Source organism: Oryctolagus cuniculus, chromosome 8 (assembly GCF_051225735.1).
Source record: "Oryctolagus cuniculus isolate XC-2025 breed Fujian yellow rabbit chromosome 8, ASM5122573v1, whole genome shotgun sequence".
NCBI lineage: Eukaryota > Metazoa > Chordata > Mammalia > Lagomorpha > Leporidae > Oryctolagus > Oryctolagus cuniculus.
The window spans coordinates 107,866,625-107,937,884 of NC_142874.1; the positions used below are offsets into that span (position 1 = coordinate 107,866,625).

Here is a 71,260-nt window from a genome sequence, read left to right on the forward strand (position 1 = left end):
CACTTTTAGGAACGGAAGCGCGCCACTGGCGCCCCAAGGTCGGCTCGGGGCCGCCGGGCGACAGCGAGCGGAGCACGGCCGCGGCCGCACGCGTCGCCGGGGCAGCGCGAAGCGGAGTAGGAAGCCTGGTTGGCGTGTGGACTTCGTCCCTCCCCGATTGCCCAGCCCGCGAGCGAGCGCTCGCCCGGCTCCGCAGCCCGAGCCAATTGCAAAAGCCCTAGCGAAGCCCGGCCCAGCGGAAGGAGCGGCGCGCAGTTGTTTGTTTCTCTTCGCTGTAGGAGCTTTGCCTGGCCCTGGCTTTTACTCGCCCTGGGGTTTGACTCCTCTACCCCCTTAAGCGAGGGTCGGAGTGGTTGGTGGAAGCCGACGAGTCCCGAGCTCGCCGCGGCCAGGATGAAATTCGTTCTGGACATCCTCCTGCTCCTGCCCTTGCTGATTCTCTTCTCCTTAGAGTCCTTCGTGAAGCTTTTTATTCCTAAGAAGAGAAAATCAGTCAGCGGAGAAATCGTCCTGATCACCGGAGCCGGACACGGAATCGGGAGGCAGACTGCCTATGAATTTGCCAAACTTAAAAGCAAATTGGTTCTCTGGGATATAAATAAGGTAACAGCGTTTCCTGTGCTTTACTTTTCGGGTGCCTTTGATCTGGGGACGCGTCTGCGTCTTGCCGGCAACCACCCTTCATGGCATCTCTGTAAAACAGGTGTAAGATTGCCTTGAGCATTGCACAGGTGGGCGGACGCGGATTCATTCATGTTTATGGTCACACGGCGAACAGACCTAGAGCGTGTTTAAGATGCTCAGTTCCTGCCCATCACCCATTTGGTCTTGTAAATTGATTCTCACTTTGCTTTAAAAAATCATTTGTAATCTCTTGAACGTGATTTCACTGGATCACAGGGAAAAAGTAAGAGTCTTAGCTGGTACATTACAAGACTAAGAAGCTTGTGCCTATTAAGAAAAAAGTCCTGCCTGCAGTAGCTAAGTAGTTTAAAAGATTATGCCCAACAGAAAGCTAGGTACTGTGCCTTAGTTATTGCCAAGGGTAATTTTTAAAAAATTTTACTTATTTATTTATTTATTGAAAGTCAAAGTTCCAGAGAGAGAAGGAGAGACACACGGAAAGACGGCTTCTATCCGCTGGTTCACTCCCCAGATGACATCAATGGCCAAGGCTGAGCCAAGAGCTTCATCTGGGTCTCCCACCTGGGTGGCGGGGCCCCAAGCACCTGGACCATCTTTGGCTGCTTCCCAGGCACATTAGTGGGGAGCTGGATTGGAAGTGGAGCAGGCAGGACAAGAACCCATTCCCATATGTAATGCAGCATCGTAGGCGGCAGATTTACCTGCTTAGCCACAACACTGCCCTTTGTACCCCCAACCCAGCAGTAAATTTTAAAAAAAATTTATTTGAAAGGTGACGTTACAAAGAGAGAGGTGGGACACAGAGAGAGAAGACTTCCATTCGCTGGTTAACTCTCCAAATGGTCACAACCCGCTGGTGCTGGGTCAGGTAGTAACTGGGAGCCAAGAGCTTCTTCTGGGTCTCCCATATGGGTGGCAGGGGCTCAAACACTTGAGCCGTTTTTGGCTGCTTTTCCAGGTGCATTAGCAGGGAGCTGGATTGCAAGTGGACTTGAAACCATGCCTATATGGTATGCTGGTTCTGCAGGCGGCAGCTTAACCCGATGTGCCACAGTGCCAGACCCCGCCCCCCGCCAAGGAGATTTTTTAAAAATCATTTTTTTGGGGCCGGCTCTGTAGCTTAGCAGGTAAAGCCGCCGCATCCCATATGGGCTCAGGTTCGAGTCTCGGCTGCTCCACTTCCCATCCAGCTCTCTGCTGCGGCCTGGGAAAGCAGTAGAATATGACCCAAGTCCTTGGGCCCTGCACCTGAGTGGGAGACTACTGGCTGCACATTGGCGCAGCTCCAGCCGTAGCAGCCATCTGGGGAGTGAACCAGCAGCTGGAAGACCTCTCTCTCTCTTTGCCTCTGTCTCTCTGCCTTTCAAGTAAATAAATAAGTCTTTAAAAAATCATTTTTTTAGTAAGAACCATAGAGTAGGGGTTTGGTGCATCAGTTAAAATGCAGTGTTGGATGCCAGCTTTCCTATCTGTGTGTCCAGATTGCAGTCCTGGCTCTGCTTCCAATTCCCGGCATCTTTCTAATGCGCACCCTGGCCCGCTTGGGAGATCTTGCTTGAGTGCTAGTTTGCATAAAATGTTGTTCAGTCTGGAGTTAAGGTGGAAACCAATGAGTCAAGATCAAAAGATGCTGAGGGTGCCGGGAGCCCTGTGCTGAGAGCAATCAACAAATGCAAAGGCTGGCACAGAGTGAGGCAAAGCAGAGAAGTGAAAGAAATGCCTAGATCTGTGCAGTGCCATGGCAGATAGTAGGCACCGGTCCCCTGTGACTGTCAAGCATTTCAAATGTGCCTTGTCTGAACTGAGTTGTGTTGTAGGTAGAAGTCATCCACAGGATTTCAAAGACTTACTGTGAAAAAAAATGTAGAACATCTTATTAGGAGTTTTTAATATGTGAAATGATAAACATGTAGATATTAAGTTACATAAAAGAATGGATTGAACAATTTGTCCTGATAGCTCAAATTCTTCAGTTGGTTCTTCAATGGAGAAATTTGTCTCTGCAGGTCGAATACTATGAACCTGTAGGTTGTAGTTAGTACCCATCATCCAGCTGTTTATTTGCGCACTGTTGGCATCTGTTGTACCCAACCTTTGCTGCCTATTTTACAACAGACAGTTCAGCCTGGTTCTACCATGCATGGGCTGTGTGTAGTAATATTCAGCCTCTCCCTGGTTGCCAACTTGCTTAGGTTAACCACAGTGATTCCAGCTTCTGTTCCATGTCATCACTTTGTGGTCTACACAAAATATCAAATCATAGTTAAAAGTAAAGCAAAGTGCAAGACCACAAGAGAAATTGGTTGTGAAATGTTGGACTGATATTTGGCCAGATTTATGTGGTGCAGTCGGCTTGGAAATAAAACTTGAAATTTCCTTTAGTTGTGTATGAGGGCATTTCAAAATTTTCAGGAGCAGGTGTTTGGCTTAGTAGTGAAGACACTGTTTAGGACACCTGCATCCCATATCAAAGTACCTACATCAAATCCTGCCTGGCTCCACTCCTGATTCCAGCTTGCTGTTAATGTGTACCCTGAGAGGCAGTAGGTGGTGGTTTAAGCAGTTGGGTCCCTGCCATCTACATGGTATGCAAATAATTGTTATACTGTATGGTTTAATAAATAGTAACAAGAAAAAACTCTGAACATGTTCAATTACAGGTGCAACTGTCATAAGCCTAACTGCATTTTCTATCTGTTGGTTGACTCCATGGATACAGAATTTACAGAGGACCAACTGTATGAGTACACTGCTAAATTAAATTTTGTACTTTAAAGTGGCGACTAGAAAAAATGAGAATTACACATATGTGTTTCGTATTGTGTTTCTATGGGATAGTACTAGTCTAGAGATTTAAGAGAGTTCTAGATTATAAAGTTTCCTGTAACCTATTGTATTTTGGCTTTTACTCTGGAGAGTCAGTAGAGGAATTGGAGACAATTTCTAATCAAGATGATCCTCTTGCCACTGGGTTGAGAAGAAGATGAAGCAGAGACGAGGCTAAAGGGGCAAGCAATGCAAGCAGGGCAGTCAAGATTGATAATGCAATAGATAATGCAAGTAGGAGATGATGTGTGGAAGCTTGTCAGACTAGGTTGGTAGTAACAGTGGTGGTAAAAATGAACAGAAACATTAAGGACAGGAGTAGGCGTTGAGCCTAGCAATTAGGAAGCCTTCATCCCACATCAGAGTGCCTGGGTTTGATTTCACTACTCTGACTTCAGCTTCATGCCAGTGTAGACCCTGGCGGACTGTAGGGATGGCTCCAGTAGTTGCTCTCCCAGTGTGGAAGACCTAGCTTGCATTCTCAGCTCCTGGCTCTGGCCGTGGCCCAGCCCCAGCTGTCATGGTCATTTGGGGAGTGAGCTAGAGGATGGATGCTCTCTTCATCTCTGTCTCTGTGCCTCTCAAATAAACAAGAAAGGAAAGAAGGAAGTTGGGGGAGAAGGAAAGTAGAAAAAGACAATGTAGCTTTTATTAGATTAAATTAGTTTAAGTAAAACATGAGATTACATCCTTTCTACTTTTTGTGGGTAAAAAAATTTATTTTTTAAATTGAAATTACATTGATGGTTATTTTGTTAGTTCTTAGTGTCCATTTGGGAAAATAAAAGGTTGGCAATCCTAGTTCACTGTTTTTCTTGAAATTTTATGGATTTTAAATGCTGAAAATCTGAGAACTAAACCTGAACAGAGAAAGGCAGGGTGGGGTTTTCAAGCAGTCCAGATTGAAGATACCAGAAATGTAGAACCCAGGTTGGTGAATGTGTGGAGAATGAGGAAGAGAGTGAAGTGGAGTTTAGGATTTTTGGATCTACCTGGAAGGGCAGGGATGGAGCAGATCAAGTTCTTATCATAGAGAGTACAAGACAGTTAGTGCCCGAAACAGGTTCTGAGGTTAACCCAAGAAGTGAAGCCAACAATGTCCAAATGCACCAATCTCAGGATGTCGGAGGGCCACATCTTCGTATGCATCATTAAGGCTGTGAAAGGAATGACAAATCAGGGAAGAATTCCTGGTGGCTTCAGCTTTGTTCTACTGAGACCGGACACCAGGAATTTTTCATTCTGCTTTGTATGGATAATCCGGGCTTTCTTGACCATTCCCATCCCTGTAACCTGATTAGATGCGTTTGGAAAGATAAATTTACAGTAATTGGACACATAGAATATGCACAAAAACTGCTTACTCAGTGAAAAAGTGAATTTGTGGATCAGTGGGAAAAAGAATCAGAAAAGCGTTTAAATGTTTAGTAATGTAAGTGATGGGAGAAAATGTCGCAGTTGTGGAGAGAGAGGGCTGAAGAAGACCCCAGAATTAAAACTTGAGAACTGAATCCAACACAGAAAAAAGTTGCCAGCGGAAATCTTGAATGATTATGAGCAATTCCACATGCTGAGGTCAAAGTTAAAGAGAGATTTGTTCTCCCGCTGAAGCCTGGTTATTTTTTTATTTCTTACCAAGAGAATGTAGGAGCTGGCTGACAATTTCCCGGAAAGAATTTGCAGTGTAAATTGATTGCCTAGTTCAGAGGGTGTGGAAAGTAGACCTTTGACCTGCATGAGAAAGACCAGGGACACAGAGCTACAGAGCTGCAGCCCTTGTGAGAGAAAGGCCTCTGCTTCCAGCGGTGCGCCGACCTGGGTGGTCACAGAAAGCCAACCAGGAGGAAGCAAAGCTCTGAAAAGGAAGAAATGGAAAGTGGATTTTATTGTTAAACTTTGAAGTAAAGAAATTTACTTGTTAAAACTAAAATTTTTTTATGATGAGAAACACCAACGAATCCATACAATTTGCTTACTTTTTTTCAATATGGTAGGTAAATATATGACATACAATTTACCATTTAACCTTTTTTTTTTTTTAAAGATTCATTTATTTATTTGAAAGGTGGAGTTACAGAGAGGCACAGGCAGAGAGAGAGGCAGAGAGAGAGAGAGGTCTTCCCTCTGCTGGTTCACTCCCCAGATGGCTGCAACAGCTGGAGCTCTACCGATTCTGAATCCAGGAGCCAGGAGCTTCTTCTGGGTCTCCCACACGGGTGCAGGGCCTAAGGACTTGGGCCATCTTCTACTGCTTTCCCAGGCCATAGCAGAGAGCTGGATGGGAAGTGGAGCAGCTGGGACTTGGAACAGGCGCCTGTATGGGATGCAGGCACTGCAGGCTTAACCCATTAAGCCATGGCGCTGGCTCCTTAAGCCATTTTTAAATGTACAGTTTAGTGGCATTAAGTACATTCACATTTTTATGCAATTAACTCAGTTGTCTCTCTAGAGCTTATTCATCTTCCCAGACTGAAATCCTCTCTCTCAGCACCCCCTCCTCCCACAGCTAACTGTCTACTTTCTGTCTCTATGAATGTGATATTCACATAAGTGGAATTATATTTATCACTCTGTGTGGCTTATTTCACGTGGCATCATGTCCTCAAGGTTGCGTATATTATAGCATGTGTTAGAATTTCATTCCTTTTAAAGATTGAGTAATATTCCACTGTATATACTACATTAATAAAATATTCTTGTGCTTAGAAGGGGACTGTCAAAAGCTGGCAGTTAGGTACAGGAGGGCAACATAAGGTATACGAAATGTCTGGTGATCCTTAAAGACAAGGGCTTCTCATTAGAGTTATACAACAGTTTGTAGGGGGAGAGTTCAGTAAAGAAAAAACACCTTGTCTATGTGGGAGTTAATATAGAATACAAAGAAATATATATGAATGAAACAGACATCTTGTGATTTGTTGTTTTAGCTGTTTATAATTCTGTGGAACTGTGATCTTTCTACTTTTTACTTGTTGAATATTATAATATATATTATTATATATAATATGATATATTATATATAATTATATATATATATATAATTAGTAGTGCATGAAGGCCAGTGCCGCAGCTCGCTAGGCTAATCCTCTGTCTGCGGCGCCGGCACCCCCGGTTCTAGTCCCGGTTGGGGCGCCGGATTCTGTCCCTGTTGCTCCTCTTCCAGTCCATCTCTCTGCTGTGGCCTGGGAGTGCAGTGGAGGATGGCCCAAGTGCTTGGGCCCTGCACCCGCATGGGAGACCAGGAGAAGCACCTAACTCCTGGCTTCGGATCAGCGCAGCGTGGCAGCCATTTTGGGGGTGAACCAACGGAAGGAAGCCCTTTCTCTCTGTCTCTCTCACTGTCAAAAAAAAAAAAAAAAAAGTAGTGCATGAAGCCTGTGACTATGGATTGGATTGAAATTATGCTTTTGCCAAAAGAAGCAGGAAGGCAGGAGGATTGAGGAAGGAAGAGAGGGAGGGAAATACAGTTACCTTCTTAGAATTGCATCTATGCAATACATGAAATCTGTTCTCTTTAAAGTAATAAAAATTTTTAAAAAAGCATTGTTTCCTCTTAGAATCCTAATGTGAGGAATCAGATGGTTTAATAGGGTGTCTGGAAATTGAGGGTGGAAAATGTTCCCCCAAAAGTTATCTTTAGCAAGGTCAGAAGTGCCTGCCTGACCTCTCCCTGGGAGCTTCCAATCTTATCATGAGACTAGCAAGGGAGTGGCGACTCCACCCTTCTGAGCTCTCAGTGTACTGTAAAACAAATAAGGTATCCCATCCCTGTGATGGCCAGACAGATAGGATAAACGATTGCAAACTAGGTTTTTTGATGGGTTTTGCCCTGCCTTGTAACTGAATGTCAATCTGGTTATCAAGTTTTTTTTAAAAATTGTGCTTAAAAATCCCAGTGTCAGGCTGGCGCTTTGGCTCACTTGGCTAATCCTATGCCTGCAGTGCCAGCATCCCATATGGACACCAGGTTCTAGTCCCGGTTGCTCCTCTTCCAGTCCAGCTCTCTGCTGTGGCCCCGGAGGGCAGTGGAGGATGGCCCAAGTGCTTGGGCCCTGCACCCGCATGGGAGACCAGGAAGAAGCACCTGGCTCCTGGCTTCAGATCGATGCAGCGCCAGCCATAGCGGCTATTTGGGGAGTGAACCAACGGAAGGAAGCGCTTTCTCTCTGTCTCTCTCTCTATCTATATCTCTACCTGTCAAAAAAAAAAAAAAAAAAAAAAAAAAAGACCCAGTGCCAAGGGGCCCTTTGGTTTTCTCCTTGCCTGGTATCTTCTTCCTCCATGCCACCCTGGCTGAACGTCTCTGACTCTAATAAATCTTGCTTTTTAAATCTCTCTGTCTACTTGGAAATTCATCTTCCATGTGAGACAAAGAACCGAGGTAATAATATTCTCTCCACCATCGCTTCACCTGTAACACTAACAAACTCACTATATAAACTACTAATTTTGCCATAGCTATTCAGATTTGGTTTTTCCATGACATTGCTAACATTAATGTACAGCGTTCCACAACATTAATTCACTAGCAGTTTTGTCCATTGGTGTCCTGATTTACCATCCTCTCTGGGTACACATGTAAGCTCTCACAGGGTTTATCTGTGCATTAGTTGACAATTTCTTGGCTTGCAAAGTTCCCAGACTAGACTTCAATCCAATAATTTGAAATAGTCCCTTAAAATAAAAAAGCCTGAGTTAGATGTTGTGGCACAGCAAGTTAAACCTTCGTATTGGAATGTCAGTTGGAGTCCTGGCTATTTCACTTCCAATTCAGCTCCCTGCTAATGCATCTGGGAAGCAGATGCCGCTCACGTGGGAGACCCAGATGGAGTTCCCCTCCCACTCCTCCCTCAGGCAGTCACCATTCCTGCTGACTACCTCCAAAGGTGGGTTTCTCCTCTACCTTCTTTCTGTTAATGCCACAGTTCAAGTTCTCATGCCTGAATTCACTGTAATTGCCTCAGTTTTTCTCCTTTCCTCTGGTGTTGCCTCCTAAAATCTTCCTTCCATTCATTAGCTAGAATAATCAATACAACACACACACCTGATTTAGTAGTTTAATCAGTGGTTTTCTGTTCACTTTTTAGATAAAACTTGGTATGACCTGTAACACCGTAATATGGACTCCTGCTAGCCTCGAACATTATGATCCATCCAGCAACACCAGTCCACTAGTGTTTCCCACAGGACTATTCTGTCCTTGCTTATGCCCTGTCTGATATACTCTTCCACCCACCTTTTCCCTGACTATTCCACTCAACTTGAGATCTAAGTCACATTACTCTTCTTCTAGAATTACTTTGCATGCCCCTCTGTTGTGTTCTCATTGTTCCCTGCATATAACTCTCTTTTTATACTAACCACAATGTATTAGGTTGAACAGTATCGAACCATCAGTATTCACTTATTACCAAAACAGTGGTAATTTTCCATGGCCCTGTTGAAATATTATATTTACTTTATGTTTATTTCTGTTACACTGAGAGTTTTTTGGGTGAGAACTCTTTCTTATTTATATTCCTGTCCACAAGGTCCTTCTAAGGTCAGTAAACATGACCTGTACATTGAAAAGTTGGAGGAAGAAGTGAGTGAATATAGTTAACTGATTACTTATTTGGCAACTACTAATTTGATGCCCATGAGTAATTTTTAATGACATGGAAAAAAGCTTAATGTTGCATTTAAAAAAATCCTGGGGGCCGGTGGGTTAATGCCCTTCCTGAAGCGCCGGCATCCCATATAGGCACCGGTTTGAGACCTGGCTGCTCCACTTCCAATCCAGTTCTGCTATGGCCTGGGAAAGCAGTAGAAGATGGCCCAAGTCCTTGGGCCTCTACACCCGCGTGGGAGACCTGGAAGAAGCTCCTGGCTCCTGGCTTCAGATTGACGCAGCTCCGGCCATTGCGGCTATCTGGAAAGTGACCCATCGGATGGAAGACCTCTCTCTCTCTCTCTGCCTCTCCTCTCTCTCTCTGTAACTCTGACTTTCAAATAAATAAAAAATTAAAAAAAAAATTCTAAAAAAATCCTAATATGGAATGCACACTTAGACATACATTTACAAAATGTGTAAAATTAATAAATGTAAAACTCTGTAATATTTTAAGATTTTTTATCTTTATCTTAAAAAGCACTTTTCAAATTCAATTCCATGTAACAGAAGCTAGTCAGAGTATGGAAATGTGCTCATAGCCATGCCAAAAGTGTGTGTCAGTTAAATTCTTGCCTAATTCAAGTTAAAAAAAAAAACTTTTAATGATTTTCAGCTGTCTATATAGTATGCTCATGCCATTTATTTTGTTCTCTTGCCCGTCTTGTTTTTCATAGCATGGAATTGAGGAAACAGCTGCTGAATGCAGGAGACTGGGTGCCCAGGCTCATCCTTTTGTGGTTGACTGCAGTAACCGAGAAGATATTTACAGCTCTGCAAAGAAGGTAAAATTCAGTTGGAATCTTACTATGTGAGAGCAAAGAGTGTTTTGGAGATGTTAGGAAAAGAATTGCAGATTGGTGCCTCCTCAAAATGTTAGGAAGACAGGTGCAGAATAGAGAGGAAGCCGTGTATGAATTTACAGCCAAACCGAATTTATTCAGAGAAAATAAATTCACAGAGGTGGGTGGTGGGTGACCAACTGCCTGCGTGCACTTGATGGAACCCCAACCCCCAGGGGCCAGGCCTTTTTGTATTTTAGGAGGGCTAGGGATGGGGGTAGGAGAGGGGGGCATCAGGCTGAGGAGAATTCCTGGAGCTGGAGCAATTGGTCTTTCAAGTGCTCTTGGGGGTAGGGTATGAAGACAATAGGGTGTGAGACCCAACTGAGATTCCAGGGCAAGGAATATATTGCCCTATCTTTTGGGCAAAGAGCAAGAATGGCTGAAGCTTATGTCTTTGTTCCATTAGGAGATGACCCAGTCCAATTATGATACACACAAGATGAGAAATGTGGTTTTCCTAATGTCGTGTGGCTTGCCAGTGGCAGACCCAGAACTAGAACCTAAAACTGAGGTTCTCAGATTTTAGTATGTTCTGAAAACTACAAAAAATGTACACTATTGGTCCCCCCACCAGATGTTTTCTTTCAGTAGGTTGAGGGCAGCGCCTAGAAATCCACATATTTAGCACCCTGTAGCCACACTGGCCCATGAGTCTGACACAGGTAAATATCCTAGGATGGTACTTGCAGACTCACTGACCGTGTCTTGTGATGCCCATTCAGAAAACTAGGTTAGAAAGTTAGGAGAGGGGCATGCGCTATGGCACAGTGGGTTCTAAACTCCCTCATAATGCCTCTGGGAAAGCAGCAGAAGATGGTCCAAATACTTGGGCTCCTGCCACCCATGAGGGAAACCAGATGGAGTTCCAGGGTCCTAGCTTTGGCCTGGCCAACCCTGGCTACCCCTGCCATTTGGAGAATGAACCAGCAGATTGAAGATCTCTCTCTCCTCTGTCACCCTACCTTTCAAATAAATAAAACAAATGTTAAAAAAGGAAGTTAGAATTAACCTATTCTTTATCAGGTTTTTATCATAGGTAGATCGATTTCTATAAAGCATTATTTGCCTCTTCTACCACTGAGGTGTGCTTTTTATAATGGGATTTCACTGTGGACACATTTGCACTTGTCAACTAATACCCAAATGGAAGAAAGGTTGGCAGCTTTACCTGGGAAAAGTCATTAAAATACTCATTCCTGGGGCTTACCCCCAGCTGTTCTGATGGAATAGGTAAAAGATTCTGACTCATCTAGACTTGAGAACCTCTTTGTTTAGGGAATTTTAGATTTTGGTTCATTTTTAGCTTCTTTTTCTAATTGCTTATCTTTCTTTTTTTTTTTTTAATTTTATTTATTTAGTTGAGAGGTAGAGTTACAGAGAGAGGGAGGGAGAGACAGAAAGAAAGGTCTTCCTTCCACTGGTTCACTCCCCAAATGGCCACAATGGCTAGAGCTGCACCCATCTGAAGCCAGGAGTCGGGAGCTTCTTCTGGGTCTCCCACATGGGTGCAGGGGCCCAAGACCTTGGGCCATCTTCCATTGCTTTCCCAGGCCATAGCAGAGAGCTGGATTGGAAGAGGAACAGCCGCGACTAAAACCAGCACCCATATAGGATTCTGACACCACAGGCAGAGGATTAACCTGCTGTGGCACAGCACCGGGCCCGCTAGTCTTTTATTTCTAATATCTCTTTATTATTATTATTTTTATTTATGTGGTCTGAGCTAAGTCAAAGAATTAGTAGAAGTTACTTTGATCGAGGATAGAGAAAAACTCCTCATAGCGGGGTTACATTAAGAGGAAGGCCTACATCTGACATTTAATAATCACTATGAGGGGACTTCAAAGAGGTGCAGAGAAGTGGAATTATAAAATAAGTTTCTTTTGCTGCAAAAGCTTTTGAAGTGCATGCATAGTTTCTTCATCATCTGCATTGTCCATGAACCTTGTGGAGACCCCTCGTATTTTCCTTAGGTTAACTCTGATTGTACAGCATTAAGGTGAGCATGTTGCATAGTGTGTAAGACCTTGGACTCAGGAGCTGGACTCCCAGGTTTTGATTCTTCCCTTCCAGTCAGTCCTAATTATATGACTGTGAGCAAGTCCTTTACCATCTTTGTGTCTACTCACTTATAAAACGGGACCCACAGCAGTGCCTAACACATAGGGTTATTAATGCGTGTTAAAAGAGTAATGATACAAAGTACTTGGAACATTACCTGGCCCACAGTATGTGCTAGTTTTTGGTATTATAATAGAATTACTGATCTTGCCTATAGATTTTCATTATTAGTCATTATTAGAGGAATCTACTAGCACAACATCCTTAGTCACCTAAATGGAAAGCATTCTTTTCCAGATTCATCCAGGAATAGAGTATTCTGGGAAAGATAATTTTATTTTAACCTACTCCATATATTTTAACTATAGAGTTTGTATTGAAATAGTTTTAAGGCTGTAGGCTTAAATAGAGTATATACAAAGACATGTGAATATCAGGTATTTTGAAGTAGGTATGAGTATTTTGAGTGTTTTGATTATCAGCACATTTTTATGGCTCTAAACAATTAAATTCTGTTAGCTTTCATTAGTAAGAAATATGTGAACCAGATAGTCACACAGTAACAAAATAACAGTAGCTCAAGAATGGAAAAGTTCATTATGAATATAAAACAATAATTTTTATTTTGAGGGTTATTAATTCAGAAGCATTGTTGTAGTTTCATCAATTCAATCACATACAGTGTTTTAGTTTTCATAATAACTTGGGGACATTATTCTGAATTTCAGTTTTCATATTGTACTAGAGATGTGCATATAGGGATAAATGGTGTTGACCAAGGGCCAAATATCTTAGCTTGACACCTTGCTAATTTAAGCACACCTTGCTGCAGTTCAGTTCTGACAGATGAGCCTGTGGCCTAGCACATTGACACCCTCCTAGGGCAGTGGTAGATCTTTGCATTTTTAGGAGGCTTGTCCTGGGTTCTGAAGTCAAACAGATCTTGGAAACTCAGCTCCATCATTTAACAGTCACATGACATATGGCATATGACATATGGCAAGAAGCATAACTATTCTATGTTTCATAAGAGCTAAGTAAGGTGACTACTGACATCGTATAAAATGCCTAACGGAGTGGAAGCCTCTTCTGGGCTCTTCAACACCTTTCCCTCGGTCCTCCAACACACCATAGCACCAGCCCTAGAGAATAACCTTGTGAACAGGAGCTAATATTTATTGGGAACACAATGCATAACAAAATGCACTGTGTCTCTTGAGTCTGTCTACCCAAGAATCTTAGATACTCAATGAAATGTAAACTTGTTATAGAAGATATTCTTGCATTGCTAACACTTAAACTGTGGTACTCCAGTCTTACAAAAAGTAGAGTGTAAGCAGCAAGATTTATGATCTTTCCGACTTGAAGGTAGTGTTACTGAATCATGTGAGCGCAGAAGAATTTCAAATTTCAATAGAAATTTCAAAGAAATTTTATCATCTGTATTTTTCCCCCATTGAGTACAAATGTTCTGTAAAGTTCAATGGATGCTTGAGAGAGAGAGAGAGAGAGAGAAAGGTCTTCCTTTTTTCCGTTGGTTCACCCCGCAATGGCCGCTGCGGCTGGTGCACTGCAGCCGGCGCACCGCGCTGGTCCGAAGCTAGGAGCCAGGTGCTTCTCCTGGTCTCCCATGGGGTGCAGGGCCCAAGCACTTGGGCCATCCTCCACTGCACTCCCGGGCCACAGCAGAGAGCTGGACTGGAAGAGGGGCAACCGGGACAGAATCCGGCGCCCCAACCGGCACTAGAGCCCGGGGTGCCAGTGCTGTAGGTGGAGGATTAGCCTTTTTTTTTTTTTTAATGTTTATTTATTTGAAAGTCAGAGTTATAGAGGCAGAGAGAGAGAGATCTGCCATCCACCGGTTCACTCCCCAGAGGGCATCAACAGCCAGGGCTGGATCAGGCCATAGCTAGGAGTTTCATCTGTGTCTCTCATGTGGTTGGCAAGGGCCCAAACACTTGGGCCTTCTTTTGTTGCTTTTCCCAGGCCATTAGCAGGGAGCTGGATTGGAGAGCAGCCAGGGCATGAACAATTGCCCATATGGGATACCGGTGTTGCAGATGGTGGCTTCACCTACTGCACAGGCCCCATCAATGGCTGTCTTCTATTGCTCTTGGCAGCTAGCCTTATTCTTTTGCTTATACTTCCTCAACTGACCTCATTTTACCTATGATAGCTGCTATGACCTTTGAAATCTGGCCCCAAGGGCTTACATAAACCCTTTTATGTGATCACTTTAATTTCTCAAATGTTTTTCCTCTGGACTCAATACCAAAATTAAGCTTTCATTATCAGGGGCCGGCATTGTGGTGTAGTTGATAAAGCCACCACTTGTGACAGTGGCATTCCATATGGGGGTCAGTTCTAGTCCCCACTGCTCCACTTCTAATCCAGCTCCCTGCTAATGTGCCTGGGAAAGCAGTGGAAGATGGGCCCCTGTGTTCATGTGGGAGACTTGGAAGAAGCTCCGGGCTCCTGGCTTCTGATCTGCCCTGTTCTGGCCATTGTGGCCATTTGAGCAGTGCAGCAGATGGAAGACCTTTCTCTCTGTCTCTGCCTCACTCTCTGTAAACTCTGGCTTTCAAATAAATAAATAAATCTTAAAAAAAATTTCATTATCAAGAGGAGACACATACACAAAATACATACTACTAGAAAAATATTCCTATGTATTTTTATATTATTTACGTAATTTATATTTTCATATTAAATACTCTCATAGATACCTCAGGTCAAGAAAAGAACTGTCAGACATGTTAGTTGTACACAGATGTAATGGATAGCTATAGTGATGGGCAGTAATAATGAGAATAGTAGCAGTTGATGATCTATACCAGATTCAGTGCCAGCTTCTTTACATTTATTACTTAATTTGTTCCCATAGCAACTCACAAGGAAGCTATATGAAGGACCTTCAAAAAGTTAATGGAAAATGCATATTATGAAAACACCATGCATGTTTTTCAGACTTGGTTTTGCAACAAAATCAGCTTAACTTTTAATTCTGTTTCTTCCCATGAACTCTAAAAAGTACTCATTATTATCTCTATTTTTATAGAGACAGAAGTGAAGTTTTGAGAGATAAAGTAACTTGTTCAAGGCCCAATAGATAATGAGTGGCAGGCACAGCCTGTACAGGAGCCAAAGTTCACCAAAGATTCCACACTCCTCCCGCTGAGCCTAGTGGAAAATGACTGGAGCTGTAGAAAGAGTGACCAGAAAAATACAGAAACAGAAATAAGGGAACAGAAGATTTAGTCAGCTTAAAACTATAATCAGTTTTACATAATTTTGCGTAAATTGTCCCTGAATTTGCCACTTAACTTTTTTTGCTTACCTTTTGAAGTAGTGCTTAAAAATGAATGCTGCTTAGCCACATGCCTCTTGAGTTATAATCAGCTAGCCAACTCCAGAGGCTAAATTGCAAAAGAAAACTTCTGTCTAGTTGATTTGCAGATAGAGCCCTTCTGGACATAAATACCTAAATTTAAAGTTTTTTCTTTTTTTTTCACATTGTCACATAGATTTCAAAACTACTTTTTTTCCACATTTATCAAAAAACCTATGTAATAGCCATTGCATGCAAACCTATCCTCATAGCTCTTCATGAATATATTCTCATTTTATTTTTAAAGGTAAAGGCAGAAATTGGCGATGTTAGCATCTTAGTAAATAATGCTGGTGTAGTCTACACATCTGATTTGTTTGCTACACAAGACCCTCAGATTGAAAAAACTTTTGAAGTTAATGTGCTTGCGCATTTCTGGGTGAGTATGATTTCCTTTCTAAAAAATCCCTTTTTTGAGAACCATAAATACTAAGTTTGAAGTGGAGCTTTCAGCAGACATGTGGAAGTATTCAGTCAATGCTAAAGTTTCTTCCAGATCATTTTCATGCTATGACCAAGTTCTACCAATTGTTTCTCCCTCTCTAAAAATAATAATAAACTTCAGGCATTGTGTGTGTGTGTGTATATATATATATATATTTTTTTTTTTTTTTTTGGACAGGCAGAGTTAGAGTGAGAGAGAGAGAGAGACAGAGAGAAAGGTCTTCCTTTTCCATTGGTTCACCCTCCAATGGCCGCTGCGGCCGGCACGCTGCGCCGATCCGAAGCCAGGAGCCAGGTGCTTCCTCCTGGTCTCCCATGCGGGTGCAGGGCCCAAGCACTTGGGCCATTCTCCACTGCACTCCCTGGCCACAGCAGAGAGCCGGACTGGAAGAGGGGCAACCGGGACAGAACCGGCACCCCAGCCGGGACTAGAACCCAGGATGCTGGTTGGTAGCTTTGGGATCCGCATGGAAGGAAGGCCTATACTTCCGGGAATGGAGAAGTCCCTACCTGTACTTTCGAGGAAGAAAAGTCCTTGTCAAGGTCCCTGCGGGTGTCTAAAGGTCAACCAATGAGGATCAGACCCGCCTCAACCTTTAACCCCCATGCCCTGAATCTATAAAAGGAGCTCTCCCAATCTCTGACACACGACTTCCCCGGCCCCCGCTCTGTTGCTCTGTTGGGATGGGGAACCTCGCCCGGGAGCAGAATCCCAATAAAAGCCTGTGAATTAATTGATTCATCTGCCTGGGAAGATTTGTTATGCGCCGGACACCTTGCAGATGGTACCACAGTCAGAGGATTAGCCTAGTGAGCAGTGGTGCTGCCCCCCTCCTTGTGTATGTTTTAATTCTAAACTTGGTTCTCCTATCTCTGTGTGATCCTGTTTAGAAACAAAGAAAGGGATTAGAGACCAGCTGAGTCTGTAAAGGTGAACCTGGTTTGCTTTCAAATTCTCAAGAGACTCAGGTCTTAAGTTATTTCCTGTTCCCCAAATGCAAGCTTTATTATAAACTTTGCCATTCGAGATATTTAGGGGCAGGCCATTGGCCTAGCTGTTAAGATGCCTACATTCCATATCACAGTGCCTGAGCTCAAGTCCTGGCACTGTTTCCCATTTCCTGATGCCAGCTTCCTGCTATGTGCACCCTAGGAGGAAGCAGGTGATGGCTAGACTAGTTGGGTCTTTGTCTCTCAAGTGGGAAATCTGGATTGAGTCCTTGGCTTCCAGCCCAGCCCCAACCTTTGTGGGTGGACATTTGGGGAGTGAAGGAGCAGTGGATGGGAATTCTCTCAAAAATACTACCATTAAAAAAGGTTCATGGAAAATATGTATTATGAAGAAACTATGCGTGTATTTCAGTTTTTTGCAACAAAGTAAATTTATTTTAATTATATTTCCATGAACCTTTTCAAATTATTACATCTCTGAATCGATAGATATAGCACATGGGTGTTTTTGAAGTCTCAAAATATTGCCCAAAAAGCTAGTTCCAAAAATGATGCCTCAAAGTTTTCCTGGGATGTGACTTTAGCATGACTATTCTCAAAACGTATTGAGTTGGTAAAAAATGCAGTACAATTTTTGGTTAATGTTTCTAATTTATTGATCTCTATCTTTGTATTAAATGATGTGAAATGTGGGGTATTATATGTTTCTGCATTCCCAACACTTATAGGTGCTTGGTAAATATTTAGTGACTATTTGAAGATTATTGATGGCTTCAGTATTTAAATGATATAGCCAAGCTGTTTTCTTGCAATTTTGCATTAAATGTAAATTCTTTGAGTAACTGGATTATTATCCCTGTCCAATATCTGAGATGATAAAAGGCATCAGTGCTAAGAGATGGAGGATCAGCAGACATAAGAAGTTAACAATTTAAATCAGATGGATTCTCCAAGCTTCTCTGTAGTCATTATTTTGCTGGATTTTTCTAATGTGAAGATGCTATCCAGTTGTCTTATGTTGCTGCATTTGAGAATTTAGATTTTTTTTCATTTATATGAAGATCAGTGTTAAGCAATATATACCATTGTTTCTAAATATTCCGAATAGCTCTTTGAAATGTCATATTTATATTATAAATGTCATATTTTTTTCTCTTTAAATAAAATCTAGACTACAAAGGCATTTCTTCCAGCGATGATGAAGAACAATCACGGTCATATTGTCACTGTGGCTTCAGCAGGTGGACATACTGTGGTCCCCTTCTTACTGGCTTATTGGTATGTGAACATGCATTTCCTTCGTTGGTTCCTGTGTGAGATTTCTTATCCTTTCTAATGAGGATTGCCTTTTCAATGACAATGGACTTGAAGTTGCTGAAATAGGCAAAAAGAGTTGCACTAAGCTTTTTTTATAATGGCATTGTCAGCCATTAATCTCCTTTTAGATTAACAAGAGGACTGTTTTATAGGTGGCTGCAGGGAATTTATCCAATGACTAACCAGTCACTTAAAGCATTTCTCACCCTTTTTTTTTTTTAAGATCTATTTTATTTATTGAAAGGCAGAGAGAGGGAGAGACACAGAGAGAGACAGAGAGAGAGAGGGAGAGAGAGATCTTCTGTCCATTGGTTCACTACCCAAAACGCTGCAACAGCTGGGTCTGGACAGGCCATAACCAGGAGTCAGGTCTCCCATATAGGTGGCAGGGACCTGAGCCTAAGCACTTGAGCCTTCTGCTGCTTTCCCAGGTGCATTAGTAGGGAGCTGGATTAAAAGTGGAGCTGCTGGGACTCTAATCACACTCTGATATGGGATGCTGGTGGCTACTTAACCTGCTGCCACAATGCTGGCCCCTCATCTGTCTTAGCAACAAGGAATTATAAAACAAGATCAATATTGCTGTACCAGGAATGAAAATTAACACTAATAATTTTTAATATCAATAAGAATGGGTAAAGTTTTGTGGGAACAAAATAGTGAAAAGAGAGACAAGTGGGGTGGATGTTGTGGCACCGTGTGTTACACTGCCACCTGGGACACTCACATTCCATATGGGAGTGCTGGTTTGAGTCCTGGTGAATCCGCTTCTGCTCCAGCTTCCTGCTAACGTGCACCTCAGGAAGCATCAGGTGATGGCTCAAGTATTTGGGTCACTACCACCCATGTGGGGGACCTGAATGGAGTCCTGGGCTCCTGGTTTCATATGGCCCAGTCTTGGCTGTTGTGGCCATTAGGTGAGTGAACCAGTAGAACTCCGACTCTCACCTTCTCTCCAAATGTCCCTCTCTCCCTCTGTCACTCTGCCTTTCAAGTAGATGAAAAATAAATAAGATAGGCCGGCGCCGCTGCTCACTAGGCTAGTCCTCCGCCTAGCGGCGCCGGCACACCGAGTTCTAGTCCCGGTTGGGGCGCCGGATTCTGTCCCGGTTGCCCCTCTTCCAGGCCAGCTCTCTGCTGTGGCCAGGGAGTGTAGTGGAGGATGGCCCAGGTGCTTGGGCCCTGCACCCCATGGGAGACCAGGAAAAGCACCTGGCTCCTGGCTCCTGCCATCGGATCAGCGTGGTGCGCTGGCCGCAGCGCACCGGCCGTGGCGGCCATTGGAGTGTGAACCAACGGCAAAGGAAGATCTTTCTCTCTGTCTCTCTCTCTCACTGTCCACTCTGCCTGTCAAAAAAATAAAATAAAATAAAATAAAATAAAAAATAAATAAGATAAACTTTTAAAAAAAAGAGAATAGAGAATATTATCTGGAATTCTAAACATTAAAGGCATCCACACAATAGAATTATTTTTTAAAAATTTAGTATTTTTTTTTTTAAGATTTATTTTATTTGGTTGAAAGGCAAGTTACAGAGGCGGGGAGAGAAAGAGAGAAATCTTCCATCTGTTGATTCATCCCCCAAATGCCTGCAAGAGCTAGAGTTGGGCTGATCTGAAACTAGGAGCCAGGAGCTTCCTCCAGGTCCCCACGTGGGAGCAAGGCCCCAAGAACTTAGGTCATCTTCCACTGCTTTCCCAGTCACATTAGCAGGATTGGAAGTGGAGCAGCAGGGACTGGAACCTGAGTCCATATGGGATGCTGCGCTGCAAGCAGCAGCTTAACCTGCTAGGCCACAGTGCCAGCCCCAGTGATCATTCTTTAAAAAAAATTATGCATTAAAATAGCTGAATAAACCAGGCATAGCAAGTGGATCCCTGCCATCATGAGTTCTGCTGCACTGTAGAACATTGATCTATGAGACCACCATAGCCAGGATTCCCTGCCAGTTATACACACTGACAGTTCTTGGCTGTTAATATGTTTTAGCAGATAATAACTTTTAAAATGTCAAATTGCAGTTGTGTACACACACACACTCACACATATAATGCTACAATTCTAAATTTTTTTATTTTTTATTTTTTTTATTTGACAGATAGAGTTAGACATTGAGAGAGAGAGAGAGATAGAAAGGTCTTCCTTCCGTTGGTTCATCCCCCAAATGGCCGCCACAGCCGGCGCTGCGCCGATCCGAAGCCAAGAGCCAGGTGCTTCCTCCTGGTCTCCCATGCAGGTGCAGGGAGACCTGCACCTGGGCCATCCTCCACTGCCTTCCTGGGCCACAGCAGAGAGCTGGATTGGAAGAGGAGCTACTTGGTCTAGAACCCGGCACCCATATGGGATGCTGGTGCCACAGGCAGATGGTTAACCAAGTGAGCCACGGCACCAGCCCCCTACAATTTTAAATTCTAAAAACAATATCGATATGGTTGTATATGTAGCTATAGATTTGTGTATAAATAGCCAGTCATAGGCATAGGTGGGTAATTCATTTTTATACAAAGTGTGTATGTGTGTGTGTATGTCTGTCTCTGTATCATGCCTTTAAAATGTTTGCTACAGGTGGGGTGGGTGTTTGAAGTATAAGTTACTGTGCTGTTTGGGACACCTGCATTCCATGTCCGAGTACCTGGGTTGAGCACCAGCTACACAACCCAATCCTGTTTCCTGCTAATGTGCAGGAACTGTGCAGACAACAGATCAGGCAGGGTTGGTGCTGTGGTGTAGCAGGTAAAAAACCACCACCTGCAGTGCCAGTATCCCATATGGGTACTGGTTCGAGTCTCTGCTGCTCCACTTCCAATCCAGCTCTCTGCTATAGCCTGGGAAAGCAGTACAAGATGGCCCAAGTCCTTGGGCCCTTGCATCTGTGTGGGAGACCGAGAAGCTCCTGGCTCCTGGCCTCAGATTGGCACAGCTCCGGCCATTGCGGCCGACTGGGGAGTGAACCAGCAGATGGAAGTCCTCTCTCTCTCTCTCTCTGCCTCTGCCTCTCTGTGACTCTGCCTTTCAAGTAAATGAGTAAATCTTAAAAAAAAAAAAAAGAAAAAGAAAAAAAGCCGGCGCCGTGGCTCAATAGGCTAATCCCCCGCCTAGTGGCGCCGGCACACCAGGTTCCAGTCCCGGTCGGTCGGGGCGCCGGATTCTGTCCCGGTTGCCCCTCTTCCAGGCCAGCTCTCTGCTATGGCCCAGGAGTGCAGTGGAGGATGGCCCAAGTGCTTGGGCCCTGCACCCCGTGGGAGACCAGAAGTACCTGGCTCCTGGCTTCGGATCAGTGCGGTGCGGCCGGCCACAGTGCGCCGGCCGCAGCGGCCATTGGAGGGTGAACCAATGGCAAAGGAAGACCTTTCTCTCTGTCTCTCTCTCTCTCTCACTGTCCACTCTGCCTGTAAAAAACAACAACAACAACAACAACAACAACAACAAAAAACACACCATGATGGTTCAAGTACTTGAGTCCCTGCCACCCTTGTGGGAGACCCTGATTGAGTTCCTGATTCTTGGCTTTGGCCTGGCCAACCCAGTCCTGCCCTAGCTGTTGGCAGCCATTTGGCAAGTGAACCAGTGGATGGGAGTTGTCTGTCTAGCTGTCTCTCTTTTTTTTTTTTTTTTTTACTTATTTAATAGGTAGAGCTAGACAGTGAGAGAGAGAGACAGAGAGAAAGATCTTCCTTCCGTTGGTTCACCCCCCAAATCGCCGCCATGGCTGGCACTGCACCGATCCGAAGCCAGGAGCCAGGTGCCTCCTCCTGGTCTCCCATGCACGTGCAGGGCCCAAGCACTTGGGCCATCCTCCACTGCCCTCCTGGGCCACAGCAGAGAGCTGGACTGGAAGAGGGGCAACCAGGACTAGAACCTGGCGCCCATATGGGACACCGGCGCCGCAGGCAGAGGATTAGCCAAGTGAGCCACGGCGCTGGCCCCTTTCTCTCTGCCTTTCAAATGAATAAAATAAATAAGCATTTTTTAAAAAATCAAAACGTTTGCAAGGATATATACATAACTATTTTACTCTGTTTCCATTTGCCTGTGTTTTTATTTCTTCTTTCTTTTTTTGTGAACATATATTTGTTTTCTAATATTTTTAAAAATAAATATAGACTTGGATTCAGTTTTCAGAAAAGAATTGAAATAACTGATGAAGCAGTCATGGTAGGATGTCCAGATTGTCTGTTGCCTCTTTTTTTATTCTTTTTTAAAGATGTATTTTTATTTATTTTGAAAGGCAGAGAGAGAAAGAGAGGGAGAGAAAGAGGTCTCTTACATGGGTGCAGGGGCCCAAGCACTTGGGTCATTAGCAGGGATCTGGACAGGAAGCAGGGCAGCAGGAAATGGGACTGGTGGTCCGATATGGGATGCCGGCAGAGCAACCCAGTGTGCTGCAACTCCAGCTCCCAATTGCACCTTTTAATTTAAGCCATTTAATTTAATCCTTTAATTTGAAGTAAGTTTAGCATGTTAATGAATGTGTATGTTCAACATCATTTTCTTTGTTTTTTTTTTTCCTAGAGATTTATGTATTTATTTGAAAGAGTTACACAGGGAGAGAAGGAGAGGCAGAGAGAGAGAGAGAGAGAGAGAGAGAGAGGTCTTCCATCCAATGGTTCACTCCCCAATTAGCCACAACGGGTGGAGCTGCACTGGTCTGAAGTCAGGAGCCTCCTCTGGGTCTCTCACGTGGGTGCAGGGACACAAGGACTTTGGCCATCTTCTAGTGCTCTCCCAGGCCACAGCAGAGAGCTGGATTAGAAGTGGAGCATCTGGGCCTTGAACCAGTGCCCATATGAGATGCTGGTGCTTCAGGCCAGGGCTTTAAACTGCTGCACTACAACGCTGGCCTCCAATGTCATTTTCGATTTCTGTGTGGTGCTTCAGTGGACCATGTGCCACTCTTTGGTTAGTTTGTTGACTTTTGTTGGGGTTTTATTTGTCAGGACTCTTCTGTTGCATGTAACACAAAACACACTTCCCCAGTACAAAAGGAATTTTGTGATTCTGTTGTTAAAGTCTCAGGCACATTTCAGTCCTCCAGTAGCCAATTCACTCCCAGCTGTTCCAGAGGTCTATCCAGGTTCAGCAGGAGAGAGACAGCCCCATCACGTGTGCCTTCATGCCTTCTGGATCTGGAAGGAGCTCAGTTACTAGACCAACGTGGAGCCAGATGCTGTGGACATGGTAACAGTGACAGGACTGGAACAAGGAGAGAGAGAGGCTGATGGTAGAAACCACAGCTGCCCGCCACAGACATTATTTAATTTTTTTTAAAGATTTATTTATTTGAGGCCGGCGCCGCGGCTCACTAGGCTAATCCTCCGCCTAGCGGCGCCGGCACACCGGGTTCTAGTCCCGGTTGGGGCGCCGGATTCTGTCCCGGTTGCCCCTCTTCCAGGCCAGCTCTCTGCTGTGGCCAGGGAGTGCAGTGGAGGATGGCCCAGGTGCTTGGGCCCTGCACCCCATGGGAGACCAGGAAAAAGCACCTGGCTCCTGGCTCCTGCCATCGGATCAGCGCAGCGCGCCGGCGGCGGCGGCCATTGGAGTGTGAACCAACGGCAAAGGAAGACCTTTCTCTCTGTCTCTCTCTCTCACTGTCCACTCTGCCTGTAAAAAAAAAAAAAAAATTAAAAAAAAAAAAGATTTATTTATTTGGAAGGGAGAGAGAGAAGAGAGAGAGGTCCTCCATCTGCTGGCTAACCCAGTTCATAGCAAAGAGATGGATTGGAAGTGGAGCAGCAGGGACTCGAACCGGTGCCCATATGGGATGTCACCACTGTTAGCGGTAGCTTTTATGCTTGACCATAAATCTTTGGAAGTATCATTGGTTATTTCCTTGGGATTAACACTTAAATATGGGTATGGATATGAGAGCGTCTTCGGTTTTAATGAAATTGATACCCTTTGTCACGTTGCCTTCCAGAAAAGGCCACCAGTTAACATGTGCTTTGGTAAATTGGAAAGTGTGGAAAGTTGCTTCTCATTTTTTTTGGGATTAGACATATTGAAGGCTTAAGAAGAAAAACTACCACATAGCATTGTAGAAAGTGAAAAGACCCTGGTGCTGGCGCTGTGGCATAGCAGGTAAAGCCCCAGCCTGCAGCGCCATCATCCCATATGGGCACTTGTCTGAGTCCTGGCTGCTCCACTTCCAATCCAGCTCCCTGCTAATATGCCTGGGAAAGCAATGAAAGATGGCCCAAGTGCTTGGGCTCCTGAACCCACGTGGGAGACCTAGAAGCAGCTCCTGGCTTTGGGCTGGCCCAGCCCTGGCCATTGCGGCCATCTGAGGAGTGAGTCAGTGGTTGGAAGATCTCTCTGTAACTCTGCCTTTCAGATATATAAAAAAATCTTTTTAAAAAAAGGAATTTTGTTCTGTTTTACTTTGTATTTATCTGAATTACTTCTAAACTATAGCATTTTTATGTACCTATAGCTATTGACATTTTTGCTTTGTGAATCTTCTGCTAATGTCCTTTTGGCTTTTATCTATGAGAATATTGTCTTAGAAAAGTTGCAGTCTGTTAACCCTTGCCCTTGTTTCATAGTTCCAAATGCTTTGCCTGTTTGTCACTGAAGTTACTAAATGTTAGGGAGTACCATATCTGGGTTGGCTTTATTGCCCAGCCTTAAAGCCTGATTCTTCTGTTTTGTTGTGTCTATGGACAAGCACCAGAACTCACTGTTCCTAAGTTTCCTCTTTGATAAATAGGATCATAACTTTCTCGTCACAGGTTGTTGTGAGGATTAAATAAAATAGAACATCCAGGTAACTAAGGACAGTTTGAGATATTCTTTTTGTGTGAGTTTTCAGTGTATAGAAGAGTTCCGCTGTACACCGTTGAATCTGATGACCTTTCTTTTAAGCCTTCATATATATCTGAGCTTTAAAAGAAAGGAGAAAACTTTCCATGGCTTTGCAATCTATTTGGTAATTAATGACACTGAATTTGTATAGTTAACATGGTGAAACTGACAAACTTTATGTTGTATATATTTTAACACAGTTTTAGAAATTAGTAATGTCATATACCAAAAACCACTGAATTTGTAGACTAAGTCAGTGAATTGCATGATATAGGAGTTTATATTTCAACAAAGTTATTTTTAGAAAAAAAACTTGAAAAATAATGTGCATTTAGAGTAAGCAATTTCATGGCTGTTACCAAAAGAAAACACTATTGTAATAGGAATTACTTTTCACTGGGACTCATGGAGTTGACATACTTAATTGAGTACATTCTAAGACCCAAGCACTGGGCCAGGCCCTGGATCTTCACCGATGACCATTATAATCATGGATCTTACTGTCAAGGTGTAGGGGCAGAGGTTTTAAAAATTAGCCCTCAGTGAGCATTTAGTCTCAGGTCTGTGACACGCTGTCATAGAAACCTGAAGCCTGCTATGTATTGAGACTAAGGGCCAGGAGAGGCCTCTTGGAGGAAGTCAGACTGCGACTTATAGAATAGTACTTGTCCATAAGAATTTCCCAGCGAATTCCATGAACATTTCTTAATAAAAATGGACACTGAATTTTACGGAAATAGCAGCAACAAACATGAACACTCCGTCTACTTTCCTCACAAGACTGAGCATCCCGCGTTCTCCCCCTGATAAATGATGCTGTAGAGCAGGAAATGTTTCTTCTGTGTCTCCCAGTTTACCTGAGGCTCTTGTAAAAAACACAAATTCTGACTCAGTGAGACTGGACCAGGGCACTGTTCCTGCTGCTCATCAGAGCACCACATGGAACTGAGGAAGCAGGAGTTGGAATGAAACAGGTGCCAAGTATCTATCAGGAATATCTAAACTCTGTCTGTTTGCAGTTCCAGCAAGTTTGCTGCTGTTGGGTTTCACAGAGCTTTGACTGACGAGCTGGCTGCCTTAGAAAGAACCGGAGTCAAGACGACGTGTCTCTGCCCGAATTTCATAAACACTGGCTTCATCAAAAACCCAAGCACCAGGTAAGCTGAGACAGACGTTCAGACAGATGCATTGGTGGCAGCTATGAAGATCGGTCAGTCTGTGGGTTTTTCTGATTATTTTAATCTGATATTCTATCCCCTTAGTTCAACTTGATTTCAGCTTTTGTAAATTATGGCAAAACAAAATGAGGGGATGTGAGGAGAGGGAGAATTAATATGAATAGTGAACTTGCTAACCCTTCTCTTTTTTTCTTCCTCTAAGCAGTGGTTCTCAGATTTAAATATGCACATATTTCCCCAGGAGTAACTGGGAACCACATGGGGGCTCCAGCCTTGTTTGGTTGGGGTAGGGTCATGTTGAGGAAGGGGTCTAGGACTCTAGGTTTAAAAAGCATCATGGGTGATTCTGATACAGGTAACTCAGGACCACAGTTTGGAAATCACTGCCCCTTGGTAATCAAGAAATTATCCTCCCAAATCAGTACCACCCCGTCATACTCTGCTTGGTTAAAAAATAAAACTGATAAAGGATAATGTTTAGTGTTTCCTCTCTTCTAAGAATAGCTTTCGTGTCTTTGTAAATATGGAGTATACTTAATTTTTTTAAAATTCAAGCATTACAGAAAAATACAAATCAGAAAACTTCTTTTTAAATTTCCCTAATCCAGTGGAAACTGCTCAAGATTTTGATGAGTTTCTAGATACCTCTCCATGTGTAGATTAAATGCTTACAAATTTTTTCTTTTTAAGATTTTATTTATTTATTTAAGAGTCAGAGCTACAGAGAAGAAACATCTTTCATCTGCTAGTTCACTCTCCAAATGGCTGCAATGGCCTGAGCTGGGCCGATCCGAAGCCAGAAGCTTCTTCCAGGTCTCCCATGTGGGTGCAGGGGCCCAAGCACTTGGGCCATCTTCCACTGCTTTCCCAGGCCATAGCAGAGAGCTGGATCAAAAGAGGAGCAGCCGGGACGTGAACCAGTGCCCATACAGGATGCTGGCACCACAGGCAGAGGCTTAGCCTACTATGCCACAGCACTGGCCCAAATGTCTAAATTTTAAATAAATGGCATATATTATACATGAGGTTCTGGAGACATGAAGGAAGCTGCTTACTTGTCTCAACAGTACATATGTTGTGGATCTTTTAATGTCAATAAAGAGATTTGGGATAGGCTGGGCCAAAGCCTGGAGCAGGGAATTCACCCCAGGTCTCCAGCATGAGTGGCAGGGTGCCAGCCACTTGAGCCATCACTGCTGCCTCCCAAGGTCTGCACCAGCAGGAAGCTGGCGTTGGGTGCTGGATCCAGGCCTGGAACCCAAGCACTCTGAGATGCAGGAGTTAGAATTGCTATGTCAAACTCCTTCCCTTAGGCCTGTTTTCATTTAATTTTGCTTTAAATAGCATTTAAAGGACTTTGTTCCCTCCCTTTCATGGCCTTTAGATTTTGTTAGTTCAATTCGTTCATACTCCAAATTATGAAAATATCTCCCCATTTTTTTGTAGTATATATTTCATGATTGCATTTTTCACATTTAAAATTTTACCCCATCCAAATTTACTTTGATTTAGAAGTGAAGTCATGGTAAATTTTTTCTCCAAATAGTTAATGTCTTGCTCTGCAGTTGTTTATTAAATATTACATTGTTTCTCTCACTGATTTGAAATATTTTATTGCAATAAGTTTATATACTTACTTAGATATACCTCTAGATTCTCCATTTTATTTCATTGATGAGTTCTGATGTTTAAGCTTTATTCTGCCTCAAACATTCTCCCTTTCTTACCCAGTTCATCTGCCTTTGAACACATTTGAAATGAATAAGAACTATACAGTGTGTTCACTTGGGAAGATGGTAGGTTTAATACACCTTTGTCTAAGGTTCTCTGCAGGTAGGCAGAGTGGAAAACCAGCATTAGGCAGAAATTTGGGAGCTTTGCAAAGATTTCAAGCCCCTAAGAACCCATTAAATGGTCTTAAAGATCCATTTTTTAAGACACAATTTTGTTAGAAAATGAAAGGGAGAGTGTTTTTTTACTTCTGAGGGCCAAGGCCTCTAGTCATTTACATTTATAAAGAAGACTAATTGGACCCTGAATAGAAAAAGATAAGGGACAAGTAAAAGTGTTTTGAGTTGGGGAGTGAAGTTGAGGAGGAAGAGTGGGAAGGATAAAAGAGCTCAGGGAAACAGAAAGTGAGTATAGGAGGCAAAATCTGCCAGTTTCCTCCTATTTTCAGCACTTACAGACAAAAGTAACACTCCAGTTGGGGTTTTTAATCTCAAACTGTCTTTCAGTAGTTTTAACTGCTTCTTCAACTTTTAACTGACCTGTTTAAAGCTGTCCCAGAGACAAGGCTGCACAGACAAGGTAGGCAAGAGTGTCCCCTCCTGACAAAACTCTGTCAGTGCAATTACAGAATATTTGAGTATTTCACAATGTTTAAGGAAAAATGGAGTTAAAAGAGAGGTGTGAGGGCTGGCATTGTGCCTCATGGGGTTAAGCCACCACCAAAGTGTCTGTTGGAGCCCTGGCTGCACTGCTTCTAATCCAGCTCCCTGCTAACAAGCCTGGGAATTTATTGGAAGAGTTTCAGCCTGGGCCAGAGCTGTCTGTTGTGACCATTAGGGGAGTGAACCAGCCAATGGAAATTACCTCTTTCTGTCTGTCTGTCTTTCTGTCTCTCTCTGGAGATTTTTTTTTTCTAAAACAATTTTACAATCATTTATAGTCATGATTATGAAGCTTCCTGTTTGGGGTGGGGGTGCTGGTGAGTGTGACTAGAAGTTATGTGGTTCTAGCCCAATTAAAGGTATAGAAACCTGTCTAAGGAAGGGCCTGGGGCTTGATCCAGCCACCTGTGCCCCTTTGAGGCTAAGCTGGTAGTGATGTGGGTTTCAAAATGGGAACTTGGCACTTCCATTAAAGAGAGAACATACTATGATTGACCACTAAGTAAAATCTGTCATTTTCTAAAACCTCACAGTGATCCTTGGAGGGAGATTTTATTAGTCTTCTTTAATAGATGGGAGTTACCTGAGGCTTAAACAGATTAAGTAGCTTGCCCGTAAGGGGAATACTTGAAATAGTATTGAGATTGGTGCTAGTTTTTTTCATGCTCGTTGGATTATTTCTGATTCAGACTACACTACACAGAGCTGAATTTCTGAATAGGTAAAACTGAACCAAGGCCTAATGACTGAATTTCTAACTGGTTTCAGATTGATGTTGGAACTGAAATTGTTTTTAAAAGCACATCTAATATATAGTTATTGGTTCTTACATTTAAATGGCAGTACAAAGAAGCTGGCTTAAGTGTAATCACATGTTCTGATTAGTCTTTGAAAGCCAGGAGTTATTTTTGTTAAGGTTGAATATAAATAGTTTATAAAAATACTTAATGAAGGGCTACCAAATATCAGAAACCCTAGTAGGTACCTTGCATAATTTGTCTTTAATCCTAGAGGGTCAGATTAGATCCTCTGGCCATTGTCTGACCCTTATAACTACTATGCAAGATTAGTTATATTATCTTCATTTTACAGAGAGAGAAACTGAAACTTGGAAAAGTTAAGAAAATTGCCCAAGGTCACACAGCTCCAAAGTGGTGGTGGAATTGCTACCTAGGTCTCTGTGACTGCAAATGCCTTGCTACTTTTAGTTCATTTATTAAAATAAAATACATTTATTTATGTATTTTATCACTTTGAATGGCAGAGATAGAGAGAGGTCTCCCACTTCCTGGTTGACTCCCTACATGTCCACAGTGTCCAGGGATGGGGCAGGCCATTTTGTTTTTGTAATTTCTTTTTCCTTTATTTCTTTTTAATATTTGAGAGGCAGAGAGAGACAGAGAGCTCTCATCATCTGCTTTACCCCCCAAATACTCAACAATAGCCAGAGGTGTGCCAGACTGAAGATGAAGGAGAAGCACTCAATCAATCTAGGTCTCCTGTGTGGGGGGAGCAGGGACCCAAGTACTCCAGCCATCACTGGTGCCTCCCAGTGTGCATATGTGCAAGCTGGAATTGGAAGCAAACCTGAAGTCAAACCTAAGTCAAACACCTGTGCTGGATTTTAGTTTATTTAGGTAGACTTTTACATTATTGAGTAGAGATCTTTTTTTACATGTAGACTGAGCACTGGTTTCACCGCATGCTATAATTCTTGAGATATACTCATTTCTGTTCATCTCAAAGGATTTTCTAATCCCCCAGGTTTCTCCTTGTCTCACTGCTTATTTAGGTGTATACTGTTTAATTTCCACACATTTGTGAGTTTTCCAGTTTTCTTTCTGTTCTTGATCTCTGATTTCATTCCTTCATGGTCAGAGAAAGTATTTTGTATGATTTAAGTCTTTTAAAACTTAGAGATTTGTTTCATGATCTAATCTATGATCGGTCCTGGAGAGAATTTTCCATGCGCTCTAGAGAGTGATTGTATTCCTCTGTTGGGTAGTGTTTTTTTTATTTATTTATTTGAAAGGTAGAGCTTACAGACAGTGAGAGAGAGAGAGAAAAGTCTTCCTTTCTTTGGTTCACTCTCCAAATGGCCGCAACAACTGGAACTGTGTCGATCCAAAGCCAGGAGCCAGGAGTTTCCCCCAGTCTCCCATGCGGGCGCAGGGACCTAAGGACCTGGGCCATCCTCCTGGGTAGAGTGTTTTTATGGGTACCTGTTAGTCTAGTGGACTTATAATGTTGTTCAAGACTTCTGTTTCTTGTTGGACCTCTGATTATCCAATACATTGTTGAAGTGAGTTGAAGTTTCCAAATATTATCATTGAAACTCTGTATCTCATTTCAGTTCTGACAGTTTTTACATCATGTATTTTAGATCTCTTTTGTTAGGTGTATAAGCAATTTTTAATTAAATGTTTTTTCCTGAAATAAGTTATCTCTTTACAATTAATTACCTAAACTATGTGGCCTAACTTGAATTTATAAGAATAAGTATAGGGGTGACACTGTGGCATAGAGGTTTAAGGCACTGCCTACAGTACCAGCATCCCAAATGGACACGGGTTCAAGTCCCAGCTGCTCCACTTCCAATCCTGCTCCCTGTTAATGCACCTGGGAAAGCAGTGGAAGACCAAGTTCTTGGGCCCCTGCCATTCTCACGGGAGACCCAGAAGAAGCTCCTGGCTCCTGGCTTCGGACTGGCCCAGCCCCAGCCTTTGTGGCCATTTGGGGAGTGAACCAGCAGATGGAAGATCTCTCTCTTTCTCTCTTTCTCTTTCCTTCCTCTCTCTCTCTCTCTCTTTCTCTCTCTGCCTTTCAAATTAATAAACAAATAAATCTTTTTTAACTTTTTTTAAAGATTTATTTATTTATTTGAAAGAGTTTCACAGAGAAAGAAGGAAGTCAGAAGTCTTCCGTCCACTGGTTCACTCCCCAATTGGCTGCAATGGCCGGAGCTGCACCAATCCGAAGCCAGGAGCCAGGAGCTTCTTCTGAGTCTCCCACGTGGGTGCAGGGGCCCAAGGACTTGGGCCATCTTCTACTGCTTTCCCAGGCCATAGCAGAGAGATGGATCATTAGTGGAGCAGCTGGGACATGAATTGGTGTTCATATGGGAAGCTGGCACTGCAGGCAGTGGCTTTGCTTGCTACGCCACAGCGCCAGACCCTAAATAAAGCTTAAAAAAAAAAAAAGGAATAAGTATACTAGCGTTCTGATTGGGTTTTCCTGACAGGAATGCCTTGAGCATTCTTTTAGAAAATTGCTCTCCAACCTGTAATATGCATAACACAATGTACTTTCTGTTTTTTCTAAAAACCCAGGAGTTATATATGTATGTCACAGAAAAACACTAGTTTTTATTGCATGGTAAGAAGGTAGCTCAGAGCCGGCGCCATGGCTCACTAGGCTAATCCTCCACCTTGCGGTGCCGGCACACCGGGTTCTAGTCTCGGTCGGGGCGCCAGATTCTGTCCCGGTTGCCCCTCTTCCAGGCCAGCTCTCTGCTGTGGCCAGGGAGTGCAGTGGAGGATGGCCCAAGTACTTGGGCCCTGCACCCCATGGGAGACCAGGATAGGTACCTGGCTCCTGCCATCGGATCAGCGTGGTGCACCGGCCGCAGTGCACCAGCCGCGGCGGCCATTGGAGGGTGAATCAATGGGAAAGGAAGACCTTTCTCTCTGTCTCTCTCTCTCTCACTGTCCACTCTGCCTGTCCAAAAAAAAGAAGGTAGCTCAGTAGCATTTGTCTGGTGTAACTGGATAAAACACACGTACATTTCTGTTTCACAGTCCAGTGCCCAGTGTGGTGCTGGTTCTGGATTGTACTCATTCAATGATGTCATGTCGCTTGCTTAAAATCAGCCATAGTGGGATTACTCATACCAGGGAAATCAGCAAATGCTGCAAAACTGCGGTTTTTGTCCCTTTGAGAGCAAGTTGTTAACCATTTACCAACATACTGCTGCACTGTCCTCATCCTTCAGAGTAAGAAGCAATAAAAACAAGAATTCGAGCCTTGAGTTGAAATGTTTTCTCAAAATCACTCATCTACGTGAGTGACAGAGTAGATCATCGAACAAGGTCCTTCTCACTGAAAGTACTCTTTCTCCCTCAGTATTCCTGCACCCCCACAGCATTGTGCCCTTTTTCCTCACCATCATAGATGGACTGAAAATGTTTTTGGAAAGTTTTTACCAAATCCTTCACGAACATTTGTTTAACAGGATTTGCAGCTCTCATTAACATTAGAATGTCATGGAAAAATGTTCCCATACTGACATTTTAATGATTATGATTTTATTCTGCCAAGAAATTGAGCTTTTTTCTTAAAGCCTTTTCTTTTGGCCCTTTTAAAATCATTTCAGTCATTTCAATGAAAAGTCCTCTGTGAGGGAAAAGAACTTTTGGTAAAGAAATCTGGTATGAGGCAGGTGTTGTGGTGCAATGGGTTAAGCCACTGTTTGGGATGCCAGCATCCCCTATTGGGGCACCTGGTTTAAGTCCTGGCTATTCCCGGTCTTGCTTCCTGAATGTGTCTGGTAGACAGCAGATGATGGCCCAAGTACTTGGGTTCCTGACACCCAAATGGGAGACCTGAATGGATTTCCTGGCTCCTAGCTTTGGCCTGGCCCAGCCCTGCCTGTTGAAGGCATTTGGGGAATGAACCAGGATATGGAAGATCTCTTCTGTCAGTCTACAGTCTATTTATTGCCTTGAAAGGCAATAAATAAATCAGAGAGAGGGAGCGATGGAGGGGTCAGGTATACCTGATTAGCGGGGTGCGCGGCCACAGCATAGACAAAGGAGTGTGCTATGCTGTCTACTCAGATGTGCTTTCGTGAAGCTTGGGAACTGACGTCTGGTGACAATACAACTTCACATGCTACATAGTGAATTTCCCCACCTTGGCACCCACACCTGCATGCTAAGGGACTGCTTAATCTTCACTCTCCTTTTGCCTTTGGTTGTTGCCTCCATTTGGCCCAAAGCCATCACTTTCATAATTAGGGCCCTTTCCTGTGACAGTCCTGAGCTTTCCATGTGTGATATGATTGCCCCAGGGTCCTGTGACTGGCTGTGCTGAGAATGAGGGAATCTAATTATAATGCTCACTTCTTTACAAAAAAAAAAAAAGATTTATTTTATTTACTTGAAAGGCAGAGTTACAGACAGAGAGAGGGAGAAACAGAGAGATATCTTCCATCTGCTGGTTTACTCCCCAAATGGCAGCGACGGCCAGGGCTGGGCAGGGATGAAGCCAGGAGCCAGGAACGCAGTCTGAGTTTCCCATGTGGGTTACAGGGACCCAAGTTCTTGAACCACTATCTGCTGCTCCCCAGGGTGTACATCAGCAGGCAGCTGGAATCAGAAGCAGAGCTGTGAGTCGAACCCATGCCCTCTGATGTGGGATGTGGATGTCCCAAGCATCCTCTTAACTGTTGCAACAGAAGCCTGCCCCTAACACCAGGTTTTTAAGAAGCCAGTTTTTAGGGACACCTGCTTATGTAGTTCATTTTCCAGGGTGATTACACAGTGAGGATATAACAAAGAAATGATGCCGAAAAGTAAACCAAGATGAGTGAATATATGGAGATCAAGGACTTAGAGCAGGGCACAGATGTACCATTTTAATTCTTTGGATACCTCAATATTGTTCTCTAAAGAAGTTTAATAAAACTTGTATAATGGTATCTTATTTCTATCCCAAGGCTACTAAAGTCTTGTTTGCTTTTTAAATTTTTATTTATTTATTGGAGAGACAGAGCAAGCAAGCTCCCCTCTGCTGGTTCATTCTCCAAATAATCACAATGGTGAGGATTGGGCTAGGCCTGGAGCCAGTAGCTAAAAATGCAATCCTGGTCTCCCAAGTGGGTGGCAGGAACCAATCACTTGAGCCATCACCTGCTGCCTCCCAGGGTCCTCTGCACTAGCAAGAAGTTGGACTCAGGAGCCTGAGCCAGGTATGGAACCCAGCCATTCAGATGGAGGACAGGGCATCCTAATCTCTAACTAAATGCCCATCCCCTCTGAAGGTTGAAAGTGAATTTGTGAGTCCTCATCTAGCTACAGTATTTCTGAGTCCTAGTTCTATAATTCTCATTTGTAAAAACCGTGCTTATAATACTGCCTTGGTAAGGTTGTAAAACATCAGTGGGATGATCTGCGACATGTTCATCCCAATGCAGAACATGCCAAGCACTGAATAATTGCTTATTATTACTGCTGATGCTGAATGAGCAGTGCCTCGTCTGAGCACCTGTCAGCGACGTTATGGTGCCTCTGGTAGTTGAACTTGTTTAGCACTGAACTAAAGCTGAACCCTCAGTGAGATGTTTTGTTTCTGAAGATCGCTTCTGATTTCAGCCTGGGACCCACCCTGGAACCTGAGCAAGTGGTAAACAAGCTGATGAATGGGATCCTGACAGAGGAGAAAATGATCTTTGTGCCGTCTTCTATACGCTTTTTAATGATACTGGAAAGGTGAGTGGCAGTTATGTTTGACAGCAGTAGTAATGAGTCTTTTATCTATTATATGTTTTTATACAGATTAAAGTCAGACAGTTGATAAGGTATAATTACCTCGATTTCAGTTGGTAAAACGAATAGGCTTTCTTTTGCCAAGTTTTAAAACCACATGTCTGGGCTGGCGCTGTGCCATAGCAGGTAAAACCCCAGCCTACAGCTCTGGCATCCCATATGGGCGCTGGTTCAAGTCCTGGCTGCTCCTCTTCCAATCCAGCTCTCTGCTGTGGCCTGGGAAAGCAGAAGATGGCCCAAGTCCTTGGGCCCCTGCACTCATGTGGGAGACCTGGAGGAAGTTCCTGGCTCCTGGTTTCGGATTGGCACAGCTCCAGCTGTTTTGGACATTTGGGGAGTGAACCAGTGGATGGAAGACATCTCCCTCTCTCTCTCTCTTTCTCTCTCTTTCTCTTTCCTCTGTAACTCTGCATTTAATTTTTTAAAAAATAGAAAAAAAAACAACTTAGACATGTGTGCAATTATTCAGACCATTTGCCAATCAGCCATGTAAATCTTGTTGTAATGATTAATACATGTGGATTTTTTTAAAAGATTTATTTATTTATTTGGAAGGCAGAGTTGCAGAGGCAGAGAGAGAGAAGGGTCTTCCGTCTGCTGGTTCACTCCTCAAATGGCCACAATGGCCGGAGCTGTGCCAATCCAAAGCCAGGATCCAGGAGCTTCTTCTGGGTCTCCCACATGGGTGCAAGGGGTCCAAGGACTTGGGCCATCCTCTACTGCTTTCCAGGTGCATTAGCAGGGAGCTGGTTAGAAGTGGAATATCCAGGACTCAAACCGGTGCCCATATGGGTTGCTGGCACTGCAGGCCAGGGCTTCAACCCTCTGTACCACAGTACCAGCCCCAGGATATTTTAACATAGGATGTTTGAGTTGGAAATTCCAAAATATTTTTTTTTAATTTGAGAAGCAATTTCCATCCACTCATTCATACTTGCAATAGCTGCAGCTGCGCCAAGCCAAAGCCAGTAGCCAGTATAAAAATCCAGGTCTCCCACATGAGTAGCAGGGACCCAACTACTTGAGCCATCACCTGCTGCCTCCCAGGGTGCACATTAGCAGGAAGCTGGAATCCAGAGCGGAGCCAGGACTTGAACCTAGGTAGTACAATATGAAATGTAGGCATCCCAGGCTGTGTCTTTCTTGCTAGGTCAAATGCTTACCCCAGAAAGCTGTATTTTAACAGACCTGAAGGAGGAAAAATGCAAGAGATCAAAAGTGTGAGCAGCATCAAGCTTTCTAGCCCCTTGTTCTAGAAAGAGTGGTGGAATATTTATTCTTTGGAGGTTTAGGTAGTAGAGTTCAAGGAACTCCTGGGTAAGAGTTTAAACCCATGAAGTTTGTAGCACTGTACTTGTCATACAAGTAAGCATTCAAGGATGACAGCCCTTAGGATGTAACCCTGAGGAAAGGAATTTTACCTATTTTTCATCAGTGTATTCCATGAGTGACAGTAGGAGGCACCAAAATGTTCACTGTTTGAATAAATTAATTCCAGTTCCTAGACCTTTAACGTAGAGATTCGGTTTATTTTCTGGAGTTGGGTGAAGCTGTGTTTGTGTGACTTGCTCACAATATGAACTCCAACTTCTTTATCAAGTTGAGAGAAATAAAATAACTCATTTAAAGTACTCAATAAGTGGCATATATACCACTTCTTAGTGTCATTGTAACTACCAGTCTTATTGTTACATTGATTTCCCTCTGTGAATGTTTGGTGCTTAACTGCTAGGCAGATCTCTGTATATCCTTTTTTTTTCTTATGAGTGCATCTTTCTTTTTCTTTCTTTTTTTAAATTTTTTATTTATTTGAAAGTCAGAGTTACAAAGAGAGGTGAGGCAGAGAAAGAGAGAGAGAGAGAGAGAGTCTTCCATCCGATGGTTCACTCCCCAATTGGCCACAACGGCCAGAACTGCACTGATCCGAAGCCAGGAGCCAGGAGCTTCTTCTGAGTCTCCCACGCGGGTGCAGGGGCCCAAGGACTTGGGCCATCTTCTACTGCTTTCCCAGGCCATAGCAGAGAGCTGGATCAGAAGTGGAGCAGCCGAGTCTCGAACTGGCACCCACATGGGATGCCAACGCTTCAGGCCAGGGCATTAACCCACTGCACCACAACACCGGCCCCTCTGTATATCCTTAAACTGACTTAGATACATTTGGTTTCTATCAAACCTGTTGACTACTTCATAAGGGTTCTTACGTATAAGGATGGGAAAAGAAAAGACGAAAACTACTGCATGGCTGTCACGTTCAAAGAGTCAAAGGGAGCACATAAACTAGTCTAGTACCTGCTAACACTAACCGATGGAATAAATAAAGGGGAGAGTGATCCAACATGGGAAGTGAGATACTCAGCAGACTCATAGAATGGCAGATGTCCTAAATAGCACTCTGGCCTCAGAATCAGCCCTAAAGGCATTCAGATCTGGCTGAAAAGCCCATGAGAGTATTTCAGGCATGGAAAGCCAAGACACTCTGGCAAAAGATCTCTGCGAGTGAGATCCCAGTGGAAAGAACAGGTCTTCAAAGAAGGAGGTACCTTTCTCTGAAGGGAGGAGAGAACCTCCACTTTGACTATGACCTTGTCTAAACAAGATAAGAATCAGAGAACTCAGAGGGCTTCCATAGCCTTGGAAACTCATGACCGGAGCATAGGGAGACTACTGATGCCATAGACAGGAGTGTCAATTGGTAAAGTCAACAACAGGAGTCACTGTGCACTTACTCCTCATGTAGGATCTCTGTCCTTAATGTGCTGTGTATTGAGATTTAATGCTATAACGAGTACTCAAACAATATATTTCACTCTGTGTTTTTATGGGGGTGCAAACTGTTGAAATCTTTACTTAATGTATACTAAACTGATCCTCTGTAAAAAAAAAAAAAAAAAAAAAAAAAAGAAAAAAAAAGAAATTATCAACTCCCAACTTGACTCTCACTGGGATTAAACATGACAATAGGTCTGATCTGAGTTCATCATCATTTAAAAAAATCATCTATTATTTTTCACTTTATGTTTCTGTGTGAGAGCAAACTGTTGAAACCCTTACTTAATGTATACTAAGCTGATCTTCTGTATATTAAGATAATCGAAAATGAATCTTGATGTGAATGGAAGGGGAGAGGGAGTGGGAAAGGGGAGGGTAGTGGTGGGAGGGACGGTATGGGGGGGGAAGCCATTGTAATCCATAAATCGTACTTTGGAAATTTATATTCATTAAATAAAAGTTAAAAAATAAAAAAAAAATAAAAAAAAAGAATTCTATAGTAAAACATTGATTCCTCACAAGAAGACTATGAGGAATTTAAACTTAAAATCAAAAAACTTGTTTAGTGTTACATTCACAACCAAGTGCATTGTCTGTGTTTTCATTTAGCATTCCACCTCCCAGTCTCTTAGTGGCACATTTTAATAACGTTCTAGGGGACTAGCACTGTGGTGTTGTCTGCAGTGCCAGCATCCCATGTGGGTGCCAGTTCAAGTCCCAGATGCTCCACTTGCAATCCAGCTCCCTGCTAATGTGCCTGGGAAGGCAGTGGAGAATGGCCCAAATGCTTGGGCCCCTGTACCCATGTGGGAGACCTGGAAGAAGCTCCTGGCTCCTTGCTTCAGTATGGCCCAGCTCCATCCATTGTGGCCATTTGAGGAGTGGACCAACTGATGGAGAATATTTTTCCCTCCCTATCTTTTAACTCTGCCTTTCAAATAAATATAAATCTTTTTTTAAAAAATATTCTCATTAATAAAGTATAAAATTAACTCATTTTTACTTCCTTGTCAGTGTTGGGTTTCTTTTTTTTTTAAGCCTTTAGTATCTCAACTGATGGGCTGTGTATGCCACCTCTCTTAGTTCTTTTGAAAAAGATAGGAATAGATTTATTTTAAAATTATTGTAAGTCATCACTACCCTAAAAAAAAAAGGATCAAACCTTCCTTCTTTTGAAAAGGAAATGAACTTAGTGGGAAAATACATAATAACTCAGAATTAAAGTCTTAATCTTGTATAGAGTAAACACGCTATGCATCACTATGACCAATTAAGTATTTAAAAAGAAGGTATTTGCTAATGTACTTAGTGTGAGTACTTATTTTGATGTATGTTTCTTTTAGGATCCTTCCTGAGCGTTTCCTGGCACTTGTAAAACGAAAGCTCAACGTTAAGTTTGATGCAGTAATTGGATATAAAAAGAAAGAATAAGTGTCTGGTCTTCCTGAACACTGATTCCCCACATTTAAGTGATTTCTCGTAACATTAATCAGTTTCAACGTTGGAAGTTCCCTTTTTCCTAATTGTCCTTTTTTCTTCAGTATCACCCTGACTATTCTCATTTATCTCCACTTTTTGTTTATCTGAAACATGATTTCCTGTATCACAGAAATGACCATAGGAATTGACTTTACAGAAAATGAGGAAAAGGAACAAAAACAATATGACAGTAATTCCTGGGATTTTGTGGTTCATCTGAAGGCTTTGCAAAATCTGTGCTAAAACTGTCTATTGAAGATAGAATTGCAGTGCAGTTGTATGTCATTCACATATTTCCTTTTTCTGCTCTATATAAAATCAAAAACTTGAACCTCCCTAAGTATAATGAAGGACTCTATCTAGTGGCATTTCACAACAAATCTCATGAGTTCTTAAACATTTCATGCTACCCACGAACACTCTGTTTCCTGAGAGATACCTCACATTCCAATACCAAACATTTCAGCATAAGGGAAACAAGAGTTGGGCAAATGCTGCAAATATGAAGGCATCTGTGGGGCCTTAAGGCAGAGGACTGGGCGACGGTACCATATATGGAAACTGTAATAAATGGATCAAACTTCTGGTGTTTCATCTTTTAGTCTTAAACAGGACATGGCTTAATTTGCAAATTAAAGTAGAAAAGAATTATGCAATCAAAGGTCTTTTCAGGTGTCTGGAAATTTCACATGTCAGGCTTGGATGTCAGGCTTGGATGTGAGGCCCAGTGAGATGGACATTTATGTTCAGGCCTGCAAATTTAAAAAATAAATACGTTTGTTGGGTTTCATTGTGTTCTTAATAATTGTTTCCTTTCTCCGCAATAAAATCCTTCTAGCCGTTTAATTTGAAGTTGCACCTAAGGTCTATTTCAGCTCTTTCCTTGGCCTGATTGCCAATTCTTTCTCACCCTCATTTCCAATAAAAAAGAAGTGAATATGGTGGCAGGAGAGTAGGGTGGGAAGCTGTGTTTTTGAAGGCAACCATGGGAATATTCTCAAAGGGAACGAGAGAGGAGCTAGTGATCCCTATCAGCCCCATGGCCAGACATCAGGGTGATAGCAGGTTCTCAAGGAAGTATTTGTGGTTTGTCCAAAGAACTTAGATTCCCTGCTACAGTCAGGATTTTCTGTACCCCACACAAGAAAGCACTACTTGTCACCAAGGGATCTGCTAAAACTTTAGGACCACAACAAACTGCAACAGTTGGTAGTCAAGAACCTTGTCCCATTTACCCGAGGATCGCATGGCCTCATTGTTTTGGTGTGACCCTCAGAAGTAGCCCTGCTGATGACTGAAATGGATTTTTTCCAACACACAGTTGAGAAGTAGGTTCAGAGTTAGGCTTAAATTATTCAAATAATAATAAAAGTCATAAAAGTAATTGCTTGATGTTGGTGAGTTAGAGCAAGTTTGGTTTTTCTTTTTGTTTTTTCTTTTCTTTTTTAAATTTGAATGCAGAGAACAAGATTCAGAAGGTTCTCAGTGTCTTCCTGCAAACAGGGCTTCAGATTCTCAGGTTCCATTTCTGGATTCCTGCTACTACTGCTATGTTTACAGCTAGTTCAAGTCCTAACCTTCCGACTGCACAGGGTTGCTATGAGATTCATTGGCAAACCTTGTCTGGTACTTAGTTAATGTTCAATAAAAAGGATGGATTACCATTCTGTGAACATATAATCCAAAGAAGTAGTGCTATTTTTCATTATTTTTAAAGATTTATTTATGTATTTATTTGAAAGGCATGGTTAGAATGAGGCAGAGAGAGAAGTCTTTCATCCGCTGGTTCATTCCCCAGATGGCCACAACTACCGGGGCTGTGCTGATCCAAAGCCAGGAGCCAGGGGCTTCTTCTGGGTCTCCCACACAGGTGCAGGAGTCCAAGGACTTGGGCTACCTTCTACTGCTTTCCCAGGCCATAGCAGAGAGCTAGATTGGAAGTGTGGCAGCTGGGACTTGAACCGCACCCATATGGGATGCCAGTACTGAGGTGGTGACTTTACCTGCTATGCCACAGTGCCAGCCCCATCCTTTAGGTGTTTGTTTCAAGCTCACCTCCCACTCCATCCTCAGGGATGTGTGATTTGCTCTTCCTGTGAGTTCCTGTTGCTTGTTCTGCTTAACTCTGTCATTGTGCTTTGCTCCAGATAGAGAGTAAAGAAGCAAGGGATTTCTGTCTTGCCAAGGAAATGGGTAGCCAGAAAACCCAGAGGAAATCACTGTAGATGAATGTGACAGTAAACTGTAGAAAACAGGATGGTCCAGCTCTCTGGTATGGCCTGGAAAAGCAGTAGAAGATAGCCCAAGTCCTTGGACCCCTACACCTGCCTGGGAGACCCAGAGGAAGTTCCTGGCTCCTGGCTTCGGATTGGCACAGCTCCAGCCATTGTGGCCATCTGGGGAGTGAACCAGTGGATGGAAGACCTCTCTGTCTCTACCTCTCTCTCTAACACTATCTTTCAAATAAATAAAATAAATCTTTTTTTAAAAAAAGAAGACAGGATGGTTCCATTGGCTATTTTTATGAAGAAAGAAATCTAAAAATATTCTAATGCAAAATAGACAGATTCTTTAGTCAGGATAAGATTGGAATTCATAGAGGAAGAAGAATTAGGAGAATAAGGAATAGGAAGGCTGAGGATCAAACCGTGAGGACTTTTTTTTTTTTTTTTGGTTGCTACCAAAGGAGGATTGATAGTGATGAAGCCAGTGTTTCTGTCTTGTTTTGTCTTTTTAAGATTTATTTATTTGAAACAGTTACAGAGCGAGAGAGACATCTTCCATCTGCTATTTCATTCCCCCAGATGCCCACAATGGTCTAGCTGGGCTAGGCTGAAGACAGGAACCAGGACCTTCATCTGGGTCTCCCATGTGGGTGCAGGAACCCAAGAACTTGGGCCATCTCTTCCTGCTTTTCTAGGCATATGAGCAGGGAGCTGAGTGAGAAGTGGAGCACTGGGTACTTGAACCAGTGCCCAGTTTGGCAGTGGTTTTACCTGCTATGCTACAGCACTGGCTCCAAGCCAGTGGTTTTATAAACCAAAAATATGCAGAAGCTCCAGGAAATTTAAGTTTGAGGGAGAGAAACAACCAAAGCAGTTTCCACCTACTAGTTCATTCCCAAAGAACTCATACAAGCTAGCGCTGAGCTAGGGCCAGAGCCGGGATCCAGGAACACAATCCTGTCTCCATTTTGCTGTCCCTGCCTTCATTAACAGAGCTGGGACTCACATGTAGGTACTCCGATGTGCGATGTGGGGATCCTATGTATATCTCTTTTTTTTTTTTTTTTTTTTTTGACAGGCAGAGTTACACAGTGAGAGAGACAGCGAGAAAGGTCTTCCTTTTTCCGTTGGTTCACCCCCGAAATGACTGCTACGGCTGGCGCGCCCCACCGATCCAAAGCCAGGAGTCAGGTGCTTCTCCTGGTCTCCCATGGGGTGCAGGGCCCAAGCACTTGGGCCATCCTCCACTGCACTCCCGGGCCACAGCAGAGAGCTGGACTGGAAGAGGAACAACCGGGACAGAATCCGGCACCCCGACCGGGACTAGAACCTGGGGTGCCAGTGCCACAGGCAGAGGATTAACCTATTGAGCCGCGGCGCCGGCCTATTAAATGTTATTCTTAACACACATAACATTGTTAAGCTATGCTCCAAATTATGAAGCTACTGGTTACTCTTCTATCTTTTTCCCATGAACGGTTATCTGTATATAGATAATTATTCCTAACTGTGTAAAGATCATTCAATTTCTGTAACTGACAATCAATCAGATGAGCCTTAAGAGGAACATTAATGAATGGAAAAAGCAAAGTTTAGAAAAAAGTTTAAGATTTTTTTTAGATTTATTTATTTATTTGAAAGGCAGAGTTACAGAGAGAGAGGGAGCGGGGGTGGGGGGGTCTTCCATCCTCTGCTCCCCAATTGGCCGCAACAGCCAGAGCTGTGCCGATTGAAAGCCAGGAGCCAGGAGCTTCTTCTGAGTCTCCCACGCGAGTGCAGGAGCCCAAGGACTTGGGCCATCTTCTATTGCTTCCCCAGGCCACAGCAGAGAGCTGGATCAGAAGTGGGGCAGCTGGGACTCAAACCGGCTGCCCATATGGGATGCCAAAGCTGCAGGCTGGGGCTTTAACAGCTGTGCCACAGCGCCGGCCCCTCCCCTTAATAAGATTCTAACTGCTATGGATAGTTTTAAATTAGTTTAGAAAATTCAACTGAAAGCAGCTCACCCTAAAATCTGATATGAAGACAAATTAACAAGTTCAAGGTACCATCATCCACATCAATAGGAAACAACAGACCTAAAATGTGAGCAGAGTAAACATTTTTACTTGTTACGAAAATCTTTTGAAATGAAGCCAATGATGTCATGAAGATGTACAAACCCAAAGTCTCCAAAACAAAAAATCAGAGGGCATATTGGATGTTTCTGGCATGGTAGAGGCAAGTTGCACCCTGTATTGGATGATCTTGAACAATCTGGCCCTTAAAACAAACAAACAAAATTTAGTTCACCAGGATATCTCAGGAGGTTCCAAATTTCTCAGCATTGAAAACTATTTGAGAGCACTGTTAGCTGTTTTTCACTTTCTCAAAGTTTCCTAATTTTTGAATATGATCGGGGGAGGGGGCCTTCAAAAAGTTAATGGAAATTGCATATTATTTAAAACCTATATATTTCCATTTTTTTTGCACCAAAATACTTTTTAGTTCCATTACCTTTTTATTTTTTTATTTTATTTTATTTATTTTTTGACAGGCAGAGTGGACAGTGAGAGAGAGAGAGACAGAGAGAAAGGTCTTCCTTTTGCCGTTGGTTCACCCTCCAATGGCCGCTGCGGCCGGCGCACTGCGGCCGCCGTACCGCGTTGATCTGATGGCAGGAGCCAGGTGCTTCTCCTGGTCTCCCATGGGGTGCAGGGCCCAAGCACCTGGGCCATCATCCTCCACTGCACTCCCTGGCCACAGCAGAGAGCTGGCCTGGAAGAGGGGCAACCGGGACAGAATCCGGCGCCCCGACTGGGACTAGAACCCTGTGTGCCGGCGCCGCAAGGTGGAGGATTAGCCTAGTGAGCCGTAGCGCCGGCCTAGTTCCATTACCTTTTAATTTAATTTTTACCTTTAAAATTCATTTCTTTCATCTTTTATTTCCATCTTTCACAAACTTTTTGAATTACCTTCATATAACTACTCCAGTAGGTACAGTAATCTACGTCCCACTGTAAATTGTAAAGTTACTTGTCAGAAGTTTATCAGTAGTATATGATTTCACATGGTTTTGGTCCTCTGGTCTGGACCACTCTGAGCAAGCTGAGTATTGAAGTACAGACATGCAACCCATAAACATTGCTTTGCTGAATGGCAACTGAGCTTGAGGTCTGATCTAAGCCACTTTCTGTTACTGTCCAACAGAAGTTGCAGCTCCAGAATCATATTTAACTGGGTTCCAATCCTTACTCCACCTCTTAGCAGTTATGAAACTTTCAGAGCTTTACCTAACTTCTCTATTCCTTGGGTTCCTCATCTGTACAGGGCAGGTTATAATGATACCTACCTCCAGTATATTTCCTGAAGATGAAATAATTTGGTCTGTGGAATACAGTATGTGCTTAATAAATTCAAACTGCTAGGGGCTGGCATTGTGGTGTAGTGGATAAAGCCTCTATCAGCAATGCCAGCATCCCCTATGGGTATTTTTGATTCTTGTCCAGCTGCTCCACTTCTGATTCAGCTCCCTGCAAACAGCCTGGGAAAAGCAGCAGAACATGGCCCAAGTGGGAGACCTGGGTGAAACTCCTGGCTTCTGGCTTTGGCCTGGCCCAGCCCCATCTGGGGAGTGAACCAGCTGATGGAAGGTCTCTATCTGTCTCTCCTTCTCTCTCTGTAACTTACTTTCAAATAAATACATCTTTTATAATAAATAAATAAATTCAAACCACTATTCATTTATATAACTACTAATTAAAAAGCCATTTCATATATATGCTCTCTCATTTCATATTTGTATGTGAATGTGTGAGGGAAGGGAGGGTATTTATTTTCATCTCTTTTTCCAGATAAGGAAATTTTAGCATAGAGAGGGTAAGTAGCATTGCCTGAGATCAGTCACACATACATAGCCTAGAGTTTGCTGTTTAAATCATTGCTATATGTGAAGTACTTTCCCATCGTCTGCAACCCTCACTACCATCCATCTCTAGTACTTCGATTAGCACACACTTAAACCTGTATCCATTAAACAATAAATTCTCATGCTATTTATTCCCAGGCTCCATTCACCACCCTTTTGCTTTCTGTGTCTATGTATGTGACTACGCTAGGTACCTCTGATAAATGGGAACATACAACATTCATGCTTTTGTGTCTGGCTTATTTCACATTAACTTAATGTCTTTGAGGCTGATCCACTTTGTGCCATGAATCAGACTTTCCATATAAAAGGCTGAATGATATTTTACTCTGTGCATACAGTGTATTTTGTTTGTTCATCTATTGATGACATGGGTGTTAGGGCTGTTGGAACTTGCTATAGACTGAATGTGTGCTGTCAACATTCATAATGTTGAAATCCTAACCCCCAAGGGGATATTGGGGTGATTAGAGCATGAAGTCTTGCCATGGGATTAACATCCTTGTAAAAGATAGCACTGAGAGTATCTTTTGTAAGGACATTATCTTTTACAAGCACATTCATGTAAGATTACAACACCAACACAACCGTCTATAATCCAGAAAGCCAGTGCACATCAAACATGTTATCGGCTGGTATCCTGACCTTGAACTTCACAGCCTCCAGACCTGTGAGATAAGCCCCCCAGGTGTGGTGTTTGTTACAGCAGCCAGAACTAAGAAGTTACACCATTTTTAAGGCTTGTGGCTGCTGGGCTATTGCTCTTTCCAATATGTTCACAAAGGCAACTGAATGCTCTGTTAACTATAAAATATCCCCCATCAAGAGGTTTTCAAGAAATGGGCATCACATGTGAAATGATTAGCAAGTAAGATGTTGCTGCTGAGCTTTCATGAATAAATAAATCAAATATCTAAGCTTGATTGATCCATATTTTAGGTTTCTTTTAGAATATCTATTCTTTCTTATCTGTCCTTAAAGTTTTTTGTTTTTTCACAGAAAGGTATCAATAGGCCATTAACGGCTGCAATATCTGTAGAATTAATTCTAGAGGTGAAATTTCATGCTGAAACATGGTACACGACTTCTTGGATAAGGAAGTCCAGAGCACATTCTCTGTGGTTCCTGTGACCTGTGCTAAGCTTGACTGGCACTTGGCATTGCTTCAAAGGAGTGTCAGACACATCAGACACGTGAACATAACCTGCCTTATCTCTGGCAGTCCCATTAATACCACACACACAGCTCTTCCCTGGAGCCCCGTGCAGAGGGTGTCTCTTTCCTGGGACTAGACAAGGACTGAGCCAGAGGAGGAGAGGCAGAGCCATGAACATCGTCTTGGACATCCTCCTGCTTGTGGTCATCATCATCTACTCCTACTTGGAGTCCTTGGTGAAGTTTTTCATTCCTCGAAGAAGAAAATCTGTGGCTGGGGAGATTGTTCTCATTACCGGAGCTGGGCATGGAATAGGCAGGCTGACTGCCTATGAATTTGCAAAAAGGAAAAGCAGACTGGTTCTATGGGATATTAATAAGGTAATGGCAACTCCTGCCAATCTTTAAAGTCACAGTGTTAGACATATTTTAAACATTTGACTTAGCATCTGCTTATCCTTATATTTTTCTTTTTCAAAATTTGATATTAGCTTTACTCTACATATGCATCAAGTTGGCTAGGTGATGAGAATGTAACTGAAAGCTAAGCAGGGATTTTTATGCCATGGTATACAGGTTGATAAAGACTCAGGGTCCTGGTTATTTCCAAGCTGCTTGAATTGGGCAGGTCACATAATTTGGCTCAGCCTCAGTTTTTTTTTTGTTTGTTTGTTTGTTTTTTTTTTTTTAAGATTTAATGATTTGAAAGGCACAGTCTCTCTCATTCTCTCTCACACACACACACACACACACACAGCTTTTATCTGCTGATTCAACCCCAATGGCCACGACAGCCAGGGCTGTGTATGGTCAAAACTAGGAGATAGAAGTTCAATCTGATATCCTATACAGGTGACAGGGACTCAATTATATCAGCTGTCACTGCTGCCTCCCAGGTGCACATTAACAGAAAGCTGGAATTGGGGATGGGGCTGGGAGTTCATCCCAGGCACTCTGATATGGAATGTGGGTGTCCCAAGCAACAGCTTAACCACTAAGCCAAGCACTTAGCTAAGGTACCGGCTGGGAGGCAGCAGGTTATGGCTTAAGTAGATGGGTCCTGCCACCTACATGTGAGATTGGACTGAGTTCCTGACTCCCTTGAATGTGGGCAGTGAATCAGGGGAAGGAATCATTAGGACAATTTTATGTTAGGAAAGAGGTCTTATGCTAAAAGGAAGTTGCTTTGTCCCCCTGTCCTACAATTGTGTGTAAGGTTGGTACACAAACCTTGCCCATTTTCACTCCATGCACATGAAGAGTAAACTATTATAGTCCCTGAAGCAGAGACATACTCTCCCTATGAAAAGTTTTCTCAAATAATGATCATTTTTCCTCTTACTCCTCTTCCCTCCTAGAGGGACAAATTGGCAAAATGTGGCAGCTAACAGCAGACCGTTTTAAATCGCCAGGAGCTTCAAAGTGGTACCTGTTTATGTCTTTGCTGCTCAGCAAATATACAAGTAGATGACTGAGTTTTCCTTTCTTTCCATGATCAAATATCTCCTTCCATAGCACCGTAAAGAACAACATCTTTCAGGAGCCGGCGCCGTGGTTCACTTGGTTAATCCTCCGCCTGCGGCGCTGGCATCCCATATGGGCACCAGGTTCTATCCCAGTTGTTCCTCTTCCAATCCAGCTCTCTGCTGTGGCCCGGGAAGGCAGTGGAGGATGGCCCAAGTGCTTGAGCCCTGCACCTGCATGGGAGACCAGGAGGAAGCACCTGGCTCCTGGCTTCGGATCAGCGCAGTGCTGGTCGTGGCGGCCATTTCGGGGGTGAACCAACGGAAGGAAGACCTTTCTCTCTGTCTCTCTTACTGTCTAACTCTGCCTGTCAAATAAAAAAAAAAAAAGAAGAAGAAGAACAACAACAACAACATCTTTCAAGAATCTTCTTCAAGCCTACAAAAGTAGCTGAGTGTAGAGAAACTCTGTAGTGGAGAAGAACCCCAAACCAAAACGATAAACTGGAAAAACATGAGGGCTTTTGTTGTTGTTTTGCCTTGATGCCAACACAAGGGACCTCAAAAAGTTTGTGGGAAATAGGATTAAAAGACAAGTTTATTTTGGTGCAAAATGTTTGAAATCCATGCATAAGAAGTGTCTTCAAAAAATTCATAAAAAACACTGCATGGATTTCAAAAAAAATTTTGCACTGAGATAAGTAAATATTAGCTTTTGATTTCATTTCCCACAGACTTTTTCGATGTACCCTCTGTAGCCAAAGATGTAGGATTTAGGCAAACAGGGTACACTGGAATACCAGCAGAGAATCTGTACCAGTTTCTAAGTGCATGATCTTTTGAGCTTGTTTTGTTCCAGAAAGCTTCCCTTGCAACATCGTGCTCAGAAGAAGCCAGACCACCACAGACAAGGAACTGATAGAGGCTGCGAGAAACTAATTTGAGTCAGATTTTTGAAAATATAATGTACTGGGATGTATACTGCGAGCAGGAAGGCCCCTCTGCCACATTTTCTATGTACTAGGAACCCCCTTAACTCTTGCTATAAAAGCCCTAGCAAACTTCTTCTCAAGGAGACCATTTCTTTTCAGGAACTGTACCTCCTTACTCCTTTCTTTACTTGTTACTGGTAAACAAAGCTTTCCTCTGCACAGCTTCCTCTTAAGACGGATCATTTGACAATACCCCAAGAGAAGAGATCCCTTGTGTTGGCTAACACCTGTGAGCACTCCAGGGCAGAAAAGCCAGGCACTATCTCCTTGCAAGTTGGACAAGAGCCTCTTGGAAGAAATTTTCTTACAAATAAAGGGGCATTTTGGACATGAGCTTTATTTTTTGTAATCATTTCAAACATATTTGCTCTTCTTTTTAAACTAAAGGTTTACTTATTTAATTGAAAGGCAGAGTTACAGAGAGAGAGAGAGAGAGAGAGAGAGAGAGAGAGAGAGAGAATCTTCCATCTGCTGCTTCACTCTCCAGGTGGCTGCAAGGGCTGGGGCTGGGCCAGGCCTCCTACATGAGGGCAGGGACTATCTTCTGCTGCCTTCCCAAGTGCATTAGCAGGGAACTGGATCAGAAGTGGAGCAGTTGGGACTCCAACCAGCACCCATATGGCGATGGTTTAACACTGGCCCCTAGACATGAATTGTAACTTTTCATGAATTTTAAATGCTTTCTCCTTCAATCTTTCTGAATTTGTTTTTTCCAATTATAGCATGGTGTTGAGGAAACTGCAGCTCAATGCCGAAAACTTGGGGTCACCGTGCATGCGTCTGTGGTGGACTGCAGTAACAGAGAAGAGATTTACAGTTCCATAAACCAGGTGAGACTGCACATCCCAAATCTTCACAGATTTTATATCCACCACCACACATGGAAAATACAAAAGTTCTTTAGGACTGCCTGAGTCAAATTAGATTTTAGGTGCTGGTAAATGAAGTGGGTATGTGGCCAAGGAAGGAAATAGACTCAGCTCTGCCCATCACTGTTCTTTCGTATAATCTGCCCATTTCATTCTTTTTTTTATTTTAAAGATTTTATTTATTTATTTGAGAGGCAAAGTCACAGAGAGAAGGAAAGACAGAGAGGTCTTCCAGCTGCTGATTCACTCCCTAAATGGCCGTAACAGCCGTAGCTGGGCCGATTTGAAGCCAGGAGCTTCCTCTGGGTCTCTCATGTGAGTGCAGTGGCCAAAGCACTTGGGCCATCTTCTGCTGCTTTCCCAGGCCATAGGCAGTGAGCTGGATCAGAGGAGGAGCAGCCGGGATATGAACCAGTGCCCATATGAGATGGTGGTACAGCGCCGTCCTCACCCCATTTCCCCGCCCCCTCCATTTCATTCTAATTCGAACTTTGAGCCCTGGTTCAGTATGACTGACAAAGGATTTATTAGCAGGGGAAATCATTCACTTTCTACCTTCGCTTTAGTCCAGTTACTTTTGCAGCAATTCCTTATTTTTTTTCACTTAAATATTTCTTTTGTGAAATTTTATATATTTTGGTGTTAATCTAATCTTCTGTGGGAAGTACAATATTTATCATTGTTATAGCAATATTCTACAAGTAAATACTAAGTACAATGATCCAAAGACTCCAATAAGCCATCACATTCCTTAACTGAATCCCTACAATAACTTTATTAATATCATTTTATAGATGAGTAAATTAAGGCTCAATGAAGTTAAGCTGGATGAAGGTCATTATAGCTAGTACATAGTAGAAGTAAGATTACTCGACTAACACTTAAGAAATATTTGATCAGAATTTTTATATCAGTTGGTCAATGTAAGTGTTTTCACTTTATTGATATGCCTTCAAAATCCATGATGTACTAGGTACTGAAATGTAGATGTTAAATTAAAAAAAAATAAGCCACCTTTATGACAGTTTTTCCTTGGCAATCACTGAGATAGAAGCTCTTTCCTGCTTGGCCCCTGAGAGATCTCGCTTAATAAAGAATATAATGCCTGGGTGATAGCAGCCTCAAAACTTTCAGTTTGTGTAACACACCCAGTCAATGTGTTCTTTGCATTTTAAAAGGTAAAGAAAGAAGTAGGTGATATAACCATCGTGGTGAATAATGCTGGGGCAATATATCCAGCCGATCTTCTTAGTACCAAGGACGAAGAGATTACCAAAACGTTCGAAGTCAACATCCTAGGACATTTTTGGGTGAGTGTGAGTCAGACACATTTCTGATTTCTGCATGTCTGACACCTCTTAAGACACAGGAAGTTCATAATAGAACTTATATATTTTTTGGTGGGAAACTGGCCAGATGTCAGCCTTAAATCAAGACTCATCAAGTTTGAGTCAAAGAGCCATGGAGTCCCTGTCAGAAGGCCACACAGTTCAAGAGGACTCAACACACCAGAGTGCAAGCCACTTGGTCTAATTCTTCACCAGGATCTACTTCAAAGCCTGGTTATGTTCCAGGTTGGCAACAAATATTTGCAGAGGCTCTTGTTATGGGTTGTGGACATCTTTTCAAAGCTTTAGAGGAAATATGTACAATGTGCATTCACTGGTGACTTCACTCCAAAGGACATCAGAAGTAACTACTCAGGTGTGTGTGGGAGTTGATGGGACTCTGAGACAAGTTCTAGATGCTGGAACTTAGAGGGCTATACAGACCTCTTTGTAATTGGTTACTTTTGTGGAGGGCAGAAATATACATTTCAAAAGCCTTTTACAGGGGCATTTAAAAATGATTTATTTATTTGAAATGTAGAGTTACAGAGAGAGAGAGGTAGACAGAAAGATCTTCCATCTGCTGGTTCACTCCCCAAATGACCTCAATGGTCAGGGCTTAGTTAGCCAAATCCAGGAGGCTAGAACTCCATCTGGGTCTCTCACATGGATACAGAGGCCCAAGCTCCTGGGCCATCCCACTGCTGCTTTCCCATGTGCATTAGCAGGGAGCTGGATGGGAAGTGGAGTAGCTGGGACTTGAACAAGTGTTCATACGGGATACTGGCATTGCAGGCAGTAGCTTAATCCACTGAGCCAAAATGCCCGCTCCTTATAGCATTTATTCAAATGCCTCAATATTGCATAAAACTTAAGGAAAATCTGGATTCTGGAAAAGGGAAGAGAAAAAGAAATGTGTCCCGTTACCTTACCTAGCTCCTTAAACATGATAATTTGAATTAGTTATCATAGTCACAAACATGTAGAGACCTCATATATTAGTGGATCACTTAGTGGTTGAAAGCAACACTAAATGTGTGTTATTCTGTGAGTCTCTGTGAGTCAGGATTTTGGCGATTGCTTGGGTTGACCATTCTGGATCTATGATTTTATTTTGGATCTATAGCATGGGTCCATAAAAGTCTCATAAAATATGATTTCTATTTCTCACAAAATAGGAAAGAAAAAGACTTTTTATCTCCTGTGACACAACATGTAACCCATGATGTTAACAATAGGGAGATACCAAGTGTACCTGCGAGGATAATTGTTGTGGGTTAGTGTCAAAGTCTTAGCTTATTCCAAGATTCTGTCACAAGATTTCAGATCTTCTAATTACAATGATGAAGCCTCAACCCAAGAAAAGTATATACCAGATAATCACAGGGGATTCTTTCAGTTCTGAAAATTCTGAATTTCTCCCTTAATAATATTGTTTTTAGAACATATTCAAAAGAGAAGGAAGGAGGAGGACTAAGATGGGTTCATGGCATGCAGCAAACACTGCACAGTGCACAATGCCCCTGAAACCAAACTTTTATCTTTTTATTCCTATCATTTGTATATTTGTATAGAAGTATTCGGGAGATGTTTGCAAGTATTTCATTTTATTGTGAAATTTTCTCAACCATCATTCTGTCTTAATAAAATTATCTCAGGTGGAAATCTAATGCCTGTGTCAATGTTTCTCTTCTTTCTGCAATGATCTTTCAGATCACAAAAGCACTTCTTCCATCAATGATGAAGAGAAACCATGGCCACATCGTCACAGTGGCATCAGTGTGTGGCCATGGAGTGATTCCTTATCTCATTCCTTATTGGTAAGCCTTGCCAGAAATACTATGTATTTTTGTACTTATTTGGGATTGTTAGACTTCAGAAGCAAAAATAACAGAGTAATTTGGCTTTATGGAATATTTATAACAGTTGGAATACATTTTTTAAAAGGTTTATTTATTATTTATTTGGAAGTCAGAGTTACACAGAGAGAGGCAGAGAGAGAGAGAGAGAAAGAGGTCTTCCATCCACTGGTTCACTCCCCAAATGGCCACGTCTGGAGCTGGGCTGATCCAAAGCCAGGAACCAGGAGCTTCTTCCAGGTCTCCTGCATGGGTGCAGGGGCCAAAGGACTTGCGTCATCTTCTACTGCTTTCCCAGGCCATAGCAGAGAGTTGGATCAGAAGTGGAGCAGCCAGGACTCAAACCGGTGTCCACATGGGATGCTTGCACTGCAGGCGGCGGCTTTACCTCCTACGCCACAGTGCCGGACCCTAGAATACATTTTCAAAAATGACTTCTCCTAAAACAAGGATGTTGAATCCCATTAAGTTTCAAATAGTTTTTTATTTCTGAAAATTCTATAGAGCAATGAAACAAAACAGTAATGCCGAATGTATTTCTATTGTAACCTGGAATGAGTGAATGTTGACAAAAGAAATAGGAATAGGAGAGGGGTAGGATGACGGGAGGTGTCGCTCGCTCCGCAGGCTTGCAGAGGAGCGGCAATGGATTTGCTGTTGGTTCTTTCCCCGGTCCTCCCCGGATTAGCTGCCACTCCCCACCCCCACCCGCCTCCACGGAGGGGAGGCACACCGCCGGCCGGCTCTCTCAGGGGTTCCTCAGATGTTCCTCCTGCATGTTGTCTCTCTCCTCCTTTATAGTCCTCTTCCACCAATCCCAACCCTGCTGGCGTTCTCTCCCCACACGCTGAGCACGCTGCTCTCCTCCAGTCAGGGGCAGGATCAGCTCCTGCAGCTTGTTAGTCAAATTGGTGAGGCAGCTGTGTGGAAGTTGTTTACTCCCTCTCAGCGCCACATGGTGGGCGATCAGATGCACAGAGTTAGTCTTAGCAGTTCCAGTAGTTTAGTCTAGTCTTGGTAATCTCAGTATTTATCCTCAGTATTTATTTGTCCACAGTCTTAGTACTTATTTGTCTTCCGGGCGACGGGCCCTGCCATGTTACGGGAGATGGGCCCTGCTCCCCACAGGGAGGGAGTATAGGTGGAACGGTGGGTACAGTGGGAAGAATTGCTATGTTCCTGAAGTTGTCCTTATGAAATTCCTGAAGTTTGTCTTCCTTAAACAAAAGGTTTCAGGATGGGAGGACGAGAAACAGGAAGCCCACAGAAGCAAAATACAGAGAAGTTAAAAAGAACACACAGCTGCATCATGGTCTGGGTGCCTAAGATAAGCCAATCAGAGTGGGCCCTGGGATCCAAACATTTTCCAGCATATGCATGCCATGAAAGTCTGTGTGCATGTATGTGTGTGTGCTTGTGTGTGTGTGTGTGTGTGTGAGAGAGAGAGAGAGAGAGAGTAAAGCCTCTACCAGGTTAAAAGATACGAATACTAGAGATGATAGGCCCTAAGGATATTCTATTTGCAAAATATCCTTTCTTTGGAAACTCTTCTAATGGTATCTCATTTCCTTATTTCTGCTTTGTATCAACCTCATAGCAAACACTTGAGCATCAGTGGGTGGGCAGTTAATTGGTTTGTTATTGACTTGTATACACATGTTCAAGGTTAAATTTAGTCATGGGGCAGTTATTCTTGCTGCTGAATGCAGTTACAAATGTAGTTAAATCTCACTATGGGTCAGGGTGTGAAACACCTGTTTCAAGTTGCCTCTATCATCTAACAACACAAATGGGAATTTCACAGATTAAACACTTGCTATTTTCCTAACATTTATAAATGTGAGAAACCCAATGTGTACTCCCCCCCTTTTTTCCCCCTTCTCCTTTAAGGGCACAGTTAGACTAATTTATTGTTCTTACTGTCACTTGGGTCAAAAATACAACTTATATAGAGCCCTAAAGTTACTATGTGTGTGCTATTTTATTTAATCCACAAGGCAGCCTGTATTTTATTATCTGCATTTTAAAGATCAGAAAAATAAGAAGGTAAGTTGTGTGCTGAAGTTTGCACACACACGCACACACACACACACCCATACACCCATAGTCACTCTGTGCTTAAATCCGTATGATGAGATTTAGGAGCCAGATGAACCACCAGTGTTAGGAGAGAAATTGTCAACTCAGTAATGAAGAGAGAGAGAAGAAAAACTAGCTTTATAATATTTCAAATATATTTTTCCTTATTCCTATCTTTAAAAAATAAAAACAGCATTAAAAAAACTGGTTAGAAAACTGTTTGAAGATTGACAGTACAATATTATGTGTAAGGTGAGACAGGGAGCATTAAGCCAGCCAATAAAGTCATTATTGTTCTTTTGTTATCATTGCTATTTTAAAAACTTGGTATGTTTAGAATTCTCTTCAGTCATAGAATAGGAATGACCATTTATCCTCTCAGAAAAACCACTAGTCTGGGGTGACTGTTTGGCACAGATGCTAAGATGCTGTCTAGGATACCTGAATCCTATATTGGGGTGTCTGGGTTCGAGTCCTGGCTCTACTTTTGAGTCCAACTTCCTGATAATGGGCATTCTGGGTGACAGCAGGTGATGGCTCAAGTATGCAGGTTCCTACTACCTATTTGAAGGACCTGGATAGAATTCTGAGCTCCTGGCTATGGACTCACCCCACTCTCACTGTTGTAGGCATCAGGGAATGAACCAGTAGATGGGAGATTTGCTTGCTCTCTCTCTCTCTCTCTCTCTCTCTCATTCATTCTCTCTCACTCTCTCCCACACACACACACACCATGTCTCCCATTCAAATAAAGAAAAAATTTTCTGGCCGTTATAGTCATCTGGAGAGTGAACCAGTGGATGGAAGACCTCTCTCTCTCTCTCTCTTTCTCTCTCTCTCTCTCTCTCTCTCTCTCTCTCTCTCTCTTTCCCTCCCCCCCCCCATAACTATGACTTTCAAGTAAAATAAATAAATCTTAAAAAAGAAAAGGGAAATCACAAGTCGATAATTTTGGGGTCTTTACTTGCTTTCAAACCAAACAATGCAGCCTTCACAGAAGGCTGAGGACTGGGTTCCAGCAGTTTCTTAGCTAATCATGCTTCATACAATTCTCTTACAGTTCCAGCAAATTTGCTGCTGTTGGCTTTCACAGAGCTCTGACATCAGAACTTGAAACCTTGGGAAAAACTGGAATCAAAACATCATGTCTCTGTCCAGTTTTTGTGAATACGGGCTTCACCAAAAACCCAAGCACGAGGTGAGGTCAAAATTAAATTATGGTGGGAATGTGATGTAAGAAATTGCTGTGAAAACCATATGAAAAAATTGTAGGTGGGGCAACTGACTGAACAGAAAAAAGGGGAAAAAAAGATCCTTGTTCTTGTGCTTGTGTTGGCTTTATGTTGTCACTTGGAAACCAAATGAAAGGGGAAAAACACATTAGGGACTGGCGAGAGCAATCTGCTGAGGAGCTAGGCAACTGGTTACTTATTTTTCCTGGGAAAAGTTCGCACACACTCAGATGCCAAAAGTGAGTGGGCGTGTCATGGGGTGGGCTGAAGAACAAACAGCAGCTTCCATGCTGACAGCCACGCCCCCAAGATGAATGGTGTCTAAGATCCGCCCCCCCCTCGGCAGTAGTTCATCCTTCTTAGAGTTTAAGGAAAGGTGAGGGTAGACGCCCCTTTAAATCTTCCACAGCACTGGCCACAGTGCTAACGTACAGTAGTCTACATTTTGCACACTTGCCTGATCCTCAGAATCACTACTTAGGCTTCCATGAAGAGCAAATGTTCAGAGGTGCTTCCTTTTCCAAAACATACCAGGTGAGTCCAGAGGCAAGTTTGGAAAACATTAATATGCTAAATATAACCACGTGCCTTTGGTCATTGCTACCACTCTGTCCTCTAAAAAGGCAAATGTTTCTACAAGCAGCAGTAAATTGAGCCCCTTGCTCCTTAGTCAGGGTGAATTTCTGCAAGAACTTGGTCTCTGATGAGAGTGGCCTTGAGAGAAGAGAGGAGACACTGGTCCTGAATGAGGAAGAGAAAAGCAGAAGTGAGGGGACAAGGGCCCTAAAATTCAGCAATCTGCCTCACAAATGAGTGTCAGTCCTAGTATATGCCATGCTGCAAGATTCCAAGGGACACTAACCTCGCCAATCAGAAAACAATTTGTGGGGCCAGCGCTATGACACTGTAGGTAAAGGCACCCACTCCTGAGGTATCAGCATCCCACACGGGTGAGGGTTTGAGTCCCGGCCACTCCACTTCTGATCCTGCTCCCTGCTGATGGCCTGGGAAGGCAACAAACGATGACCCAAGTGCTTGGGCTCTGTGCCCACACCGGGGACCTGGAGGAAGCTCCTGCCTCCTGGCTTCAGATTGGTCCAGCTCCAGCCATTGCAGCCATTTGGAGAACGAACCAGCAGATGGGAGAACCTGCTCGCTCTCGCTCTCTCTCTCTCCCCCCCCCCCTTTCTTCCATCCCTCAGAAAGAAAACAGCAAATAAAAAAGAAACCAATTTGTGACTAGGAGACATTTTTTAAAAGAACTAATGAATTCTCTTTTGAGCTCAGCCTCCTTTGAGACTATTGATTCAAACTCTGAGTTATCTGTGATGTCCCTGCAGCCAGGGTCACCTCCCCACCCCCAGGCACACACCCCACACCTGGAGTCCTTAATGGTATGGGACAATAACGTAGGATATGGTATTTAAGTAAATGCTGTGGTACCGTTGCGACACCATGCCATCATCTTAAGATAGAAAATTGGTCTCCTCCAAAAATCTGCTGGGTAAGATTCAGGCTTGGCTTCGTGCATAAGGAGCTTTGCCAAGAGGACCCTGCCCCTGGTGGGGAAGGTACAATAGGAGAGGGGGGTAAGGATAAAGAGTGTGTGTCTGGAGGCATCCTGAGGAATAGACAGATTCAGACACTGTTGAAGATTTGGAGTTAGTTTCTGGATTCTGAATTTCCTCATCAGGGCCTAAGGCATTGAAATGCTAATGTCATGCTTGGCCCGGGGACTGGGTTCATGGGTCCAGGAGGGTGGAATCAGGAACAGAAGAGGTAGGACCAATAATTGAGAAAAGAGATGATTTGTAGCACTCTTGGCTGGCTTGCTGGTCAACACCGTCAGCACCTCAATCACCTAGCAATCTGCAGTAAACTACAGCATATCTCTCTCTTTTTTTTTTTTTTTTTTTTTTTTTTTTTGACAGGCAGAGTGGACAGTGAGAGAGAGAGACGGAGAGAAAGGTCTTCCTTTTTGCCGTTGGTTCACCCTCCAATGGCCGCCGCGGCCGGCGCGCTGCGGCCGGCGCACCGCGCTGATCCGATGGCAGGAGCCAGGAGCCAGGTGCTTTTCCTGGTCTCCCATGGGGTGCAGGGCCCAAGCACCTGGGCCATCCTCCACTGCATTCCCTGGCCACAGCAGAGGGCTGGCCTGGAAGAGGGGCAACCGGGACAGAATCCGGCGCCCCGACCGGGACTAGAACCCGGTGTGCCGGCGCCACTAGGCGGAGGATTAGCCTAGTGAGCCGCGGCGCCGGCCTAAACTACAGCATATCTCAGGCTCTGGTGACTTCACTTGTCTAACCACTGACTGTTTAGCCATGCCTAATTATATTAACTTTGATTCAGCTTAAATCCTTCACTGGATAAATTCAAGTGCTAGTTTTCTGTCATGATCTTGCACCAGTGGGCAGTTCTACACTGGGCTTGTGGTTACAACTATTTCTCCAGCACACAGGCACACGATCTTCAGTATGAGGAAGGGCACACCTCCAGTTGTAATAATAGACTGTGCCTATCTGCAGTTCTCATTCAACTGCAAGATACGCAAGTCAGAGGTGAATCTCAAAAACGAAATACCCTCAAAACAATCCAGCTTTATGGAATACTACCATAAGAAAGAAAGGATCCTTAGCTATAGAATATTCTCCTTATATCCAACAGGTCTCAAGATGCCAAATGTCTCCTTCCTGTCCTCTGATTAATCCTGCTCACTCTTCATTCTTGCCTGATGCCTCCACTCCTTATCATCTAATGCCACTCCACCATCCTCACTGAATGACCTAAGAAACACTCATGATAACAAAACATCCACATGGGATGTGAGGAATGGGGGAAGGTGGCATTTGTCCAGCAAATTCTGGAACAACTTAAATCCAAAATTTTCAAAAGCAGAGCCAGAAGTCAATCTTCCATCTGCTGGTTTACTACCCAAATGCCCGCAACAGCTTGGGCTGAGCCCAGGATTCAACCTGGGTCTTCTACAGAGGTAGCAGGAACCCAAGTATTTAAGCAATTACCTGCTGCCTTCCAGGGTAGGCATTAGCAGCTGAGACTTGAACCCTAACACTGTGATATGCAGCCCACTCCTAAACTGTAATTCTAAATTTGGTAAAAGATGGGTTATTTTCCCACCTTTATTAAGAAAATTTTAAAAATTAAATAAAGATAAACTTTTTTCTTTTTAATCACAGATTATGGCCTGTTTTGGAGACAGATGTAGTTGCAAGAAGTCTAATAGATGGAGTACTTACCAATAAGAAAATGATTTTTGTCCCATCATATATCAATATCTCACTAATTCTGGAAAAGTAAGTATAGCACTGAACACTTAAAGTACTAAAACACCTACAGAGCTGTTGCTATAGGAAGAGTGTCAGTTTTAAAATTTGCCATGAAAATTGCATTTCTGGGGACAACAGTTACATACTCTGTGTTATTATCTTATTTAAAAAAAATTACTCATTTTCTATAGTACATCTACTGTGTTTGCCCAGTCTTTGCTCAAGATTATGCTAATGGGAGGAAAGACCATATAAAAAGAACACAATGTAATGAAATAGTTAATAATAAAGGCTCTTTTTTAGCTGCACCATTAAATATAGATTAGAGGTTTTTGGAAAAATCCAGCTAGTCTTACCCTGGGCAGAGGTTGTCTAGTAGTTGGTCTAGAATCTAGTAAGTTTCAAGAAAGTTTACCTTTGCCTAGGTGATAAGTTCCTTATGTAATTGCAATATAGAATACATAGCTGTTTATATAACAGTCTTTTTTGGGAAAAGTGAGATTTCAGAAAATACCAATGTCCTGCCAGTTTAAGGGTACATTGTAGAGCTGAACTTCGAGTTACTGTGCAAGATTATTTTTTTCATGCTGTCATTTGTAATATGTTTTTGTGAGAATCCTTGGGATTAAAGTTTTGGTTAAAAAAAAAAGGCTCTTTTTTAAAGTCTTCTGGAATTTTGATTGGGATTGCACTGAATCCATGGATCAACTTGGAAAATTTTGATACAGTAACAATATTAACTCTTCAATCCAATAACACAGTATGTCTTTCTTTTTTATCTTTAAAATTTTTAAGCAATATTTTATAGTTTTTTGATGTTCAAGTCTTGCATGTCTTTAGCCAGATTTATCCCAAAGTATTTTATGGTTTTGATGCTATTGAAAATGCCATTAAGGATTAGGTCCCATGAATGAATGTACTGCTTTTTCAATTTGAAATTATCTAGTTTGTTCTGAGTAGCAGTCTTTGCTTAGAAATCTACTTTGTGTGAAATTAACAGTCACTGTAGCTTCTTTAGATTGTTATCTTAGTATATCTGGTTCCATCTTTGTATTTTTAACCTTTTTCCTTAATAGTGTATTGTAGTATGTTTCTTATAGACAGTATATAGTTGAGCCTTGTTTTTTCTGTTTTTTTTTTTTTTAATTTGAATTTGATAATCTCTGCCTTTCAATTGGTGTGGTTAGACCATGCACTTTAATATGAGTATGTACATCAGTATATTTAAAGATCATCTTGTTTTTTATTTGTTCCTATCTGTTCTTTCTTCCTTTTTCTGCTTTCTGTGGGTTAACTATTTTCATTTGATTTCCTTTGTTGGCACATCAACTGTTACTTTAGGATTCATGATGCGCATCTTTATGTCACCACTGTCTACTTTCCTATGCTATTATACCACTTCATGCATAATCCAGGAACCTAAGAGCACTTCCATTCTCCCCTCCCAGGCCTTTTGCTGTTGTTGTCATTGATTTTATTTTCTTATGTTATAAACCCCACATTCTAGGTACTCTTTTTAAAAGGCCCCCACAAGCTCTCTTCTTAGCCTTGTCCTTCTGCCATCCCAGCTGTCCCCTGCCCCTTTGGGCGTGCCCCCATCTTCCAGCGCTCCATCCCCAAGAGAGAGAAGAAAGTCCTGCATTAGTGAACAGTATTGAATGATTTTCCACATGACTTTGAGGAGCATGTCACTTCTGCCCCCTGTAGTCACTGCTGCTCTCTCCTTTTCATCTGGCCTCTCACGTCCTGCCCATCACAGTCAGTCATCGTTTTGAAATGTTCCTCCTCTCAGCTGAACAGTAACTCCTCAAATGCAGTAGCTATGTTTAAGTGCTTTGGTTAACCTCGGTGTAGACTGTGTGCTACATGTTCAGTAAATACTTGAGGAGAGGTGGAGCGATGGACGGAGCAGGTTCTGGTGGTGTCGCTTTGTGAGCTCTTAGCATCAGGATGGATCATTTCAGCAGTGAGCTCAGAGCTTCAGCTTTAGATTATTACTGATAGATGACCTCATGTATGATTTGCTCATACAAATTGACAGGGTGAGAAGAGTGATATATGTCAGTGTTTTCCATATATTTGCATTTATTTTGACACATACATGGGGCGGTGATGAGACATAATTTAGGTTAAGCTGTTGCCTGCAATGCCAGCATCCCATGTCGGTGAAGGTTCAAGCCCTGGTTGCTCCTATTCTGATCCAACTGCCTGTTAATGTGCCTGAGATAGCAGTGAAAGATGGTGCAAGTCCTTGGGCCCCTGCACCCACGTGGGAGACCAGACAAAGCTTCTGGCTCCTGGCTTTGGCCTGACTGAAGGTAAAGTCATATATAGAGAGAAAAAAGGAGAGACAGGAGAGAGGAAAAGAGAGAGAGAGAGAGAGAGAGATCGGTCTTCCATCTGCTGGTTCACTCACCAGATGGCCATAACGGCCACAGCTGGGTCAGGCCAAAGCCAGAAGCCAGGAACTCCATCCGGGTCTCCCATGTGGGTGGTAGGGGCCCAAGCACTTGGGCCATCTTCCTCTGCTTTTCCCAGGCCATTAGCAAGGAGCTAGACCAGAAGTGGAGCAGCCAGGACTCGAACCAGCCCCAACATGGGATGCTGGCGCTGTGGGCAGTGGCTTAACTGCTATACAACACTGGCCCCATGAAAGAAATCTTTAAAAAAATAAAATAAAAAAAGACCTACATACAAGAGAGGAGTTGGAGGCCGACGCCGCGGCTCACTAGGCTAATCCTCCACCTGTGGCGCCGGCACCCCGGGTTTCTAGTCCCGGTCAGGGCACCGGATTCTGTCCCGGTTGCTCCTCTTCCAGTCCAGCTCTCTGCTGTGGCCCGGGAGTGCAGTGGAGGATGGCCCAAGTGCTTGGGCCCTGCACCCGCGTGGGAGACCAGGAGAAGCACCTGGCTCCTGGCTTCGGATCGGTGCAGCGCGCCAGCCGTAGCGGCCATTTGGGGGGTGAACCAACGGAAAAAGAAGACCTTTCTGTCTCTCACTGTCTAACTCTGCCTGTCAAAAAAAAAAAAAAAAAAAGGAGAAGGTGTATGTTCTAGCAGTTCAGAGTACCTGGGTTTGATGCCCATCTCTGGTTCCTGGCCCCAGCTTCTGGCCAATGCAGATTCTTCGAGGCAGCAATGATGATTCAAATAATTTGATCCTTACCACCCACGTAGGAGGCCAGAATTGAGTTCCTGGCTCCCAGATTCAGTCCCAGGCCAAACCCAGCCTCTGTGGGAATTTGGGGAGTAAATCAGTATATGGGCGCTATCTCTATCATTTGTCTTCATTTTCAGTTTAACGAGATGTGATAGAGAGAGGGAGAGAGAAAGGACAGGGCGGTGCAGGAATGGAGAGGGAGAGAGGCAGGCAAAGGAAGAATGGAGGAAAATTAAATGCAAGCCAGATAACAGAGCATTTTAACTGACAACCATAAAGGACTCTTGTACCAAGGATTTTAAATTGAGAAGTGTTCATCTCGTCTTTTCTACAGGTTTCTTCCTGAACGTGTCTTGGCAGCTATCAGTCGTATACAGAACATTCAATTTGAAGCAGTGGTTGGCCACAAAATGAAAACAAAATGAAGTGTGCTACAGACGTGCACACGATAATGATGTGAAGCTACGTTTAGAAGCTAAGGGCTTCAAAGCTTTCATTCACCTTTTTTCAGCACTGTCAATTCTTAAAGCACCAGTTTGGCACTAGTAGCAATCAAATAAGCAAGATTAAATTCTTGTCTTTTTATTTCTCAAAACTGGAGATTTATGAGAAATAAATTTATATCATTTATACATAATTCCTAATGCAGTCTGTGGTACTTTTGTGGCAGCAAAATGAACTAAGTGTCTGAGTCACATGGAAAGTTAAATGAATGTGCTTTTGTATTTATGTTTGCAAAGTTGAGGAAATGCGTTATAAAATAAATCACCACATATAGAATTGCTAAGTGGGAGAGTAAGAGCATTAAAATTTTGGACAAGACACTCCCAAAATATCTCCCTCAAAATCTTTGTGATGATACTCTGATAGTGAGTTTCGATATTGCTCTGAGTTTTTTTCTCTGTGGGAAAATTAAATTTTTGTCTTGCTCATTGGCATTTAAGTTGGAAAGGAATACTTTTTCCCTCATATCTTTCCCATGGTATTCAGTATTTCTCACAGCACAATGGTAAATAATGAGGCCATTTTATTTACCTAACTTGGTGAACCAAATATTTACACAGGTTTGCAATTGTGAAATCTCAACATCTGTTCTGCACTTTAAAAAGTCCTTGAACGTATTTGATTTTGGTTTTACTTTATTGGGTAATTATATACCAGCAACTAAAAAATATCATGAGGTGCACATGTCAAGGAATAAAAAATCACTTCAAAATAAATCCCAGTGTTAAGTGCCAAGCAGAGAACTTTCCACTTTAACTCCATTTTTTTAAAAAACAGATTTATTTTAGTTATTTGAAAGGCAGAGTTACTGAAAGAGAGGGAAAGACAAAGAGTGAGAGATCGCTTATCTGCTGGTTCATTACCCAAATGGCCACAACACCCAGGGCTGTGCCAGATGGAAACCAGGAGCCAGGAGCTTCATCTACATCCCCTATTGGAGTGCAAGTTCAAGCCCTGGATACTCTGCTTCTGATACAGCTTCCTGCTAGTGTGCCTGGGAAGGCAGCAGATGGTGGCCCAAGTGCTTGGGTCCCTGCACCCTTGTGGGAGACCTGAATGGAGTTCCTGGCTCCTGGCAATGCCCTGACCAAGACTTGGCTGTTGTGGGCATTTGGGGAGTGAACCAGTAAATAGAAGATCTCTCTCTCTCTTTTTCCCCATCTCTGTCACTTTGCATTTCAAATAAATAAATCTTTTTTTTTTTTTTTAAGAAATACCTGTTAACCAGCATACCAATCTGGTCACCAAGATCCCCTCCCAGAACTGGATCCTGGATGCAAGACATCAGAATGACTGCATAAGTTACAGAATTCCTCGAGACATCTGGTCAACCCTATATGTGGGGCTGGAAAAAGAGATCACCCCAGAGGGGAGAAACAGGGCTGGCAGTGGAAGGGAACTTGGAAAATTTCAAAGAAAGCACTCCGAAAAGCAAAGCTCTCAGATACAGGACTGGAACCAGGCCTCCACTTGCCGGTTCTAAGAGTAGTACTGCAAAGCAATGCATGACTGAAGAGGGGATGTTCAGTCAGTCTCAGATCCAAATTATTTTTGAGAGTTATTTATTTTGAAATTCAGAGTCCAGAGAGAGAGGGAGAGACAGAGAGAGAAAGCGCTCTTCCGTCTGCTGATTCCAGATGGCTGCAACAGCCTGTGCTGGACCAAGCCAAAGCCAGGAGCCAGAATCTTCATCAGGTTTCCCATGTGGGTGGGTAGCAGGGGCCCAAACACTTGGGCCATCTTCTGCTGCTTTTCCCAGGCCATTAGCAAGGAACTGGATCAGAAGTGGAATAGCCGGGACTCAAACCAACACCCACACGGGATATCCACAGCCCCTCAGGGTCCAGATCTTGTCTCTCATAAATGATAATGTTCCCCAAAATGAGATAAACATCTAGCATTAATATACTCCATTACACAGAGCAGTGATACTCAAAGACCCCACCCAGGATTGTTCCCTGCCCTTGCAGCCATGATGTGAAAACATGCTGGTAATGCAACTCCTTGGGATCCTTAGATAATCAGAATCTGTGAGTTTTAAAAAATCATAGGATGGGGCCAGCGCAGTGGCGCAGTGGATTAACGCCCTGGCCTGAAGCGCCGGCATCCCATATGGGCGTCAGTTTGAGTCCCTGCTGCTCCACTTCCTATCCAGCTCTCTGCTGTGGCCTGGGAAAGCAGTACAAGATGGCCCAAGTCCTTGGGCCCCTCACCCATGTGGGAGACCCGGAGGAAGCTCCTGGCTCCTGGCTTTGGATCGGTGCAGCTCCAGCCATTGCAGCCAATTTGGGAGTGAACCATCAGATGGAAGACCTCTCTCCTCCCTCTCTCTCTCTCCCTCCCTCTCTCTCTCTCTCTACCTCTCCTCTCTCTAATTCTTTCAAATAAATAAATAAATCTTTTTTAAAAAATCCATAGGTAACTCACATGTGCATTAGAGTTTGAGAGGCATTGTTATTAAGGACAGTAGCTTTGAAATTAGTATAGCATTATGTGCAGAGGGCTGTTCTGGATATATAAGAATTATAACAATTTTTTAAAAAAATTTAAAGATTTATTTGTTTATTTGAAAGGCAGAGTTACAGACAGAGAGTGGGAGACACAGGAAAGAGATTTTCCATCCGCTGGTTCATCCCCAAATGCCACAATGGCCAGAGCTAAGTGGATCCACAGCCAGGAGCCAGGAGCATCTTCTAGGTCTCCCATGTGGGTTCAGGGGCCCAAGAACTGGGCCATCTTCTGCTGCTTTCCCAGGCACACCAGCTGGGACCTGAATCAGTGACCAAATGGGATGCCAGTGCCACAGTCGAAGACCTAACCCATAGGCCACAGCACCGGCCCCTAATTATAGCAAATTAAACATTTACTTTTGTGTTTAGTTCTTCACAAATTACGTGAGAAACCATAAAATGTAATGCCAACCCCTGTCCAAATGGTGCTCTCACACTTCCTACTTTTAGCTTCCTCTTGTATCTAAAGCTTGTTAAATAGTGTTTGACTTCTTTCTCACCCACTTATAGCTTCAAATATGCCTGGTGTTTTGCTGAAAACCCCTTTGTTTGATTGATATAGTTAATCAAATCAAATTTACTTGTTAGCTACTTGCAGCTAGTATGGGAAATTGTAGGAAAATTAAGTGGCTTGTAATTGATGGGAATAATTTTATATGAATAGTAATCACAGTCAAGTCATAAGTAAAAAGCAATTATACTTGCCTAGGATACAATCATTTTGTTATTCAAACTAGATTCATAAATCCAGTTGCTCTTAGAGGATATCCATAAATTCTTATCAAAGCAGTTATAAAAAGCAAACCTGATGGATTCCAATAATGACACATTATCTCAATAGAGTTTATAAATTTTCAATGTGAGGCTAAGTTGCACAAATTAAGACTTAAATACCCCCAAATATGGGAGTGAGCATTTTAGTCCAGCCTACCTTCCATATTGGACTGACTGGGTACAATACTAGTCTCTGGCTCCTCTTCCAACTTCCTTCTAACACAAACTTTGGGAGGCAGCAGTGATGCCTCAGGAATTGGATTCCTGCTACCCACATGGGAGCCCTGGATTGGGCTCCCTGTTCCAAGCTTCGGCCTGGCCCACAACCAACCTTTGTAGGCATTTGCAGAGTGAACTGGTAGAGGGGGAACTCTTATTTCTCTCTCTCTCTCTCTCTCTCTCTCTCTCTCCCTCTCTCTCTCTTTCTCTCATTAAAAACAATACAGACTTTTAAAAAATCCTCAAACAACTGAAAGCCAAACTGCCTATTCCCATATCTAATTCCAATAACTTAGAATTTTTTCTTTTTCATTTCTTAGCATCATTTCCCTTCTAATGAGTGTGTACTCTAGTTCATAATTGCCCAGTCATTTGTGTGTGTTTAGCCTCCTGTTTATCTTCCATTATAATCTTTGCCTTTTCAGATTCTACCTTTGAAGTCCCAAACCATACCCAAATCTTGTCTGAAAACAGTTTTTCAGTCACCAAAACTATACTATACCACTTACGTAGAAGTAAAAGACCACTCAATGTTGCATTCAATTTGGAATGATATGACTTAAATATTTCAAATAATATTGTAGCTGCTGTTTACCCTTATTTTCTAATAGTATTATGAAATTGAGTATTGCCTTCACAATAAATTCAATATAAACAATATCCAAGGCAAACAAACTGTACCAACTCATATACTTTTTTCAAACCCAAATTTTTCCTATAGTTAATTCAAGAAGAGATATTCATTCAGCATGACTTGCATTGATCAACTTGGCTTAAAAATATACATGATGCCAGGTATAGAAAAATCAGAGATGAAGAAGTGATCTTGTTTTAAAGTTTACAACTAATCAGAGAATCAAACGCATTTGGAAACAAGTTGCTTCCCACCATGAAATAGAGGGCTACTACCTTTGGAAAGTTGCTGATAAAGTGCTTTGTGATGAGACAGCATGCATAATTTTGGATGGGAGGGCAAATCTTTACTGAAGAGATGCAATTGGAGGTATTAAAGAGGAGGATGTACAAGAACACACCACAGAGAAGTGCACTGTGACCTGAAAGAGTGTGTTGGTGCAAAAGTGTGTTATAGGAATTGTCACCACGTCATTTGTAACATGGTGAGTCATCCAGGGTCAACACATGCCTAGAAATATGGGAGAATCAAATGCTTGGGAAAAACGTTTGTGGTCCAGTAGTACAGAGCCTTTAAATCATGTTAATGGACTTGCACTTTATAGTTATATATATATATATATATATATATATTGCCTTCTATATATATATATAGTTTATATATATATATTTATAGTTTATAGTTATATATGTATAGTCTATATATGCCATGAATGAATTAATGGCATATATAAACCATAAAGTCAAATTTGTGCTTGAGAAAGATAAAACCACCATTGAAGTGAGGATGGAGCATAGAAGAATATAAATTCTAAAACAACCTCTTTGTAAATAAAAATACCATAATTATACATGTGCTATTGTCAGTACATATACAGTTATAAGATAAAACCATGAAAAATTTCCCATTGCTGTAAGGATATTTATTTGAGTCATGCAATAACTTAAAGATCAACCTTTGGTCTTTTTATTTTAAGTACAGAAAATTAAAAATAACAGTTCATTGAGTATACACAGATTTAACAATTTTTAACATTTTCCCATATTTGCTTCACGTAAACATTAATATACACATATAATTTTTTAAAGATTTTATTTATTTATTTGAGAGGTAGAGTTACAGTGAGAGGAAGAGACAGAAAGAAAGGCCTTCCTTCCACTGGTTCACTCCCCAAATGGCCGCAATGGCCAGAGCTGCACAGATCCAAAGCCAGGAGTCAGGAACTTTTTCCTAGTCTTCCATGCAGGTGCAGGGGCCCAAGCACTTGGGCCATCTTCCACTGCCTTCCCAGGCCACAGCAGAGAGCTGGGCTGGAAGAAGAGCAACCAGAACAGAATCCAGTGCCCCAACCGGGACTAGAACCTGGGGTGCCAGTGCTGCAGGCAGAGGATTAGCCTAGTGAGCTGCAGTGCCCGCTTGAATTTATTTCTATAATATTCCAGTCCTACTCTGTTTTGTGTGACTGTCACAGAACACCAGAGACTAGGTAGTATATAGAGAAAAGAAATGCACTGTTTCCAGTTGTAGGGGCTGGGAAGTGCCAGAGTTTAGCACTGGCATCTCATGAGGGCTTCTTCCTGCATCACAACATGGCCGAGGACATCACACAACATGGAATCTCACCTGCAAGACAGAGAGGGTGGTTCGAGAGGGAGCTCATTTCCATGACTGACCCCTGCTGGGATAATGGCATTCCTCCAGTCATGAGGGTGCAAGCCTCAGGACTTAATGAACCACTTCAAAGTACCACCTCCCAATACCAATGCTCGAGTTTTGGAGAGGCCATTTGAATTTAAGCCATATTCATATTCAGGGCCCTAATACAACATTAAATACACCTGGGTACTCATTAGGCCACATGATGCACAGCTGTGCATCAATGAATGTTGGAGATGTCTTCTAAGAAATGTGTTAGGCAATTTTCTCATTGTCTGAACATCACCCTAACCTTAACCCTAACCTAACCCTAACCCTAACCCTAACCCTAACCCTAACCTTCACCTGCACACACTAACAGGGCTTAGAGAGTGCTAGGCAATCTCATCTTAAGGGACTGCCTCCACATTCGTGGTCCATCACTGACTAAAGCATCATTAGATGGCATGTGACTACGTAATTGAGTGGGAGCCATTATCAAAGAAGAGAAAAGCCTTATTAATGGGTCAAATGTCCAGCATTTTTACACTTAGGGATTTATTTCAGTTATTAAAGCTCACTGTCTCAGCTCTGGCCGCCGTCACCAAAAATACCATAGGCTGGGTGACCTACACAACAAATAATTATGTCTCAACACTTTGGAGCTATGAGGTCCAAGATCAAGGTGACAGCAGATTTGGAGTCTGGTGAGAGCCCACTTCTAGGTTTGCAGATGGCTGTTCTCTCCTTGCATCCTTCCATGGCAGGGGGAAAAAGGGGAAGTGCTGCTTCATGTCCCTTCTCACAAGGGCATTAATCCCATTCATTTGGGCCCCACCTCATGACCTGTTACCAAGTAGGCCCTCTGCAAAGAAGCTGCCTCCTAATAATCACATTGGAGGTTAAGATTTCAACATTTCTGGGGACCCAAACAGCAGTTTATAACATTCACCAATTAGAGGAAGCAAATTCCCCCATTCATGCACCCAAACTGGTAATTTTAGTGATTGTCTTAATGTGACAACTTCAGATATTCAGCAGCATCAGTATTTGCTGAAGAACACAAAAGGGTTTGGCATTGTGCTGTAATGCCACCGCCTGCAAGCTGACATCCATATGGGCACTGGTAGGAGTCCTGGCTGCTCCACTTCCAATCCAGCTCTCTGCTATGGCCTGGGAAAACAGTAGAAGATGGCCCAAGTCCTTGGGCCCCAGCACCTGCGTGGGAGATCCAGATGAAGCTCCTGGATCCTGGCTTTGGCCTGGCCCAGCCCAGCTGCTGTGGCTATTTGGGGAGTGAACCAGGAGACAGAAGACCTCTCTCTCTCTCTCTCTCCCGCTCTATATTTCCCCTCTCTCTCTATGTAACTCTGCCTTTCAAATAAATAAAAGTAAATCTTTAAAAACACACACATACACACACAATTCTCAGGTGGTAAGTACATTTTAGGGAAACAACCTTAAGTTGAAACTACACATTATTAGCTACACCTTATTAACAAATCAGATTAGGCATTTTAAAATCTGTGGGACAGTTGGCAAAATTTGAGTAAGATCTTTAGTTATACAATAAAAACAATGTTCCCTTCTCAGTTTTAATTACTGTGTCAAGACTTATAGAAGATATTGCCATTTGAAGAAACTGGTTGAAGGCTATACTTGTACTTTGTTGCCAGAGTTTTGGAAGTCTAAAATTATTATTTTCTCTTTTTAAAAAATATTTTATTTACTTGAGAAGTAGAGTTACAGAGGAAGAAAGAGAGAGAGAGAGAGAAAGGTCTTCCATTCACTGGTTCACTCCCCAAATGGCTGCAATGGTGAGAGCTGGGCTGATCCAAAGCCAGGAGTCAGGAGATTCTTCTGGGTCTCCCACGAGAGTTCAAGGGCCCAAGCACTTGGGCCATTTTCCATTGTTTTCCAGGCCATTAGCAGACAGTGGGATTGGAAGAGGAGCAGTCGGGATTTAGACCAGCAACCATATTAGATGCCAGCATCACAGGCAGAGGCTTAGTCCATTGCATCACAGCACTGGCTCCCAAAATGATTATTTTTAATTTAAATTTTTTAAGTGAGTGCTAATTTCTCCATACATAACTGACATCTTCTGAGTAAAACTTAGATTTGCCATTTCAAAAT

General features: G+C 42.8%; 2 protein-coding genes across 4 annotated transcripts; both read left to right on the forward strand.

Annotated features, from left to right (window-relative positions):
• The first annotated feature begins 249 nt into the window (after positions 1-249).
• HSD17B11 (hydroxysteroid 17-beta dehydrogenase 11) lies at positions 250-40,083 on the forward strand. Of its 2 annotated transcripts, none has more exons than XM_002716969.6 (7): positions 250-603; positions 9,799-9,906; positions 15,663-15,794; positions 17,982-18,088; positions 25,949-26,086; positions 34,872-34,988; positions 39,158-40,083. In XM_002716969.6, exons 1-7 carry the CDS (start codon positions 394-396, stop codon positions 39,243-39,245), a joined length of 900 nt encoding a protein of 299 aa, XP_002717015.1. In that variant the 5' UTR covers positions 250-393; the 3' UTR covers positions 39,246-40,083. The 2 variants fall into 2 exon arrangements, with proteins under 2 accessions (XP_002717015.1, XP_089159232.1); XM_089303106.1 differs by lacking the exon at positions 250-603 and adding an exon at positions 8,237-8,357.
• A 6,579-nt stretch (positions 40,084-46,662) lies between these two features.
• Positions 46,663-63,485, forward strand: LOC100348252 (17-beta-hydroxysteroid dehydrogenase 13). 2 transcript variants are annotated; one of them, XM_002716970.6, is made up of 7 exons: positions 46,663-46,961; positions 49,758-49,865; positions 51,083-51,214; positions 52,946-53,052; positions 56,231-56,368; positions 59,600-59,716; positions 63,183-63,485. In XM_002716970.6, exons 1-7 carry the CDS (start codon positions 46,752-46,754, stop codon positions 63,271-63,273), a joined length of 903 nt encoding a protein of 300 aa, XP_002717016.3. In that variant the 5' UTR covers positions 46,663-46,751; the 3' UTR covers positions 63,274-63,485. The 2 variants fall into 2 exon arrangements, with proteins under 2 accessions (XP_002717016.3, XP_089159231.1); XM_089303105.1 differs by lacking the exon at positions 59,600-59,716.
• The last annotated feature ends 7,775 nt before the right edge of the window (positions 63,486-71,260 follow it).

What these genes read in the sequence shown, in the direction of transcription:
- HSD17B11 (XM_002716969.6), top strand. Translation starts at nt 394, where the DNA reads ATGAAATTCGTTCTGGACATCCTCCTGCTCCTGCCCTTGCTGATTCTC. An exon ending in ATGTGCTTGCGCATTTCTGG is followed by an intron (nt 15,795 to 17,981) that starts GTGAGTATGATT and finishes AATAAAATCTAG; the next exon opens with ACTACAAAGGCATTTCTTCC. An exon ending in ATCAAAAACCCAAGCACCAG is followed by an intron (nt 26,087 to 34,871) that starts GTAAGCTGAGAC and finishes TTCTGATTTCAG; the next exon opens with CCTGGGACCCACCCTGGAAC.
- LOC100348252 (XM_002716970.6), top strand. Translation starts at nt 46,752, where the DNA reads ATGAACATCGTCTTGGACATCCTCCTGCTTGTGGTCATCATCATCTAC. An exon ending in TTCTATGGGATATTAATAAG is followed by an intron (nt 46,962 to 49,757) that starts GTAATGGCAACT and finishes TTCCAATTATAG; the next exon opens with CATGGTGTTGAGGAAACTGC. An exon ending in ACATCCTAGGACATTTTTGG is followed by an intron (nt 51,215 to 52,945) that starts GTGAGTGTGAGT and finishes ATGATCTTTCAG; the next exon opens with ATCACAAAAGCACTTCTTCC.